The sequence below is a fragment of the Helianthus annuus genome, chromosome 16 (genome assembly GCF_002127325.2).
Source record: "Helianthus annuus cultivar XRQ/B chromosome 16, HanXRQr2.0-SUNRISE, whole genome shotgun sequence".
Classification (NCBI taxonomy): Eukaryota; Viridiplantae; Streptophyta; class Magnoliopsida; order Asterales; family Asteraceae; genus Helianthus; species Helianthus annuus.
Genome location: NC_035448.2, coordinates 153,861,302 through 153,933,390, shown reverse-complemented (window position 1 = coordinate 153,933,390; position 72,089 = coordinate 153,861,302). Strand labels below are relative to the sequence as shown.

The 72,089-nt window shown below is 40.4% G+C and overlaps 4 protein-coding genes across 4 annotated transcripts; 3 read left to right on the top strand and 1 right to left on the bottom strand.

Annotated features, from left to right (window-relative positions):
- The first annotated feature begins 17,649 nt into the window (after nt 1-17,649).
- Nucleotides 17,650-21,004, top strand: LOC110919823. The gene is made up of 2 exons (XM_022164076.1): nt 17,650-17,737; nt 20,661-21,004. Exons 1-2 carry the CDS (start codon nt 17,650-17,652, stop codon nt 21,002-21,004), a joined length of 432 nt encoding a protein of 143 aa, XP_022019768.1.
- An 11,135-nt stretch (nt 21,005-32,139) lies between these two features.
- Nucleotides 32,140-34,369, top strand: LOC110915856 (30S ribosomal protein 2, chloroplastic). The gene is made up of 4 exons (XM_022160598.2): nt 32,140-32,568; nt 33,506-33,607; nt 33,699-33,998; nt 34,103-34,369. The coding sequence occupies exons 1-4, from the start codon at nt 32,236-32,238 to the stop codon at nt 34,139-34,141; spliced, it is 774 nt and encodes a 257-aa protein (XP_022016290.1). The 5' UTR covers nt 32,140-32,235; the 3' UTR covers nt 34,142-34,369.
- A 3,371-nt stretch (nt 34,370-37,740) lies between these two features.
- LOC110917938 (60S ribosomal protein L6) lies at nt 37,741-39,867 on the top strand. Its single transcript, XM_022162369.2, has 5 exons — nt 37,741-37,872; nt 38,319-38,585; nt 38,695-38,801; nt 39,286-39,467; nt 39,550-39,867. The coding sequence occupies exons 2-5, from the start codon at nt 38,329-38,331 to the stop codon at nt 39,703-39,705; spliced, it is 702 nt and encodes a 233-aa protein (XP_022018061.1). The 5' UTR covers nt 37,741-37,872; nt 38,319-38,328; the 3' UTR covers nt 39,706-39,867.
- Nucleotides 39,868-40,000: 133 nt separating this feature from the next.
- On the bottom strand, nt 40,001-42,781 carry LOC110917937 (FT-interacting protein 1). The gene is made up of 2 exons (XM_022162368.2): nt 41,284-42,781; nt 40,001-41,132 (listed from the first exon to the last, which is right to left on the bottom strand). Exons 1-2 carry the CDS (start codon nt 42,626-42,628, stop codon nt 40,141-40,143), a joined length of 2,337 nt encoding a protein of 778 aa, XP_022018060.1. The 5' UTR covers nt 42,629-42,781; the 3' UTR covers nt 40,001-40,140.
- Between the last annotated feature and the right edge of the window lie 29,308 nt (nt 42,782-72,089).

Below are 72,089 nucleotides of genomic sequence, written 5' to 3'. Positions count from 1 at the left end.
GTCATATCAACAGAAGTGAAAACAAATCCGCGGATGCACTATCAAAACTCGCGTCCACCAGCTTCCAACACTTGGCAAAGGAGATACGCTTTGAAATTCTGCAGAATCCCTCAGTACCCCTGCGCCAAGTCAACGTCATCCAGTACGGTACAACATCCTGTATGACACCAATCATTGCATACTTGCAATCAGGTGTGACTCCTGAAAGCAAGTCAGAGGCACACAAGTTGCAATACAAGGCGTGCCATTATCAAATGGGAGACGGTATCCTATACCGTAAGTCATACCTGGGCCCACTCCCACGCTGCGTCGACCCCCAAGATGCCACATACCTCATCAGAGAAATACACGAGGGAATGTGCGGCATACATGTAGGGCCACGCATGGTAGTGGCTAAAATCATGAATGTTGGGTATTACTGGCCCGACATGCACCTGGATGCTGTCAAAGAATTGCGCAAGTGTATTAATTGTCAGCAGCATGCCCACAAGACCTTTCGCCCCAAGAACAACTTGATCCTGGTCACCACCGCATGGCCCTTTCAGAAATGGGCAATTGACGTGGTCGGACCATTCCCAGACGCACCAGGTGCGGTCAAATTTATCATAGTAGCTGTCGATTACTTCATAAAATGGGTAGAGGCAAAACCACTTGCCTCAACCACTGCTATGATAACAAGGAAATTCATTTGGGAACACATCATCTGTCGTTTCGGTCTACCAATGTGCATCGTTACCGATAACGGCACCAACTTCGCTGCTGACGAATTCCAAAAATGGCTAGAAGAACTACATATTGAACACATATTCTCCTCCATGGCACACCCGCAAGGGAATGGCCAAGTTGAGAGTATCAATAAAAGTTTAGTCGAAGGCATTAAAGCAAGGTTGGGAACAGCCAGGCGTGGCTGGGTCGATGAACTCCCAAGCATCTTATGGGCTCACCGAACAAGCCCAAAAACAAGCAACGGGGAAACACCATTCAGCCTGGTCTATGGTTCAGAAGCGGTAATCCTCGCGGAAGTAGGTCTTCCTTCACCTCGAATGTTGGCTATCAACAAAATAGCCAACAATGAAGCACGCAGACTTGACTTGGACCTCCTAGAAGAAAGGCGCGAAAACGCTGCCATCAACGAGGCCAAGTACAAAACCAAGCTTGAAAAATACCACAATTCACGCGTGCGGGTTTGTACATTTAACCCGGGAGACTATGTCCTTCGAGATAACGAAGCGTCTAACGCTGAGCGCCCAGGCAAACTTCCCCCAAGTGGGAAGGACCATACCTCTGTCACACCCCAACCGATGGCGGAATCATCGGGGCATGACACTGAGCGAAACAGATTGTCCAGAAGTTTCCACAACAACTAATAATACAAATTCAGTTTAATATGATACGTCCCATACCGTATCCCGAATATATAACAAGTTATTACAGATAACATCCAAACAACTAATCCTGTTCCGACAACTCAGATTCAAATTAAACATAAATATTGTTCAATACCCCTAAAGACCCAGACTGACAAGATCTACAAACAACTATGCACTGGTAGCTTGTTCTTGACAGACAACTATTTGTTGGGGGCCTCTAGAGACTTATTCTAGCTTCACTTCCCTAGCAAGCAACTACCTTAAACACCTGTCACATACGTTAAAATAAAGTCAATACATAAAATGTAAAGGTGAGCATACAAGTTTGATAATAGCATATAGAGTTCGAATAGTTTACGCGTAACCAGCACGTACACAGAGGGAAATGATGCATGTTAATTATCGACATGGACCTATCAATACCAACGACTGCGGGTTGACTGTCCGAGACAGTTCGCAATACATGATTACCACCGTAATCCATGCAAGTATTTGTCCTTAACAACCCCCGTGTGAACGGGTGCTGAGTCCAAACTATAGTACTACGTTGCTAAGGCAGGTAGACAGCATTCCACGTGTAAACATAACAACAAGCATACATTGAGTCACGTAATACATGCAATCGGTTGGCGTTCAAATAGTTTGAATAGTGTGTTCGATGGTGATTTTGATAAGTAACGTATGTAACACCCAAAAGTGCTAAAGCAAAAAGGGTTCGAGTATACTCACAGTGATTGATTATGGATTGAAGGGAGCGCTGAGAGTAGGGTTAGCCTGAATAGTTCGATAGCACAACAATGAGTAACGCGAAAAGCAACAAGTGTAAATGGACCGAATAGCCTGGTCGATCGAACAGCAGGTTCGATCGAACGGGCTGTTCGTTCGGCTTGAAAGTCCATTTGAATAATCCTGTTCGATCGGCCGGTAGGCTCGATCGGCTGGACCATTCGAGTGGATTGTTTCTTCCTCTGATGTGTTTGCGTATGATGGTTTGAACTTTTGAAGTTTTCGTTGTAGTATTTGAGAACACTGAAGTGTTCTTACCTTTCAGGTCGATCGATCGAACGGTCTGTTCGATCGGCCGGCTTGACCGATCGGTTAGGAACTTCAGAAGTGGTTCTCAGCAGAATGTCACTCGATCGAACAGCCTGTTCGATCGGCTGGCACTCCTTACTTCGAACGAGTTGCAAAATCGATTAAGTGTTGAAGCATAGTATCTCATGATCCGAAGAGTAATGTTTACCAATCGAGTAGCATATTCGATCGAACATCACTTCGTCAATAGCATACTTCATGAAATTTAAAAAATGTGGAACCATGTGCTAGCCGATCGGCTGGCCCGGCCGATCGGCTGGTATGTTCGATCGGCTGGGCTGTTCGTTCGAATAGCCTAGCCGTTCGGCCAGCAAATCTGACCTGGTCGGCCTTTCGTCTAACACTTGGCTGTTTGATTATTTGTCATGATTTTAAGGTATTTTGACAACGAGTTAAACCGTAGAACGTGGGTTCTTACTTGCTCCACCGGTTTGGACAGGAATCACCCAAGTCCGGCCGGTGAACTGTTCGGAACGGTAGTTTGGTGTTTAACCCAAAATCGGTGAACCTCGTAGATAGAATCCGAATCTTGAACCTCTTGACTATTAGAATGATTAGTTAGTTGGTTCGAGCTCCGTTTCTTTCGGTTTTAAGGTTTTGAGTGTAAAAGAGTTGAAAGAAAATTGGAAATCCTTCTTTCAACCCTTTTTACCATGAAAATGTTAAGACTTTTACAAGTCTTAGTTTGTTTATGTGGAAATCGGTCAGATCTAAGCTATTCACGGTTGAATGAGGCCAAAGTATGATGTTCTTCAAGAACACCATGATGACATCACTCAAGAACACTTAGATCTTGATGATTTCACGGTTAGAAATCAAGTTTTGAAAGATAGAAAGGTGTAGAATCATGTAATGATAAAAAACGTACAAGAATTAGAGTGAAAACTTACCGGAGTTGAGAGAAATCTGAGAAAAGGTGAAGAACAAGGCTGGTTCGGTCAGAGCTTTCCAAAAGTGGAAAGAGTGACAATGACATGGCTATTTATAGGCTCCAAAAGAGGAAAGTGTCAACCGATTGGCCAGGATCTCCGATCGAATGGCCTGCTCGATCGGCCAGGAAAGTGCTAGCCGATCGGCTGGCCTGTTCGATCAGGATGCTTCCTGTTCGATCAGCAACCCTTTGCGAATGTTTCGCGACGGTTTTCGATATTTCGATTTCGATGGACGATGATACGAATACGATAGAGTTCCTAGTCAAATTACTTTCAGTCCCAACTACTATATCTAACATACAATCATCTATAAGTCACGTTTCGATGTTGGTTTCGATTGAGTTTGATTACTTTCGAGTTTCGATTGATTCGATTGAATACCACACAGAACATAAAGTAGACATGCACAAGTAACACATAAGGCACACACACACGTAAGTGTTATCACACCAGTTTCGCATAGTTCGAGTCTCGAGTTCGATTGATTGATTTGATTATTGATTGATTAACTTTATCGCATTGCTACTTCCTATTATTCACAGTCGTAAATCTGTCGCATTGATTAAACATTCGATCATTTTATTTACACAACACTTACTCCACATAATATAAAAAGCAAAAAAGAAACGTTAACAGTCAAAGAAGTCAAAGTTGACTTGGACTTTGACTTTGACTTTGACATTCGAAAACACGGGGTGTTACAGCCTCCCCTTGTTTAGGGAATTTCGTCCCGAAATTAGGCTCGAAGCTGCACATCACCATGAGTCATTTTACCAATTTGATGCTTCAGATCTATTTAAACAACTGCGGGTACTTGGCCTTCATGTCGCTTTCGAGTTCCCAAGTGAACTCCGCGCCTCGCTTGCCTTCCCATCGGACTTTCACGATAGGGATGCGTGAGCGCCTGAGTTGCTTGGTTTGGCGATCCATGATTTCGACAGGCTTTTCCACGAAGTGTAAGGTTTTGTTGACCTGAAGATCGTCGAGTGGTACGATTAGATCATGATCAGCAAGGCATTTTCGGAGGTTAGACACATGGAAAGTCAGGTAGACGTTACTGAGTTCGTCCGGTAGTTCGAGTCTGTAGGCGACTTTTCCGATCCTTTCCAGAATCTTAAAAGGTCCAACATATTGAGGCGCTAGTTTCCCTTTCTTGCCGAATCTGACTAAACCCTTCCAAGGGGATACCTTTAGGAGTACGTAGTCGCCAACGTCAAATTCAAGGGGCTTGCGTCTTCTATCGGTGTAACTTTTCTGTCTACTTCGAGCTTTTACCAAGTTGTCTTGAATCTGGTGGATTTTGTCAGTCGTTTCTTGTAGAATCTCGGGACCAGTTAGTTGCGAATGACCGATCTCGTGCCACACAATAGGCGATCCACATCTCCTACCATATAAGGCTTCGAAGGGTGCCATTTGAATGCTGGCATGATAGCTGTTATTGTACGAGAATTCGACTAGTGGCAGGTGTTTGTTCCAACTACCACCAAAATCTATAACACACGCTCGGAGCATGTCTTCAAGAGTACGGATCGTTCTTTCAGTCTGTCCGTCGATTTGTAGATGGAATGCAGTACTCAGATTAAGCGACGTACCAAGAGCCGCCTGAAACGTTTCCCACAATCGAGAAGTAAACCGAGCATCAAGGTCAGAGATGATGTCGCGAAGCGTACCATGATTACAAATAATCTCGTCGGTGTAGATCTGGGCTAGTCGTTCCACCTTATAGTCTTCTCATATTGGCAAAAAGTGGGCTGATTTTGTTAGACGATCAACTATAACCCAAATACTGTCGTGACCTGATGGCGTGGGCGGGAGTTTTGTTATGAAATCCATAGCTATACTCTCCACTTCCATATAGGTATCGGCGGTTGTTCGAGTAAGCCAGAAGGTCTTTGATGTTCAGCCTTGACTCTTGCACAAGTTAAGCAACTTCCAACGTAAAGAGCGATATCACGTTTCATACCCGGCCACCAGTACTTGTAACGAAGATCCTGGTACATTTTATCGGCACCGGGATGAATAGAATATCGGGACTTGTGGGCTTCATTCATGATAATCTTTCGCAAATCGGTCCGCTTAGGGATCCAAATTCGGTCTAGATAGAAGAATATTCCATCAGCTTTGCTTACTAGCTGAGCTCCATCGTGATAGATCCTCTTTCTCTTTAACGTACGCTCGTTAAAGCAAGCATGTTGAGCTTCGCGAATAAGGGCTTCGAGGTTATGCTGGGCTTGAACGTTTCGGATACTGAGCACGTAACTCTTTCTGCTGAGCGCGTCGGCAACAACATTCGCCTTGCCTGGGTGATAGCGAATCTCACAGTCGTAATCGTTGAGGAGTTCTACCCATCGGCGTTGACGCATATTAAGTTCCATTTGATTGAAGATATGTTATAAACTCCTGTGATCAGTGTAGATTGTACACTTAGTGCCATACAGGTAGTGTCGCCAAATCTTTAATGCAAAGACAACCGCGCCTAGCTCGAGGTCATGGGTTGTATAGTTCTTCTCGTGGATCTTGAGCTGTCGAGATGCGTAAGCTATAACCTTGTCTCGCTGCATGAGGACACAACCAAGACCAAGGTTGGAAGCATCACAGTAGACAATCAAATCGTTGCTTCCGCCGGGCAGCGTAAGAATCGGAGCGTTGCACAACATATGCTTGAGGGTTTGAAAGGCAGATTCTTGTGCGGTTCCCCACACAAAAGGCTTGTCTTTATGAGTAAGAGCGGTAAGCGGCATAGCGATTTTGGAGAATCCTTCAATAAATCGTCGATAATAGCCCGCTAGTCCGAGAAAAGAACGAACTTCAGACGGGTTCTTAGGCGTAATCCAACTTTTGACGGCTTCAATCTTCGCGGAATCGACATGTATTCCCTGACTATTCATGATGTGACCCAGAAACTGAACCTCCTCTAACCAGAATTCACACTTGGAGAACTTGGCATAGAGTTGGTTCCCCTGAAGTAACTCAAGAACCAAATGTAGATGTTGCGCGTGTTCGGCTTTCGATTTGGAATGGATCAAGACATCGTCAATGAACACGATGATGAAACGGTCTAAGAAAGGCTTACACACGCGATTCATCAGATCCATAAAGACCGCGGGTGCGTTAGTTAAACCAAAAGGCATAACAACGAATTCGTAGTGGCCATAACGGGTTCGAAAAGCGGTTTTGGGGATGTCTTCCTCTTGAATCCGCAATTGATGATAGCCTGATCGTAGATCGATCTTCGAGAAACACTTGGCACCTTGTAGCTGATCAAATAGGTCGTCGATTCGAAGCAAAGGGTATCGATTCTTGATGGTTAACTTATTCAACTCCCGATAATCGATGCACATCCGGAACGACCTGTCCTTCTTTTTGACGAAAAGGACTGGCGCGCCCCAAGGAGAGGTGCTCTGGCGAATAGAGCCTTTTTCAAGTAATTCCTGGAGTTGGTTTGAGAGTTCCCGCATTTCGGATGAAGCGAGTCGATACGGAGCTTTGGCAACGGGGTTAGCTCCAGGAATGAGGTCAATACGAAAGTCGATATCACGACTTGGCGGTAGTCCGGGGAGATCGTCAGGGAACACCTGAGGAAATTCATGGACCACTGGAACATCTTTGACTTCAACTTTCTTTTTCTTTTCCTTCTCCACTACTACAATGTTGGCCAAGAAGGCTCGGTATTCCTTGCGGAGATACTTGCTGGCTTGAACGCATGACATGAGCTTGAGACCTTTCGACGCTGTTTCACCGTATACACATAGAAGATCACCATTTGCGAGCGAGAATCGAATCATCTTTTTGAAGCACACAACTTCAGCATGCTTTTCGCGAAGAAAGTCCGTGCCTACTATGACGTCGAAACTTCCGAGTTGCATTAGAATAAGGTCGATTGGAAAGATGTGATTGTTGAGCTCGAGAGTACAATCACGAAGAACAGAGTTAACTGCGACAGTTCTTCCTGTAGCGACTTCGACTTCGAATGACGAGGACAGATAAGAGCGCTTACGACTAAGGAGCTTCTCGAATTCAAACGACACAAAGCAGTTATCGGCTCCAGTATCAAACAAACATGATGCATAAATACCATTCACAAGGAACGTACCATTAACCACGTTGTTAACCGCCTGAGCCTGACGGGCATTGATGTTGAAGGTTCGGGCATGGGCTGCTTGTTGCTGCTGCTGAGGCTGCTTTTGTTGCTGCTGGGGTTCTTGCTTAACCACCCTGTTCGGGCATCTGTTTGCAAAGTGGTTAGGGTCACCACATGCAAAGCAGACTCGAGCATTGACTGCAGGTGCTTGGGCTGCTTGTTGGCCTTGAGGGGCGGGGAGTAGAGCTTGGTTGACAGTAGCTTGAACTGGGGCTTGACGGGGACCATAGCGACAGTTCGCAGTGAAATGACCGTAAAGGTTGCAGTGAGCGCAAAAACGACAGGCTAGGCCCACTGGATTATGATACGAACATGTCGGACAGAGTGGGTGAGGGCCTGTGTATGCACGCTTCGCTGGCGGTGCATTGATCACTGGAGCTGAGCGGTGGTGCTGTTGCTGCTAAGCTGGTACAGCTTGTAGAGGAGCAGCAGTTGTCGCGACAGCACAACTCTTGTTGCTGGAGCTGTTGTTGTTGTTGTGCTTCTTCTTTCTTCTTGATGACCTTGAGGGTTGAGCAGGTGAGTCGGTGGGTGCTGTGGTGGCTTGGTGCAGAGACTTGGTATGCTTATCCCAAAAACCAGACCACTCGCTTGTCATTGATCTCAGCGGCGAGTAGGTAAGTCTCTTCGATCGTTGCTGGCTTGGCGGCGTGAACAAAGTCGGCTACACAGTCGGGCAGGGCTCGAATGTACTTCTTGATGGTTTGATCTGGGATCTTGACTTGATCGGGGCAGATGATGCTAAGCTGTTTAAAGCGAGCAGTCAGGGCAGCGTTGTCTCCATCCTTCTGCTTAATGTTCTAAAACTCGTCCTCCAGCTTTTGGCGTTCATGGGGAGGGCAGAATTCGTCCATCATAATGCCTTTCGGCTCTTTCCATGTCAGCTCGTAAGCTGCATCATTTCCGCGTTTGTTTCGCTCGGCCGTCCACCAGTCTAGAGCTCGGGACTGGAAGACGCCGGTTGCGTTTAGGGTACGGAGATTTTCTGGACAGCCACTTTTGCGCAGGGTGACTTCGATGGAATCAAACCATTGAAACATAGCGATGGGGCCATCTTCTCCGGTAAATTCCTTTGGTCCGCCTGCCTTGAACTGTTTGAAGCTGAAAACAGTCTTGGCAGCATCTTTGGGAGCTTCAGTTCTCGACTCCTCAGATGATTTGCTGACGTTTTTGTAAACATTGCTCACAGCTTTTGCTACTTGTTTGGCGATGATAGCAGCAAGATGTCTGTCTCTCTTTTCTTGGCGAGTAAGTGGGGTTCGGTGTCCGGATGACGACATGGTCTGCAACAGACATCGTCGTAGGTCTCAGACACATCAAAATCGAATCTCACCTCACACGTCTACTACTTACTAAAGCTCAGGAACACGTCGAAACACGTATCACATAAACACATAGGCACATAACCACAGATACACGTAAACACAGAGGCACATAAGCAATCAGGACATAGAAACACATAAACACAGAAGCACATAAAGCACATAGGCATTCAATCACCGATGCAGTCAGAATACAGAAACCTATCATTCAAAGCTCGCGTGTCGTTCGGATATAGGGATCGCGTATAGTATATCGAATAGTACCACATAATCGTATAGCTTATCGAGTATAGTGTGGCGTATATCATAGCATAGTATCGTCTAGAATTGCAACAACTGGAGATCGAATTGAGACAAAGTGGCAATGCGAGTCGTGTGTGTTGATCGAAATGACAGCACAATCGAATGATATCCAAGGTATAAACAGATAAAGCACATATAAACACATAAAATCAATGAGTCAAAACACCGAAAATCGGAAATTGGATCGTCTGCGGCTACTAGACATCGACTACCCAAAGCGATTCGACTATTCACATTAGACTTGTCGTCACTTTCCACTTTAAGGGTCGTGTTTCTGCCTCGATTCTCGGGCATTCCACACGCGTCCCATAGGTCATACTGGTGAGTTCAGGTCGTTGGAGTCCGTTGAAGCTTTGGTGAGATAAAAACATGTCCGGAATAAATTGCCGAGGTTAGGGTTTCACCCCTGGCTGAGCAATTTCTTCTTTGTTTTTAGAAAATCTAAGGAGAATTTTCATCAAAATGGGGATTTCACTCCTGATTTGGTATAATTCTCCTCGTATGTTGTTGAAAATATCAGGATAAGCATGAGTAAATGGATAAAATCGTCATTAGTCAGGCAATTTAGCCGAGAGTTTGCGGTTTTCGCACCTATTCCTGACCAAATCTCTTAACTTTTATTGAAAAGTCGAGTGCAGTGATAGCGAAGAATTGCAGAATAAGGCACATAAACTTGGTCTGATGGTTCCTAACTATAGTCTAGGTCTCTAAGACAGCGACCCGGACTAGGTCGTGTCATACCTGATTCCCTAGAGTTATGGCTCTGATACCAATCTGTCACACCCCAAGCGATGGCAGAATCATCGGGGCATGGCACTGAGCGAAACAGATTGTCCAGAAGTTTCCACAACAACTAATAATACAAATTCAGTTTAAAATGATACGTCCCATACCGTATCCCGAATATATAACAAGTTATTACAGATAACATCCAAACAACTAATCCTGTTCCGACAACTCAGATTCAAATTAAACATAAATATTGTTCAATGCCCCTAAAGACCCAGACTGACAAGATATACAGACAACTATGCACTGGTAGCTTGTTCTTGACAGACAACTATTTGTTGGGGGCCTCTAGAGACTTATTCTAGCTTCACTTCCCTAGCAAGCAACTACCTTAAACACCTGTCACATACGTTAAAATAAAGTCAATACATAAAATGTAAAGGTGAGCATACAAGTTTGATAATAGCATATAGAGTTCGAATAGTTTACGCGTAACCAGCACGTACACAGAGGGAAATGATGCATTTTAATTATCGACATGGACCTATCAATACCAACGACTGCGGGTTGACTGTCCGAGACAGTTCGCAATACATGATTACCACCGTAATCCATGCAAGTATTTGTCCTTAACAACCCCCGTGTGAACGGGTGCTAAGTCCAAACTATAGTACTACGTTGCTAAGGCAGGTAGACAGCATTCCACGTGTAAACATAACAACAAGCATACATTGAGTCACGTAATACATGCAATCGGTTAGCATTCAAATAGTTTGAATAGTGTGTTCGATGGTGATTTTGATAAGTAACGTATGTAACACCCAAAAGTGCTAAAGCAAAAAGGGTTCGAGTATACTCACAGTGATTGATTATGGATTGAAGGGAGCGCTGAGAGTAGGGTTAGCCTGAATAGTTCGATAGCACAACAATGAGTAACGCGAAAAGCAACAAGTGTAAATGGATCGAATAGCCTGGTCGATCGGACAGCAGGTTCGATCGAATGGGCTGTTCGTTCGGCTTGAAAGTCCGTTTGAATAATCCTGTTCGATCGGCCGGTAGGCTCGATCGGCTGGACCATTCGAGTGGATTGTTTCTTCCTCTGATGTGTTTGTGTATGATGGTTTGAACTTTTGAAGTTTTCGTTGTAGTATTTGAGAACACTGAAGTGTTCTTACCTTTCAGGTCGATCGATCGAACGGTCTGTTCGATCGGCCGGCTTGACTGATCGGTTAGGAACTTCAGAAGTGGTTCTCAGCAGAATGTCACTCGATCGAACAGCCTGTTCGATCGGCTGGCACTCCTTACTTCGAACGAGTTGCAAAATCGATTAAGTGTTGAAGCATAGTATCTCATGATCCGAAGAGTAATGTTTACCAATCGAGTAGCATATTCGATCGAACATCACTTCGTCAATAGCATACTTCATGAAATTTGAAAAATGTGGAACCATGTGCTAGCCGATCGGCTGGCCCGGCCGATCGGCTGGTATGTTCGATCGGTTGGGCTGTTCGTTCGAACAGCCTAGCCGTTCGGCCAGCAAATCTGACCTGGTCGGCCTTTCGTCTAACACTTGGCTGTTTGATTATTTGTCATGATTTTAAGGTATTTTGACAACGAGTTAAACCGTAGAACATGGGTTCTTACTTGCTCCACCGGTTTGGACAGGAATCACCCAAGTCCGGCCGGTGAACTGTTCGGAACGGTAGCTTGGTGTTTAACCCGAAATCGGTGAACCTCGTAGATAGAATCCGAATCTTGAACCTCTTGACTATTACAATGATTAGTTAGTTTGTTCGAGCTCCGTTTCTTTCGGTTTTAAGGTTTTGAGTGTAAAAGAGTTGAAAGAAAATTGGAAATCCTTCTTTCAACCCTTTTTACCATGATAATGTTAAGACTTTTACAAGTCTTAGTTTGTTTATGTGGAAATCGGTCAGATCTAAGCTATTCACGGTTGAATGAGGCCAAAGTATGATGTTCTTCAAGAACACCATGATGACATCACTCAAGAACACTTAGATCTTGATGATTTCACGGTTAGAAATCAAGTTTTGAAAGATAGAAAGGTGTAGAATCATGTAATGATAAAAAACGTACAAGAATTAGAGTGAAAACTTACCGGAGTTGAGAGAAATCTGAGAAAAGGTGAAGAACAAGGCTGGTTCGGTCAGAGCTTTCCAAAAGTGGAAAGAGTGACAATGACAGGGCTATTTATAGGCTCCAAAAGAGGAAAGTGTCAACCGATCGGCCAGGATCTCCGATCGAATGGCCTGCTCGATCGGCCAGGAAAGTGCTAGCCGATCGGCTGGCCTGTTCGATCAGGATGCTTCCTGTTCGATCAACAACCCTTTACGAATGTTTCGCGACGGTTTTCGATATTTCGATTTCGATGGACGATGATACGAATACGATAGAGTTCCTAGTCAAATTACTTTCAGTCCCAACTACTATATCTAACATACAATCACCTATAAGTCACGTTTCGATGTCGGTTTCAATTGAGTTTGATTGCTTTTCGAGTTTCGATTGATTCGATTGAATACCACACAGAACATAAAGTAGACATGCACAAGTAACACATAAGGCACACACACACGTAAGTATTATCACACCAGTTTCGCATAGTTCGAGTCTCAAGTTCGATTGATTGATTTGATTATTGATTGATTAACTTTATCACATTGCTACTTCATATTATTCACAGTCGTAAATCGGTCACATTAATTAAACATTCGATCATTTTATTTAGACAACACTTACTCCACATAATACAAAAAGCAAAAAGAAACATTAACAGTCAATGAAGTCAAAGTTGACTTTGACTTTGACTTTGACTTTGACATTCGAAAACACGGGGTGTTACAACCTCATCAAAGAGGTCTTGGGCAAAGGCGCGTATAAACTACAAACGTTAGAAGGCGAAACTATCGCACGCACATGGAATGCACAACAGCTTAGACGCTGCTACATGTAAGCCATGTTCTTTACATTTCCATGTAACCTATTGGGCCGCAGGCCATTTGCAAATAAATAAGCGAGCGATTCAATGCAATATTGTTTGTTACTGCTATTACAAATGCGTGTTCCACTTTGCGGTATCCGCAAAAACAGATTGGCAAAATCTTCATTCGCGATACCCACACAAAGTGCTAACCAAACACAAATATTGTAATAGGCCAGCAAAGGCAAAACATTAAGTGTCGATCCGGCCGGATACACACACGGGTTTTTACAAAACTTACAGAATTCCTAAACCCTAACAGGGCAAACGATGGAATTGACTAATACTCATACGACAAAGGTATAGAGTATACTCAACCCCGTTCACAACGGGTAGAGTTCCGCATACACACGTTCAAACATGCAAGAAGTAAAAACACTTGTACAAATTGAGCAACAGTTAAACTTTATATTCAAAAAATTCATGCACCCAAGTAGTGCATAATGGATTTACATAAAGTTCTAACATATACAAAGAGGAAAACAAAAAAGGGGCACGCAGGCCAACCTAGTCCTATTTTGTACCACTGGTACCCGCGCCATCTTGGCCGTCACCAACAGTATTTTCCTCTTCCGCATCGGCATATAGCATCCGCAACCGGTCTACATAGTCCGCTGCATCTAAGCATTCATCAAGCTTCTCAACAAAAGAGAGAGACATGTCATAAAATGATGCAACGGCCGCCTCAATAAGCGCTTCGGTGTCCACATCACGAAACCTGGACCGTTCATTAGTGTAGCCGCCTTTAGACAAAATGTTTATATGGCCGATGCAGCGGTTATAACCAGCTTTAAAACCAGCATCACGGGCACGCTGCTTAATCAAGTCTATACCAGTTACGGTCTCAGGCGCGTCCATGATAGATTTAACAATCTGCACCAAAGGGCAATTACATTATCACATGCTAATTCAAGTAAATGTAAAGGCACCAGATACTTACATGTGCAATACCGTGACACCGCACCCACTCACGGTCGGTCTCAAGCTGGTTAAACGAAGAGGTAAGCCCATCTCTAGCCTCGACAGCCTCGTTAGCCCGCTTTTCAGCTACAGTCACGCGAGCAGTAATCTCCGCAAGCTGGGCCTCGCGAGTCTGCACCTCAGCCTTTCGAAAGCAAGAAACACAGTATGTACAAAATCACTAAACATACTCAGAAAGAAAGGAAAGTTCAACTGAAAAGGCAACTCATACCTTAAGGCTGCCAACAACCTGATTCAAACGGGTGCACTCAGCATTCGCTTCTTTAAGAGCCTTAGAAGCACGGCTCTCCCTCTCCTTGGCCTCTTCAAGAGCCTTTGCAGCACGGGCCCCCGCCTCTTTGGCCCCTTCAAGCGCCTTTGCCAACTGGGCCTCTGCCTCCACGGCCTTAACAGCAATCGCTTCGGCCGCGGCCTTCTCCTTGCCCAAAGCAGCATTCACTGCCTTGGCATTCGTCAACTCCTGACGAATGTGAAACAATGTTTCATTCTGTTTGGCCCAAGATACTTTCCAACTCTTGCGTTCATCAGAAAGTAACTTAGCAAGAGTACGAACTTGTTTAAGCTCAGCAGTCGCAGCCCACTCCTCGTTCTGTTTCTGCTTTTCAAAAGCAGCCCTATCTTTTTCAAGTTGCTCTGCACCCGCACGAGCAACCTTCACCAACTCCTCCGCCTCGGCCCGCAAGCGTGCAGCTTCCTCCTCCCTGCGGCCCAACACCTTGTAATCTTCCAAAATGGCATTCGCCACTATGGAACTTCCCACAAGCATGGTGGAAAGTTGGTTGATGCGCAGTTCACGGGCTGCGGAACGGGCACGATCAGTTTCAAATGGGGTGCCCAGGCCACCCAAAATCTCCTTGCAAGCAGAAGGATCATTCGAAATATCACCCCCTGCATAAACAGTCCAGGGGGGTCGGTGATAGCTCGTACTCCGATCCTGTGTATAGGTGCGGTAATAATACTCCAGTTCAGACTCCCCAGGTTGAATCGGAGGCCCCTCATAACCCGCACCACCAGAAGCAGAACCAGAAACCTTCTCAGTAGCAGGAGACTTCTGCGGCTCAGCAACAGATTTTTGTTTCCCAGCATCAGAAAACCTCAAATCCAAATTATCAGCATCATTTGGAGAGATCAAGTTGTTGGAGTAATCAACGGTATCAAAAATCTGGGCCGCAACCTTCTCCACAGTCTTCTCCGCCTGCACGGTCGGATCAGGCACCACCTTGACAAAAGGTGCCGCAGATTCCTTCGGTACCCCCGCATCCGCAGCCATGGTACGCGGGGGAGACGAAGGAGCGTCAAAGATAGAAAAATCTTTATCTTGCGGTTCTGCAAAACAAAGAAAGCAACAACTATCAGAAAACAAGTGGTACATACAAAACACTTGCAAAGTTATACACTTACCAGCAGTCACCGCAGGCTTCTTTTGCGTCGGCCCAGTAGACCTTTTGGCCTGCAACCTCTGACGTTTCACCTCACCAGCACCAGCAACTTTCTGTTCGGGTTTCCTCTTCTCACCAGCAAGTGTGGAACCCGCAACAGCCCCACCTGCAGTCGCGCCACCACCTGGAACATCCAAACCCTCAAGGGTGTCAGATACTACCACGTAATCGGTATATCTGCGGTTACAAGAACGATAGATACCTGCGGCACCAAAGGAGGGGCGACAGAACCCTCAGTTTTCTCCTTACCGCGACCCCGTGCAGGTTTCTTCACCTGTTTCTTCTCTACATATTTCTTAGGGACAGTATTTTCAAACTTCCCCAGGTCCCCAAGATTACCTGCATTTAAACAATCAAGCAAGCAGATTACAAGGGTGAACTTTAAACAACAAGGGAATCTTAGAAGATACCTTTGCCTTCCGGCATGGGTGCATTCAACATATCACGTGTGGGAACGCGGAAATTGCCAACAATCTCCAAATTAAAACCTTCCCGTTCCGCACACGGAATCAACTCAACTTTGCCCTTGAAATCTGGCTCAAACATCCTCCACAGGCCGACCGCATCCTCTGATAAAACAAATGCAAATTAATAAGAGTATAAAGAAGCAAGGAAAACACACAAGAGTAACAGGCTTACCACCACTCTTTTCTCGCAGAACGGGCCTTGCCTTCCTATCCGGCCTGGTAAGCATCATCCGCAACACCCACAACTCATTGTTGTCCAGTTTCTTAAGTTCAATAGGCCGCAGCCTAGAGAACCAATCTACAGTCTTTGCGGTAGCAACATGAATATCTTCCGGAGTAACACCCACACTCACGCTCCGAAAGGTCATGTTGGCATGCACCGCACAAGCTTTCATGTAGAAAAATCTCCTTTTCCACTTGGTAAGACCCTTCAGAGGGGTCATCAGCTTGAGACTCCCATACCTTTGGTTGAAAGAGAAAAAACTGGTGTTTACCGTTAACTGGTAAAATCGCCGGAAATTCTCAACGGTAACATCCAGGCCAATGGCACGAAAAGTATACTCGAAGTTCCTGATTCGGAACATCCCAAATGGACTCAGTTGGGAAATATGAAGGTGATAGTGTTCTAACACCCTGGCAACAAACACCATCACCGGCAATCTGAGGTTGCCATCATTAAAAAACTCAGCCCACAGGGTGATATATCCCGCCGGAGCATCGGCACCGGTGTCACCCTCTTGTGGGTAGATGGCACCCCACTCCTCCGCCATTTGTATGCTGGTCATCGGGATCTTAAATTGACCCTTTGACCACTTCAATACCGGTAGACCACCACCGGGAGCACCGCCATCATCGTCTTCATCTTCATCAGCCGCCGCCAGCGGCTGTTCAGGGTTTTCACCCTCCACATTGTGTGGATTTGATGGTTCAGCCATAGAGATGGAGAAGAAAAGAAAGTGAGTACAAAAACTCAAACAACCTCACCGGGATTTCTGAAAACCTTATCGGAGAAGACGAAGAAATCTTTTTTCTCTCACCGGAAATTTTGAAATTTTGAACAAAGTGAGGGGAAACCACGAACGGTTTCCCCTTATATACTGATCGCAATTAATGCAACATGGAAACCGAATCATCACGTCCAAAAAGAGCGAATTATGCGGCACCACGTGTCAAGCGACGTTTCCGCTGACGGTTACCACGTGCGCGTGGCCGCACACGCGCCTGACATAGGAGACGTTTACACTCCTGCTACAGTGCATTTATGACCTCGGGCAGTGCAAATGTCCTTTCATTTCAGCACATGCCAGAAAATCTCACCAACTTCCACCAACTCACACGTGCGCTCAGCCACGTATACAACAAAAAGCGACAACATTATCCAAACACAAGTGGCATGCGGTTTCTCTGGTATACCGCACCATAACCCATACCGCATATCGTTTTTTTTACATACCCCTCAAAATAGCCAAAAATTATCTTCCCATGGTTAAGGGGGTATAAACATGTCCGCACATACCCACGAGTACACGTGGAATATGCGGAGATGACACACACGAGCCCATACAGGTGTGTCAGATACTCAGAACCAGCGTTGTTCTTTGGACTGAACCGCATCTCAGGAACAGGTAAACCGCATTGCCTTCATTCTCTTCAAGCTTCAAATCCCTCCTGTCCGGTTCACAACCACAGAGGGTGCGTAAACAGCTTCTTCAACAAAAAGAAGGAGGGGAATGTACGTGCACGCACATCAGCAACCCTGACTCCTGATCCTTCAAGAGCCACATCCGAGCAACACACTCGTTTTAAACGAGTATGGGGTTACAAAACCGCAGACACTCATGAGTCGCTGCGGACACACCCATAGCTCCGCAAATGGTTGCTACGGAAGAGCTACAACTCAGTCATCACACAGATGAACGAAGCTACTTCAAGGAAAGCTCCTCGGCATTGGAGCGTGAAGGTAAGTGGCTAAAGAACAGATGCAAACAAGATTCCCACTCACCTAAAGAGGTCTCATCAAACAATAAGCGGCCGGACAGCGGTAACAAGTCTGCTTATGACTTTGCTGACCTACTTGTAAGACGGATAGTATAAACAATGGTGGGCATGACCATGCCTAGGACCATGTTTATTTGACCATTATCCAGATTCAAATTGTTCGACCAAATATGGCCAACAATGACGGAAGTATCCAACATTATTCAGCCAACCGTGGCCAATAATGCCAAGCAACGAGGTAACCGCAAAGGACGTGCGGTTACTTGAGAGCTAATTGGAAGAACATGAACACCCCACAAAAGGGATCATGATCACATGTCCAATTACTACTGAAGACCACTCTCTTCTTCATTCACCACCTCAAAGGTTGGTTCGAAGTTTGTGCACATCTTCAACCACCATCTCAGAGGTTGGTTCGAAGTTTGTGGACACCTCCAGCAAGATCTCAAAAGGATGGTTCGACACACCAACAGGTGGCACCCAACCCTGACGAGATCAGACGCACGTAGCCCATGCTACCATATCAAAACCCGAGGCTGAGAATTTCGCATCAGACGAAACGTTCTCACCGGTACGGAAGAGGCGTCACATGACCCTTCCGGATCTCCAGCTTGATTTACGAAGAGCAAAGACCATCTACATGGCCTAGAATCTTCTCCAGACTCCAAACTACCTTCTAGACACCATAGTCTAGTACTCCTCCCACATGCAACTTGCGTATGGCAGCAACACTAGATTGGGGGGACTTGAAGGGGTATGGTCCCAGATCTCGCGTCAGCACGACCGCGAGTGACCATTACCCTTATCAAAACCCCCACTAGCTAACAACCTACCTGTGTCCATGCGGGAACGCGCAGAAACAGTGGTTAAATCCAATCTGCCCAATGATGGAGGAGGACTTACCTGGAATATGAGAACGGTATTGTGATAAGGCATGGCACCGCATCTGGTGTATGAAAACGGAAGTATTCACAGCGATGCGGCCTAGCACCACATCCAGTGAACACTTCTATCAATACAAGGGAGCTGGATAACAGCAACAGTCACCACCACGACGATGCGGCTCGGCACCGCAACTCATGTATTTCTTGATCAAAGAGTGAGACACGGGAACATCTACAATTACCGCAAACAGCGACGTGGCCCGCACCGCATCCGGTGCACTCAACAAGTGGGACTGACACCACAGAGCAAATAGCACCAATGGCAGCCGCCTGTCAGGTCTACGTAGGCGACAGACTGACGTGGCTTCACCTCCACAGCCGACATGCCTGACACACCTGCAAAGGTGCAGCATGCCGTCAGTCTATCCATCCACCTCCTCCTTCACTCCTCGGCTATAAATACCAACCCCAAACCAGGTTTGAGGTATCTCTTCACAACTCTCTCACTACTACTACTATCATACTTTGCTTCCCAAGCAGACTACTGATTCTCACGCCGGAGAGTGGTAACAAGGAGCACCCCCCACCCCATCCTCCTTGTTACGAGTCACGGTTTGTTTCCTTGTGCAGGAGCAGGCGACCCAGCCAGCGATCCTCGAGAGGAAGGGATTAACCCTTCTTGACGAGACCAGTGTGTTAACCCAGCCCGGTTAACCATTGTTTCATCACCATGTTACAGGAATTTCGTCCTCGAAATTTAAGCTAAGTCATATGATACGCTATATTCATAGATATGTTAATGACCTTAATGTTATACGTAAATACACGTAGTTTCACAAAAGTTCACAAAACGAATCATTTAAGACACATAGCACATAAAGTCATGTATCACATAAAGTCACGTAATTCACATAGTTTATACCTATATCACATAGTAGGGAATTTCACGTAAATAGTCAATTATTTGTTTGTTCAAGAATACTGTGTCGTGAGTGTATGTGAAATTTTTAAAACACTAGGCTTACCCGAACTTAAACGTAATGTCTGCGTGAATACATAAGTTTAATGGAGCTAATGGGTTTTGTGTTCACCCTGTGAGGGCCGGGTGTTACGAAAACCGTTAAAATGACCAAAACACATGGAGCAAAACGAAAGTTAACTCAAAGTTATATATGTATCATATATAAAAATAATAAATAAAAATATATGGTTTTTATTTGAATTTGAAATTATAGTTTGTATTTGATTTACTTGACTCGAATTGAATCAAATTCGAATTTTTATAATCGAATCAAATTTCGAATTTAAAACGAATTAAACCGTACAATTAAAGGTAGGGGTATTTCAGGAATTTTATATATAAGTACTTAATTGTTTATAATTAATTCATTACGTGAATCCACTGATATCATACACGTAGAAGAGTTATTAGATTTTATCACCCTCAACTATTGTCTATTGGCCGCTGCCAGCCCCAACTATCACTTTGACGCCCGTCACCCCTAACTTAACACTTAGTGTGTTCTGTCACCACGTCGTTAACCGATCCCTAACTTTTGAACTTGTTACTACACTTTTTGAGGTGTCATAGGGATCTTGGGAAGGTTTTAGGGATCTTAGAACACCCCCAAAACTATAATAACAGGATCAAAAGTTAGTGATCTGGTGACAGAACACACTAAGTGTTAAGTTGGGGGTGACGGGAGTCAAAGTGATAGTTGGGGGTGCCAGCGGCCAATGACCAATAGTTAAGGGTGATAAAATCCAATAACCCCACGTAGAAACCTAAAGAACAAGCTCACAGCTTAACGAATCGTGCAAACCAGTCAGCCAAGCTCACAGCTTCAGACATTTTAGGAAAATTAAATTTTATTTAAGCTAAACTGGTTCTGTATCTTCTTCCCCAAAACTATCCCATTACAAACCCTAATCTTATTTCTCCTAAATTAAAAAGAATCACGCAAGATTAATCAAACAGAAGGCTTGCTTGTTCAAATTCAGATTCAACTTTCCGGTGGCATTATGGCGGCAACGGTGCGGTGCGGCGACGTAACTGCCGAGATCGAGGAATGTCACCGGTGAGAAACTCTGACACCGGCGGCGATGAAGAAGAATTGAACGCGTCAACAGAGTCGTGGAGAAACACGATGCGATGGACTCCGGCACGGTGCGGCGGTGGTGGTAGTGGAGGTCACGCGCGACAGTTATCTGGTTTAGCGTTTTGTTTGAGTCCTTTGGTGCGTGCAAGCCCTAACCGACCGGAGGTTGTGTTTTCCGGTGAGATTAGGGTTCCGGTGGTAGCTGGTGATTGGAAGAGAGATGAGGGAGTGTATGTATGTATGTGATGTGTTATATACTGTATGCATATATTATTATTATACATATTATTATGAACTCTTGATGAATAGTGTTCACTCAAGATGTAATTAACAACAAAACAATAGTATTCACTCAAAAGTTACATGGTGAAAAAATTCCATCCAACAATATATTTATTAAATTTAAAAAATATCTTATTTAAAGGAGATAGGTAAAATATATTTACATAAGACTTTCAAATGTCGTTTTATTTGATTTTCACATTGTTAAAATTACTTCTTGAATATAAAAAACAAACAAACAGATTTTGGTATAAGTTTTACTGAAAACATCGTTTTACTTAAGGTATGGTATTTTTAATATTGTAAGCAATATGAGTGTCGATATTGTGTTGAACCAAACCGATTTCGAAAGAACAACATAGGTACCGGAATCGGTGTTATTGGAGCCGATTTTGACCGAACATCAGTATTAGTATTTGTAATATTGGAACTAGTAAGAAATTCTATATATGCCTTTAACCTATTTAATTTTTCTCTTATAACTTGCATCCGTTTTTAACCCATATAGATGAATACGTAGGTGTGTTTACCTTTTCTCCTCAACAATCTGATTGATATTTGTATTCATAGTGGAGTCCTTTTGTTATCGTAGCCATACGAGTGTCGGTATTTGTCACACCCCCAAAATCCCACCTGCGGAGTATCACCGCTTGGAGGCGTGACTGACCAGGATCCAGCCACCAATCATACTGAACAAGCATATAAGCAGTTATAAAAGTTTAACCATTACGATTGGTGTTTCAAAACAAACAAGTTAAGTTGCAAGCGGAAGCATAAGTTTAAAGTTATAACATAAGTTCAAAAGTTCCAAGTTTAACATAGCACGTAGCAATCCGTGTCCCACAACGACCCTCCTCCATGCAAGCTCCAGCTGAGTACCTATGGTCCTGCAAAGCATGTAGTAACGAGTCAACAACTAGTTGAGTGAGTTCACGGTTGGGTGTTCGTTTTAGTTGTTTCGAAAACAGTTTACTTTATCTGGCATCCTGCCGTGGGGGTTACCCCATAGTTTAAAAAAAATGTGACATGTTCATTCCCAGTTACTCCGGCACACCGGCCGTGGGGGCTACCCCATGTTAGTTATCAGGCATTTCGGCCGTGGGGGCTACCCCATGCGTACACTAGACTCGTTACCATATCGACTGCTGACTGTAGTCATGTTTATGTGCCCTGAAAACATCAATGTCTATCATCATTGACGTGCCCCAGATCCATTAGTTCACGCCCGTCCTCTGCGGCACGGTGTGAGGCTTGTCAGACCTAAATAGCGCTATCTAACTAATGACCCGCTCGCCATTGGCCCGGCGATTAGTCGATACAAAAAGGAGGGACTTCGTGATAGAGTTTTAGTCTAGTACGTTTACCCGTCCGTCCGGACGAGGAATCACATTCCTGAACCACTGACGTCCTACCCAAGGAGGACGAGGAATCCACGTTCCTTAACCCCGTTCCCAACCCAGGGAATCCCATGCTTTGTAGAGGGTGTGAACTCACCTTGGTTTGCTCGGCAGTTAATCACAGAAAGATCAATCAAGTCGCAAGTAGTCAATAACGTCCTAACACGGATATCACTTATAATCAGATTCGAACCAAGTAGTGCACGTACAAGTAGCAGTTACGGCATACAGTTTCTATCATGGCAGTTTAACAACAGTGCACAGTATCACATTTGGCCCACAAGTTCTACCTAAGCCCAGTATACGTATTAATCAGTTAACACAGAAGTCCACAAGGCCGGCCCATTAACTAAGGCCCATAAGTGTGGTCTCGAGTCGCAACCGGACTCGCGAGCATGGTCTCGAGTCATGCTGTTTGTGCTGATCTCAGGTGGTTGCGAGTCGCAACCGGTGTCGCAACCATGGTTTCGGCTTGTCATGCTGAGGTCTCGAGTCGCAACGGGACTCGTAACCTGTGGTCTCGGCTTGTCCTGTTATGGTTGCGAGTCGCAACCGCGTGGTCTCGAGTCATCACGCTGTGGTTGCGAGTCGCAACTAGGTGATTGCGAGTCGTAAGCTGTCATTTTCATGTTCACGTGTTGATGCAGATGCATCAGTCCCATTAGTACAATGTAATCAGGCCCAAATCAGGAAACAACCAATAGAATTTCACTAACAAGTTTTCCTAATCAGGCTATTAGTAAAAATGGATCAAAATCACAAGGGTTTTCACATCTTCAACCAATATTCAAATTGTTCTTCAAACATTCAAGCCTATTCATCACATATTCAACCTTTGTTCAAGCAAAATTATGAACTAACATTCACTACCATGCATCCTATCATGACCAACATATTCATTAGCCGATTTGTTTAGTATAAACACCCAAACTTTTCGGATCCAAATCCAAGTACAACCGATATCATCATTCGTTTTTAACATACAATGAACCTATTTTCAACATCAAGCATTTATGCATAGTTCCACACATAACAAGAACATTCATGAACCGATTTCTTTTCAAAACATCATGTATAACTCAACAACTAACATATTGTCATAATCATTAATTCAAGCACAAAACTCAACATGATTCACTAAGCATTTAACAATAATCATTAAGAACACTAACCGGTTAATGGGTTTCGAGGGTGTGTGTAAAGCTTCCAACCGGGTGTGTGTGTGAGCCGATCCAAGTCCAAATCCAAGAATGAGGAGTGTGTTTGTGTTCTAGAGTTTAAGTGGGAGAGAGGATAGAAGAGTGTGTGTGTTGTGATGTTTCAACAAATGGTCAAAATAACTAAGGGTGGTTTATATATACTAGTTCCAAGTGTTGCACCCTTAATGGGTTTCGGCTAAGGGTTTTCGGCCCAATGGCCCAACCTGCCAAAGGTTCTCGGCCCAAGGCCCATTCGGTCACTATTCACTCGAGACCTCATGGTCTCGAGTCGGGTTCTTTGTTCTCGGGTTGGGTTCTCGGTTCACATAAAACACGTACACATATATATATACAAATGCACACATACAAAGCACATAAAAGTTCACGTTATCATTAAGTTTAGTCAACTAATCACATAACATACAAGCAAGCTACATCAAGACACAACGAAAGGTTCTAGATTTCGAGTTGTCACATCATCCCCAAGTTGAAAGAAATTTCGTCCCGAAATTTGATGGCACTCACTGAGGAAGCTAGTCAAGTTGTAAGGTTTTCCCGGTTATCCTGGGGTGTCACATCCACCCCCCGTTGATCTGGAATTTCGTCCCGAAATTCCGTAGCTTCAGCCTCAGTAGCGTTTGTACTGTTCTCAAACAGTTGGGGATACTTTTGTTTCATCCGATCTTCGCGCTCCCAGGTAAACTCTGGGCCGCGACGTGAGTTCCAACGAACTCGAACGAGAGGTATTCTAGTGCTCTTGAGGACCTTAACATCCCGGTCCGTGATTTCGACAGGTTCTTCGACGAATTTCAACTGTTCGTCGATCGTGAGTTCCTTCAGAGGAACTACGTGCGTCTCATCTGACAGACACTTCTTCAGATTTGACACATGGAAAACGTTGTGAACTGCACCGAGTTCTGCTGGTAATTTCAGTCTGTAGGCCACTTTGCCTATTTTCTCGATGATTTCAAAAGGTCCAACGTATCGTGGGTTGAGTTTGCCTCGTTTACCAAAACGAACCACACCCTTCCAGGGTGAAACCTTGAGTAATACCCGCTCCCCAACCTGGAGCTCAAGCGGTTTCCTGCCCTTATCGGCGTATGCCTTCTGACGGTCACGAGCGGCCGCCATGCGTTGTCGTATTTGAGCAATCCGCTCAGTAGTGTCTACCACATGTTCCGGACCAGTGATCTGACTATCTCCCACCTCTGCCCAACAAAGAGGTGACCGGCATTTACGTCCGTACAATGCCTCAAATGGAGCAGCTTTAATGCTGGTGTGGTAGCTGTTATTATACGAGAATTCCACAAGTGGCAGATGTCTTTCCCAGCTGTTGCCAAAGTCGATTACACATGCACGAAGCATGTCTTCTAGGGTTTGAATAGTGCGCTCGGACTGCCCGTCCGTCTGCGGGTGATATGCTGTGCTCATATCTAAACGTGAGCCAAAAGACTTGTGCATTGCCTGCCACAGTTCCGAAGTAAAACGTGCATCTCGATCAGAGATGATAGAAGTGGGCACCCCGTGCCTCGAAACAACTTCCTTGAGGTATATCTCCGCCAGAGTGGAGAATTTATCTGTTTCTTTAATTGCCAAGAAGTGTGCGGATTTTGTGAGTCGATCCACGATCACCCAGATAGTATCGTTTCCGCGCTGTGATCTAGGTAGGCCAGTAACGAAATCCATGGAAATTTGCTCCCATTTCCATTGTGGTATCTCTGGTTGTTGGAGTAGGCCTGAGGGTTTCTGATATTCCGTCTTGACTCGCGCACAAGTCAAACACTTGCTGACGTAAGTTGCTATGTGGGCCTTCATGCTAGGCCACCAATACGTAGTTTTAATATCGTGGTACATCTTGTCCGAACCAGGGTGTACCGAGTAGCGAGATTTGTGCGCTTCATCCATCACAAGTTCTCGTAAGTCGCCATAGAGTGGGACCCAAATGCGTCCTGTTACGTAGTAAGCACCGTCTTCCTTCTGTTCTAAGCGTTGCCTTGACCCGCGTAGGGCTTCGGCTCTAACGTTCTCTGGTTTCAGTGCTTCTATCTGAGCAGCTCGTATATGCGAAGGTAGACTAGAATGTATCGTGAGTTGTAAAGCTCTTACGCGCTTAGGCGTAGTGTCCTTCCGACTCAGGGCGTCTGCCACAACGTTGGCCTTGCCCGGGTGATACCTGATAGAGCACTCGTAGTCATTCAGTAATTCGACCCATCGTCGCTGCCGCATATTCAGTTCCTTCTGCTTGAATATGTGCTCTAGACTCCTGTGGTCGGTGTAGATGGCGCACTTGGTTCCGTACAGGTAATGCCGCCATAACTTAAGTGCGAAAACAACAGCTCCCAGCTCTAAATCATGTGTAGTGTAGTTCTTCTCGTGAACTTTGAGTTGTCGTGAGGCGTAGGCTATGACTTTATCTCGTTGCATCAATACACAACCAAGCCCCTGAATTGATGCGTCACAGTAAACCACAAAATCATCTGTGCCCTCTGGCAGTGAAAGGATAGGTGCACTACAAAGTCTATCCTTTAGATGCTGAAAAGCCAACTCTTGTGCATTTCCCCAATGATAGACGACGCCTTTCTGCGTTAGTAGGGTGAGAGGCTGCGCGATCTTAGAAAAATCCTTAATGAACCTCCTGTAGTAACCTGCCAATCCCAAGAATTGGCGAATCTCCTTTGGTGTGCGAGGCGCAGGCCAGTTCTTAATAGAGTCCACTTTGGATGGATCAACGTGAATCCCATCCTTGTTCACCACATGCCCTAGGAAATGGACCTCTCGAAGCCAGAAGTCGCATTTTGAAAATTTCGCGTAAAGCTGTTCCTTCCGAAGGAGTTCCAAAATAAGTCGTAGATGTTGTTCGTGCTCTTCTTTGCTCTTAGAATAGATCAGGATGTCGTCGATAAAGACTATAACAAACTTGTCCAGGTACGGCTTGCACACTCGATTCATCAAATCCATAAAGACTGCCGGTGCGTTGGTCAGCCCAAATGGCATGACCAAAAACTCATAGTGCCCATATCGAGTCCTAAAGGCCGTCTTAGAGACATCCTCTTCCCGAACTCTCAGCTGGTGATATCCCGATCTCAGATCGATCTTTGAATAGTAGCTCGACCCCTGCAACTGGTCGAACAAGTCGTCAATACGCGGTAGAGGGTAACGGTTCTTCACAGTCACTTTGTTGAGTTCGCGATAATCGATACACATTCTGAAGGTACCATCCTTCTTTTTCACAAATAGTACTGGGGCTCCCCAAGGCGATGAGCTAGGACGAATAAAACCTTTATCCAGGAGTTCTTGTAGTTGCGTGGAGAGTTCTTCCAACTCAGATGGAGCTAAACGATAAGGTGCACGGGCTACAGGCGCAGCTCCAGGAGCTAGTTCAATCTGAAACTCGACTTGGCGATGGGGCGGAAGACCAGGTAATTCCTCAGGGAATACCTCAGGATAGTCGCGTACAACGGGAAAATCTTCTAGCTTCTTCTCCTTTTCTGTGGTATCAGTAACTAGAGCCAAAATCGCAGTGTGGCCCTTTCGTAAGCATTTCTGGGCCTTAAGAAGAGAGATGATGTTCTCAACAGCACTTCTCTTGTCGCCTCGAATCATGAGAGGTTCACTACCAAAACCAGGAATACGAACGATCTTCTCGTTACAAAGAATCTCTGCTCGGTGTTGGGATAACCAATCCATCCCAATGACAACGTCGAAACTACCCAAAACAATAGGAATAAGATCGATAGCGAAGGTCTGGTTGGCGAGAATAAGCTGGCAACCCTTGACTACGTGTGAGGCTTCCAAATTCTTACCATTCGCTAGCTCTACAGTGTGCTTGTCGCTCAGGGGTGTAGGAATACGCTTAAGCATCTTACTAACTTCTAGTGACACATAGCTAGTATCGGCACCCGAATCAAATAAGACTGTAACATAAAAGTCGTCGAGAAGGAACTTACCCGTTACCACGTTGGGATCATTCCTTGCTTCACCTTGACCAATCACGAACACTCGTCCCCTAGCACCGTTGTTGTTGTTCCCATTGTTACCATTCCCCTGATTGTTGTTGTTGTTCTGGTTCAGTTGGGGACAATCCTTCTTGAAGTGGCCTTCAGCTCCACACTGAAAGCATCCTTTGTTGTTACCCTGCTGCTGTCGCTGGTTCTGCTGAGGTTGCTGACGATTCTGATTGGAGGGGTATGCGCTCCTGCAATCCTTTGCAACATGACCAGGCTTGTTGCACCGATGACAGTTGCCCCTGGTGCATGGCCCACTGTGGTGTAGGTTGCAACGATTGCATTTGGGGTGACTCCCCTTGTATCCACCATGACTTTGACCACCAGACGACTGCTGACTGGGGCTCTTATGATCGTCCGTCTTTCTCTGCTGAGACTGAGATTGCACAGAAGTTGAACCCCTGCTTGAAGTTCCATCCCATTTCCGTTTGTCCCCACTAGAAGCACCAGAAGTAGTTGCAGCACCTATACGCTTCGGTAACTTGTTCTGCTCCACCGCCTGATCAGTAAGACGGTGAGCCAACTGTACAACCTGCTGGATAGTAGTCAAGTTTGCTGAAGTCACATGACTTTGGATCTCTGGCACCAGGCCCTTAAGATAGAGTTCAATTCGCTTATATGGAGGATCTACCATAGTAGGACACAACAAGGCAAGCTCATGCGATCTCTTAGTGTATGCTTCAATCTCTGACCCCGACATCTTGAGATTGTAGAACTCATCTTCCAGCTTATGAATGTCGTCACGACTGCAGTATTCCTCCCTGATCATTTCCTTGAAAGTTTCCCATGGGGTGGCGTTGGCAGCAACCAACCCTAACATCTGCACTTGAGCATTCCACCACGTGAGAGCCAAACCCTCGAGAGTACCAGTAGCATACTTCACCCTGCGCGCTTCAGGGCATTCACACATTTCGAACACAGACTCCAGTTTCTCAAACCAGTGTAGGAGACCTACTGCTCCTTCAGTTCCGCTAAAAGTAGTGGGTCGACAGTCCATAAAGGTCTTAAAAGTGCACACCGGTGCCTGAGCATATTGACCTAAGGTAGGTGAAAGAAAGACAGAGTTTAACACAAAGGTTGGTTCACGAGAGTAGGATCCAAATGATCCTAGAACAATTTTCGGACTGCAGGATATACCTCCTGCGTGTGCAGCTGCAAGCGCTGCGGCAACTCGCTCGTTGATCAAAGCCGTCAACTGGGCTTGTGTCATGTTAACGCGTCCAGACATGATTCTTCATAATAAGAGTAATACGTGTGAGAGAGGTTCGTGAAAGTACGATAGTAGGACAGAGTAAGCACGCACGTGTTCAAACAACAGTAGTTATACTAATCAAGCATACCATGAGCAATGTACTATGTAACTAACAAGTAGGCAATATACGCACACCATATTACCTAGAATGTCGAGCCTTGCATGAAGAGCGAAGTGTCGTTGTGGACCGTTGAGCACTAAACCGGTTATAGTCTGGTTTTAACGAAAACGTTTCTCCTTTATTAAAACCAAGTTCACTATAACCAATGGCTCTGATACCAATCTGTCACACCCCCAAAATCCCACCTGCGGAGTATCACCGCTTGGAGGCGTGACTGACCAGGATCCAGCCACCAATCATACTGAACAAGCATATAAGCAGTTATAAAAGTTTAACCATTACGATTGGTGTTTCAAAACAAACAAGTTAAGTTGCAAGCGGAAGCATAAGTTTAAAGTTATAACATAAGTTCAAAAGTTCCAAGTTTAACATAGCACGTAGCAATCCGTGTCCCACAACGACCCTCCTCCATGCAAGCTCCAGCTGAGTACCTATGGTCCTGCAAAGCATGTAGTAACGAGTCAACAACTAGTTGAGTGAGTTCACGGTTGGGTGTTCGTTTTAGTTGTTTCGAAAACAGTTTACTTTATCTGGCATCCTGCCGTGGGGGTTACCCCATAGTTTAAAAAAAAATGTGACATGTTCATTCCCAGTTACTCCGGCACACCGGCCGTGGGGGCTACCCCATGTTAGTTATCAGGCATTTCGGCCGTGGGGGCTACCCCATGCGTACACTAGACTCGTTACCATATCGACTGCTGACTGTAGTCATGTTTATGTGCCCTGAAAACATCAATGTCTATCATCATTGACGTGCCCCATATCCATTAGTTCACGCCCGTCCTCTGCGGCACGGTGTGAGGCTTGTTAGACCTAAATAGCGCTATCTAACTAATGACCCGCTCGCCATTGGCCCGGCGATTAGTCGATACAAAAAGGAGGGACTTCGTGATAGAGTTTTAGTCTAGTACGTTTACCCGTCCGTCCGGACGAGGAATCACATTCCTGAACCACTGACGTCCTACCCAAGGAGGACGAGGAATCCACGTTCCTTAACCCCGTTCCCAACCCAGGGAATCCCATGCTTTGTAGAGGGTGTGAACTCACCTTGGTTTGCTCGGCAGTTAATCACAGAAAGATCAATCAAGTCGCAAGTAGTCAATAACGTCCTAACACGGATATCACTTATAATCAGATTCGAACCAAGTAGTGCACGTACAAGTAGCAGTTACGGCATACAGTTTCTATCATGGCAGTTTAACAACAGTGCACAGTATCACATTTGGCCCACAAGTTCTACCTAAGCCCAGTATACGTATTAATCAGTTAACACAGAAGTCCACAAGGCCGGCCCATTAACTAAGGCCCATAAGTGTGGTCTCGAGTCGCAACCGGACTCGCGAGCATGGTCTCGAGTCATGCTGTTTGTGCTGATCTCAGGTGGTTGCGAGTCGCAACCGGTGTCGCAACCATGGTTTCGGCTTGTCATGCTGAGGTCTCGAGTCGCAACGGGACTCGTAACCTGTGGTCTCGGCTTGTCCTGTTATGGTTGCGAGTCGCAACCGCGTGGTCTCGAGTCATCACGCTGTGGTTGCGAGTCGCAACTAGGTGATTGCGAGTCGTAAGCTGTCGTTTTCATGTTCACGTGTTGATGCAGATGCATCAGTCCCATTAGTACAATGTAATCAGGCCCAAATCAGGAAACAACCAATAGAATTTCACTAACAAGTTTTCCTAATCAGGCTATTAGTAAAAATGGATCAAAATCACAAGGGTTTTCACATCTTCAACCAATATTCAAATTGTTCTTCAAACATTCAAGCCTATTCATCACATATTCAACCTTTGTTCAAGCAAAATTATGAACTAACATTCACTACCATGCATCCTATCATGACCAACATATTCATTAGCCGATTTGTTTAGTATAAACACCCAAACTTTTCGGATCCAAATCCAAGTACAACCGATATCATCATTCGTTTTTAACATACAATGAACCTATTTTCAACATCAAGCATTTATGCATAGTTCCACACATAACAAGAACATTCATGAACCGATTTCTTTTCAAAACATCATGTATAACTCAACAACTAACATATTGTCATAATCATTAATTCAAGCACAAAACTCAACATGATTCACTAAGCATTTAACAATAATCATTAAGAACACTAACCGGTTAATGGGTTTCGAGGGTGTGTGTAAAGCTTCCAACCGGGTGTGTGTGTGAGCTGATCCAAGTCCAAATCCAAGAATGAGGAGTGTGTTTGTGTTCTAGAGTTTAAGTGGGAGAGAGGATAGAAGAGTGTGTGTGTTGTGATGTTTCAACAAATGGTCAAAATAACTAAGGGTGGTTTATATATACTAGTTCCAAGTGTTGCACCCTTAATGGGTTTCGGCTAAGGGTTTTCGGCCCAATGGCCCAACCGGCCAAAGGTTCTCGGCCCAAGGCCCATTCGGTCACTATTCACTCGAGACCTCATGGTCTCGAGTCGGGTTCTTTGTTCTCGGGTTGGGTTCTCGGTTCACATAAAACACGTACACATATATATATACAAATGCACACATACAAAGCACATAAAAGTTCACGTTATCATTAAGTTTAGTCAACTAATCACATAACATACAAGCAAGCTACATCAAGACACAACGAAAGGTTCTAGATTTCGAGTTGTCACAGTATTGTGACGAACTGAACCGATTCCAACCGAACAACATCGGTACCGGTTTCGATATCGTAACTGGAACTGTATTCATTATTATATTTTTTGATCGATGTATAGCATATATGGATATGGTTCTAGAAATCTCATGAATTTATTTTTTTAGTTTTTCATAGTTGCTATAGCGAGTGTCGATACCACAATGACCTGAACTGATACCAGTCAAACTCTGCCGCGTAGCGTAGGAGAATCCCACTAGTTATAAATTAAAATTAAAATATCTCTATAGGTAAATTACCAAAATATCCTTACTTTCATATGGTAAGTTATCAAAATACTCTTCTATTTAACAAACATTTCTAATGGAGTTATTGTCAGGGAGCTAATTGGAAAAAAAGTAATAACTATGTGGAGCAAAATGATTATTTTTAAAGAATTAGAGCAAAAACTGTTGAAATAATCAAAACATATGGAGTAAAACGGAAATTCAAGAAATCTCTCGGTTTATGTTTTTGTGCTATCATTTGCTCAACTGGATAAACCCCTGTTCATTATCTCCTCTCCTCACCATCTTCACACCACCTGCAAAAACCCCTTATTATCCTTCTTCAAAATGGCCACACTTTCATCATCATCCATAATATCACCCACCACTTACCTCCACCACCACTCGTCTTCCAAACCCTTCAAACCCCACCTACCCATTTCTTCAAAACCAAACCCCAATTTCTCTCAATCCTCCTCGCTCAGACTCCAAATTTCACCTATACCCAGACAACCCACACACTTATTTTGTGTTGCAGAAGAAGCTCCGGCGGCGGTGGTGACGGTGGACCCCACGTCGGAAGCTGCTAGAAGACTGTATGTCGGTAACATTCCTCGGACGACAACTAATGATGACCTCCAGAAGGTTTTTGAAGAACATGGTGCTGTTGAGAAAGTTGAGGTAGTTAATAATTTGTGGGTGTTTTTTATTTTGACTTTTGAGGTCAAACGGTATCTTGAATTTGAGGGTTGTTTTTTGTTTGACCTTCAAAAGTCAAAGTTTACTGCATCTTTTATTCATATGTAGGATTAGTAAGTATATCTGGGATTACTTAAAGTTACTTGAATTGAATTATTGGAAACAATGCATCTTTTGGTGTTAAAATCTTGAAGGATGTTTGGAGTTGAGTTTTCAAATTGATTATGTGACTTAAGAATTATAATCAGATGATTATTTGATTGAAGTTAGTGATAGTTAAGTAAATACACATGATCAAGAAAATGACTATTTTGACAAACCTTTTACTACCATTTGACCAACATTTTTAAAGTACAACCATATTTACATGAACGCCGCTACGGGCGGGTTGACGTCTACTCGTATACATGAAAATGTAACACAAGAGACTAATGTAGACTTGTATATCACTAATGGTGTGAGACTAATGTGTACTTATATATTCCTAATGATGTAGGATTGGTAGTAAAGATCTAGAATGACGCATCAACCCTAAACCGAAAAATAGTATGGTTTTGGACTAAAAAGGCGAAAATGGCATGGTCATATTGTATAACCATAAGATTTTGAGACCTAAGCCATAAAAATGTTTTTTTTTTTTTTTTTTGTTTTGAATGTGACAATTTGACCCTCCACCTAATTACATGTTTTTAAATAAGTTGGTCAATGACTCAATATGGCTACTTCTTTAAAAAAACTTCGTTAAATTGGTCATTTTCATAATTTTCCCATGTAAATTACCTATGCTAAAACACGCCTATTCAGTGTCAAGTTTCAAGCTTTTTTTGGTTTGCTCATTGTCAACCTCACAATCAATTCTCACAACAACGTCCTAATCAGTAAAAAAAAGTTAACAGTTTTGTATAACCCGATTTCACAGGTAATGTATGATAAATACTCAGGAAGGAGTCGAAGATTTGGTTTTGTCACGATGAAGACGGTTGATGATGCAAATGCCGCTATTGAGAAGCTGAATGACACGGTGAGTTGCTTCGTTTTCTTCCACTACATGCCAACTTTACATGTTTGCCATCAACTGGGGCATCACACATACGGACTTTTTGTACGAACAGGAAATCGGAGGGCGAAAAATTAAAGTAAATGTTACAGAGAAGCCTCTGACTGGAGTCACTACTTCACTTACTCAATTTGATGAAACTCCGTTTGCTGACACCCCTTACAAACTCTACGTCGGAAATCTTGCAAAAACAGTTACATCAGATTCACTCAAAAGCTTCTTTGCAGAAAAGGGAAATGTTGTTGGTGCTAAAGTGTCGCGAGTTCCTGGGACTTCAAAGTCGAGTGGATTCGGGTTTGTTTCATTCTCGTCAGAAGAGGAGGTAGAAGCTGCCATTTCGTCTTTTAACGATGCTGTAAGTTTGTACATCCTGCATGTTTGTTGTATTCGCGTAGCCATGGTCCATGTTTGAGTGTTTTGAAAATAAATTATAAAATGTCATCATATATGTTCTTGCAGGTGCTTGAAGGCCAAAAGATTCGTGTAAATAAAGCGTAGTGCGTCAGGAAACAACTTTCAGTGGATTTTTTGTATTGTGTTGTGTTAATGTTGTTTTATATCGCGTTACAATGTAAGGAGACGTGAGGTATTATTTGTTTAGGCTTAGCAATGTGATGCGTCCCGTAACTTTTATACCATTTTGTATAACCGGTTATTATAGCATTTTTTAGATCAAGTTACACGAATGGTCTTCGCATTTGATCCTAATTTATTAGATATTACTTATTTCGTCTCAACTGGAACTAGTTTTATACCCCTTCGTGGTCGGCTATTGTCATGCTATGAAATACAAGTGATCCAACCATAAACGTAACATAGGTAAATTAGTTTACAAAGTCAAGCGCAAACGAATTAGAAGAGACGGTTTGAGGTAGTAAACTCATAAGAGGCCTTGATGGTGCACACCACACTTTGTAAAGAAACTTGGCTTGAGTCTCTTCTTCATGAGTTGGTAGCTCCACAATCCAGAAGTCTTAATTTATTTTTTATTTTTTTGGTGTGACAATGGTGAAGAAACTCAATTTAAGCTAATATGGTATTTGATTATATGCCCCCGTGCTCCAAGTTTCATGTTGTTATGAGTACCCAAACTAAGGGAATGATCATATGATGTGTAAATCCAAAAGGTTAAACCACCTATTGGACTTTAGGGGCACCTTAGGTTTGCCATAAATCCGGATTTAAAAGTTGAATACAAGTTTTTTTTAGCATGTTTGGTTCACATAATTTGTTGGAATGTAATCTAAAGTCTATCTTTGATGTGTTTGGTTGATATATGCGTTGGAATTAGAAATAATTCACTCAAATTTTGCATGTAAAAGAATACACCAGAAATTTCAAATTGTGAAGGAATTCAACCAAATGAATTGGAATCTCTGACTACTCACTGTCACCGCATCGGCTACACTACCTGCTACCCCCCCCCCCCCACACACACACACTTGTTGCTGCCACCATTGCCGCTCCTACTTCCACAATCATTACTATGACAAATTTCAATTTTCTTATAATTTTATCACTCAAATGCATTACAACATTTAAATTATTTTGATAGACTCAAACTCTTTTAAATTTCAAATCTTTTGTTGATTCTAATTCTAAACCCAATTCCTTTGATAAATTTCAGTTTTTTCAAACAACTTCACAAACCAAACACGCTTTACTTCTTCATTAGTTTGTGTTCACCTTTAGATAAACATATTTGAATGCTTGATTATTTAATTGTGTAAGAATAAAACAAATATTATTTACCACCACCAACACTTACAATAACCGGACTAAAAAAATTAAACCAACTATTATCACTAATTCTAAGGCAATACGTAGTGGGGCGCCAGAAGGGGCTATAGCGCCTGTATAGCGCCGCGAACACCGCCCCCCCCGGCGCCATGTTCGAATTTTTTTGGCCAGCGCGAAGATCTTAGCGGCGTTATGGAAATTGTTTTGAATTTTTTTGACCGTTTGTAACGGTCAATTTCATTAAAAAAAAAAAAATTCAATTTATTTTTCAACTTTCCTTTAAAATCAATCTCATCTCTTTATTTTTTTACCACACACATTCAAACTCTCATCTCTCCCAAATTTTTTTACAATTCTTCATATTTTATACAATGAATCCATTCAACCGGGGCTTCATTCCTCCGCGATCTAGTGCGGACACAAACCAAAGTGGCAATCCTACTCGTCCCGTGGCACCGGTTCCCACTAGACCCAATCCTTTCGGCTCCGGTTTTCTCGACTACAATCAACAAAGTCCCGGGTTCATGAATCTTTTGAACCAACCGCTATCATGGGACCCTAATCTCTACGGGTGGAACCCAAGTCAAAACATGGATGGGATGGGGTCGTCTCAAGCGTTTGGGTCGGCTCAAGCGTTCGGCTCCCCACTACACGAACCCGATGTTGTTCCGGATACGCAACCGGAGACGCAAAAAGGAAAAGGAAAGGCAAAACGGGCACATAAAAAGAAAGTTGAAACCAACACCCAAACGAAAAAAAATGTGCAAACGTGGGAGCCCGAAGAGGAGTATGCGTTAACCCGCGCTTTCATCGATGTTTCGGAGGACCCGGTCATAGGTATGTTTGGAGGAGAACGAAAAAGTTACGGAGATTATGCGGGATCGACAATGGGCTCACGACTTTGACTTCTACTCCAAACCGCATGACCACTTAACGGGAAAAGCTTTGAAAATGGCGTTGGCTCAAAAGGAGCGGATTGAAAAAAAATATAATCTTTGATTGTGTAATTTTTTTTTATGCTCGTTTAATGTTTTTTTTCTAGTTTCATGTTTTTTTTTTATTTTATTGTACTTTTTTTTATTTAATGAAATGAATTTTATTTTTAAAAAACTTACAAAATGAATTAAAAAATAAAAAATGAAAAAAGAGTAATGATTACACAGGGGCTTTATGACTACGGCCTCAAATTACATAAAGCCCCATAAAGCCCCGGGATGATGTGGCATGCCAAATGGCGCATAACGCCCCTTTGAGGGCTTTATGACTACACATGCCCTAAATAACTGATTTCTCATTTCTCAATAACACAAATGACATAACTAAATAAATCTTTCTATACTAATAAATGAAAATCTTTTTTGGATACGTGTCACTTCCTGGTGCTTTCTCACGTTATTTTCTTAATTCCTAACTTTCCAAAAGTACACAGATAATCCATGTGATTTTGCAGTTTGTAATGCACTTAATCCCTTGTTTTTTTTGAAAAGTACATAGATGGTCCATGTAGTTTGCACTTTTTAACATATTTAGTCCCTAACTTGGACATGCTAAAACATTTATATTTGTTTGATGAAGACTAAGTGTGTTAACAAAATGCAAACTAAAGAGACCATCCATTTAGGCTAGTGGGTATGGTGAGGGTCATCCCCAAGGGATGGGCCGCCACGTAGCACGTCACGTCACCATGAGTGAGGATGGGTTTAAAGGGAATGGACCAAGGGGGTGGAGGATGGGCCCCACACTATTTATAAAAACAATTAAAAAATATAAATTAATTTGATTTTAGAGAGAGAGAGAGGAGAGAGAAAGATGAAAGAGAGAGAGAGAGAAAGAGGCCCGGCGAGTTCGTCGGATGGGTGACGGAGAGGACGGGACGGAGGTCAGGGGGCGGTGTGGGGGTGCGGCGCCGGGGCTCGCCAGGGCTGGACCGGCCCCATAGCTTCCAGTCTTACTTTTAAAAAAGCTAGAGAAGAAATACAAAACTTTGGTACTCAAAATTAGGGGTGAGCAAGTTTAGGTCCGGACCGAAAATAACCGAGAACTGAACCGAAAAATACCCAACCCGACCCGAACCCAAGTACCTAGGTATTTAGATCGGTTCCAATTTTTCATATAAAATAGGGCCGGGTCGGGTCGGTTCTTGGTTCTTTTCAAGGTGAAACCCGACTTGGACCTATGAATCGGAACCGACCCTATGTTTAGGGTAGTGAATCGGTTCTGTATTTTATGCTTGATCGATTCTCGGATCAGGTCGGATAATGGTCGGGTTTTTCCTTTTGCTCACCCCTACTCAAAATAGAGAGAGTATACTAGTACTAGAAGTATACTCAAAATAAATCTATAGGGTTTTTAATAAAAGGATCACACTTTAAACAAGAAGGACTTTATTACAAAATTGCCCTTGATACATTTTACTTCTTATAAACCTGGCTAGGGTTTCCTGCCTGCCTTCTTCAGCCGACTGCTGTTCTTCTCCAGAGACACCACAGGTATCGCCACTTTTCTTCACTTCATCGTTTAATTGCTTAAATTGTTGCTCTATATTATTAGATTTAGACATTTTTGTTACCTATGTATGAATTGTCCCACTCGATTTACAAGGATTTAGGTCAAATTATTTCATTTGAATTAGGGTTTCAAGTGTTGATTTGATGATGCTTCTTGTGTGACTAGGGCTTTTAGCATATTCTACAGTTTTTGAAATCCATTTAGATTAAATAATTTACGTTTTATTGTCTTTTCTATTGTTTCACAACTGAAGTTTTCATTGAAATTGTACTTCAAGAATGATTATGTTAAGTGGTTGAATCCACTAGTTAAATGTTGTTAGCCTTGTGTTTTTTTAACTATAAATTAACGTGATTTTTGATAATGATTTTAGCATTTGGGTTATGTTGTGATTGTGTTTAGCAAATGAAATTGATGTTATTTGCAGGTAAGAATCAATGGCACCACAACAGAGGAAGCCTCATGTCTGCAGGAACCCTGATTTGATCAGAGGTGTGGGCAAGTATTCACGGTCTAAAATGTACCACAAAAGGGGTCTATGGGCCATCAAGGCCAAAAATGGAGGTGCTTTCCCCAAGCACGAGAAGAAGGCTGCTGCTGCTGCTCCGGCTGAGAAGCCACCAAAGTTTTATCCTGCTGACGATGTCAAGAAACCGCTTGTCAACAAACGCAAAGCCCGCCCCACCAAGCTCAGGTGTGTGGTTAGAATGGTCTTAGTACATATGAATGATATGTTTAGTTGTATATGTATATGTTGTATCATGTATGTGTGAGTGATTCTCGTGTTGTATGTGTGTGTTCAGAGCTAGCATTACTCCTGGAACCGTGCTGATTATTTTGGCCGGGAGGTTTAAGGGGAAAAGGGTTGTTTTCTTGAAGCAACTTACATCTGGACTGCTTTTGGTTACTGGTAATGTTTTATATCGAACCGTTGAAATGATTAAGTTGATCACTCTTATAAATCTATCAGTATTTGCATGAAACTGCATTTGTTACTGTCTATGCTAGTGTTCGTTTTTTTATTCGTTTGAATTAAACGTGTCTGTTGAAGATGGCTTACTATCATAATCTTTGTTAATGATGGGTATCAGTATAAATATGATCTTGGCATAACGCTTAGATGTGAAATATATTTTTACCGTCAATGTATACATTATCTGTAAAAGCTTGAGAATATGTAAGTTTTGAAGTTGGGATGTAATATGGTGCTAAACAAACTATTTTCGGTTTGAGGATTGATTGTTTCTTAATTCAATGTTGTAACATGGTTTAAGTTCATTGATCTACTCAAATGATGGTTTTGTCTGTGCTTTCTGCCTTACCGATGTTTTAGAGACGCAATGTTTCTTTTTTCTGTTGTGTTCGTCTTTTAAAATGTATTCTTTGTTTTTTAGGCCCGTTTAAGATCAACGGTGTTCCTTTGAGGAGGGTGAATCAGTCATATGTGATTGCCACATCAACCAAAGTTGACATCTCAGGAGTAAACGTGGAAAAGTTTGACGACAAGTATTTCGGAAAGAAAGTTGAAAAGAAGAAGAAGAAAGGAGAGGGCGAGTTTTTCGAAGCAGAGAAAGAGGTAACACACATCTATCAAGTAAATAATGCGTTACTTATCGATGATTTTCATGCTAATTTTTTTAACTGTTGGTGCTACATAGGAAAAGAATGTGCTCCCACAAGACAAAAAGGATGACCAGAAATCAGTGGATGCAGCATTGATAAAATCTATTGAGGCTGTTCCTGATTTGAAAAGCTATTTGGGTGCGAGATTTTCACTCAAAGCAGGCATGAAACCTCACGAGCTCGTCTTTTAGAACCAACTTTTTAATTATGTTTGTGTCAACTCTAGATTTAGAGGCTGCATTGTGTCGGTTTTTGATGGTGATCAACACTGAAACACTCTTTCTTCTTAATTGTCGATCGCTACTGAATTTTGGAATCTATATATTTGTTGTTAAATTTTCATATTCAGTCTATTGTGTCATGCAACCAGTTTATGTCTTTCTTAGTTGTTCACAGACCGGTTCTTATTTGTTGAACACCCCTTCTAAATTTGTTCCGGTTTTTTATGCACTCTTTTTTGGTTTGCTTGTGGGTCAAGAGTTACTCTGAACCATTGAAAAACATGGATTCATATATTTATTCAAACATTACAAAGAAATAAAAGTTGAAAACATAAGAAAATCAAATTGATGACAACACATAACTGTCAACTGTTTCTTGCTTTTGCTTGATGATTCAAAAGCAAGTTAGAGTAAACTATCTGATTTCGCAGGCAGTCTCCTAAAGAAGTTGCTTGGGACCGAAGGCAACTTGCTTCTGAACCGAGGGTGTCGTAACATATACAACCCGGTAACCAACGCAACCACTCGAAACGGAGTCACATAAAGAACTACAGCCGAGCAAAGGCTAAAAACAACAAACAGACTAGTAGCCCGAGGGTCCCTCCAGCTAAGCAACGAACCTAACCGCTCACCTTGTGTAGCAATATCTCCCACCACGGTCTGGATCCTTCCGGCTATGCTTCGGATCCGGTCATACCTCATCCGGACCGTGTCTGGCGGTCGTGATGTTGGGAAAGTGTCAAACTCTTCGTCGAGCTCATCAGGGTGCACCGCCTCGGCCCATGAGAGTTTTGGGTCCATATGAGGTGGGTGTCGGGCTCGGAACCTGTAGTTCCAGAGCCCGATTAAGAACATGTAGAGGCACATGGTGGGAAGTATGAGCTCGGGATACCATAACAAGATCAAAAACAAGATATGAACAAGAACCGTTGTGATCGGGTTTTTCCATTCTTTAACGTTGTTGAACCACTTGCTGATGGAAAACAAACCCGAAAGCAACGACATGATCCTAAAGAAGTTGGCTTTGCTTCTTCTCATGCTCCACATATGAGAATCGACATCCAACATGTACTCGACGACCTCTTTTCTGAGAGGCGGTTCGGCTCGGCCTAGCCGTGCCGCCACTATGTTCATGGCTTGGTACCTTAACGTGTCGACTTGATTAACCGTTAACGGGTTTAGGTAATGCATCTTGGGCAACAAAGGGTGACCATAGAGGTACACCATGTTGGCTAGTGATAGTGTGGTGAACCGAACCGCAAGTTGGAGCTCACCCATCTTCTTCACCCCGGAAGGATGGAGCACGAGTAGCGGGTATGCGTTTGTGTATATACGATGAGCTTCTAGAGTTGATAACCGGATCCTCACCTTCCCGATTCTTGAATCTCGTTCTAGACCTGGTAGATACAAAACGAGTTTAACAACTTCATATATAAGATTGTCGATTTGAATTATGTTTCATCTCTAGTGAGTAAAACAGATTAAGTTTAACATCTAAAAAGAAAACGGGCTAAACGTGACCACCCATTACGCCACCTACACACGTACCTGGTTTCTCGGCCCCCAAGTGACAATTGTCGAAAACACCAAGAGTGATAACCGTGCACGGATCATACACTTCCCAAGTGTATTGTTCGTTCCATCTCGGACTAAGGGTGTCAAGAATCGTTCGTGTTCGAACCCATTTTTGCCCATACTTCGCCACACAATAAGCATCGGTCGTCCCCCTCCCGTCTTTCATTTTCATAGGAAGCAAACCTTGTGCGCCCAAAATCCCGACTTCAAGAATCCCGCAAGGTCGCTTCCATAGTTGCTTAGCGGTTGGCCTTTGATCGCTTATATACAACGTCGATTCATCTAACACATGGTAACCCCCTTCTAAACAAACCCGAATGTGTACTCTACTCGAAAACTTCATCTCACCAACTCCATGCCTCTCGAGATTGAACCACCGTGAATGAACGGGTCGATGGTCAAGCCGCTTTTCGAACACGGTCATCGGAAGACTCAACACACCCAAAACCTCATCCCTCGAAGGGTGAACCCGGTCCTCAATGGTTAGAACCAAGTGTTCCTCAAACGGCTCGGCCACCACAAACATGAAATCTTCATTCCATAACGGATGCATCGTCCTCGTTGAGCTTATCTTCGTCCGTAGCATTTGGTTCCCGACTTCCACCTTCACCGAAACTTCCGGAGCACGCGTCCGGTCATTCGGGATAACATCCTGAGCTTCTATAACATTCACCCGAAGATACCAAAGCTTCGGCGACACATAAACTTTCGACCGAACATTAAACACACCTTCCCCGTGCGCAAATGATGCATCCGAATGCCACGCCTCGGGGAACGCCTCATCCGCCTGTGTCCCCATCCAAACCGCAAGCATTATCTCCCCATGTCCCCGCCGGTCCTCCACGCGGTACCACTGAGCCGCTAACGGGCTATCCGGTGGGACACGTGTCGGGATCTCATTCAAATCAAAAACCACTCTCCCGATATACTCGTCTCGCCCGAACATCTCTTTATCTTTCACGTAAACTTCCAACGTCGATGACTGAACCCGATCTTTCGAAAAGGCGAACACTTGGTTCCACTCGGGGTTCGTTTTCTTCTCGAAATGGTTCGTTCGACCTCGGTAGTTCCCGAGCCTGATCTCAACATACGGGTCCGCTCCAAGGGGAAGTTCCTTGGCCTTCACGACTCGAACATAAAGATGGTAAGTTTGTTCGACGAGATCATACGTGCTCGTTAATCTCTCGCCTCCAAGGTGCGGGTGTGTGTTCTTTAGCTCGTAGTCATCTCGTCTGAGAGTTGGAACTGAGCCCGGAACAGGAACTGGTCCTGTTCCGGGTTCATGATTCATATGACGGTTTCTTAACCGGATATTCATGTTTGTGTTTGGAAGTGTGTGTGTTGTTAGTACGAGGATTGTGGTGAATGATTGTTCGGTTTAAGAGCATGAACAACGGTCAGTAGCATCGTGATCGATCTTCTCTTTTTTAATTCTTTGCTTGAGTGAGAAGTCACATGGCATGCATATATGATGTACGACGATACTTACTTGCATTCTAAGTAACCTTGAGTTGTGTACAAAGAGATTCTCATCTCATGTATAGGTGGCCAAGAAGCTACAGAAACTTGAGGTAAGATTGAGGAGAATTGAGGCAAGGCATAAACTTTCTACTAAAATATCCTATTTTATATTGGCGAATTGGAAATAAATAATACCACCTAACTCAATTTGGCCGATAATAATTCCAAGTCAGTTATTGGCCGATAATAATCTGAACTAGTCAATTTTGTTTCGTAAATTAGTCCTGCCGTTAAAATAGCTTAACAGAGTTGAGTTTTTTTCCAAATTACAAACTGATGTTTTAGGGCTTTTGATCAGAACGAGAATACGAGTTGATTGATGTAAAACTTACCTCGAAATTGTGCTCGAAATGACTTGATTTTTGTTATTTGTAAGTTTAAACACCCGAATTGAAGCACCATTTTCGTGGATTGGGACAATATTTCGAGTTAAGTTTTACATTATCGACTCGTATCATCGTTCTGATCAAAAGCCCTAAAACACCGGTTTGTAATTCGGAAAAAAAACTTAACTCCGTTAAGCTATTTTAACCGCGGACTATTTTACAAATAAAATTGACCAATTCGGATTATTATTGATAAATAACTGACTTGAGATTATTATCGGCCAAATTGAGTTAGGTGAGATTATTTATTTCCAATTTGCCTTTTATATTTCTATTAACTTAACCAAACTGTGGTGTTAATTAGATAAACAATATATGGTGTAATTATTATCCGAAAATATACGTATGTCATCGTTTGAAATAGAAATATGCTGTCTTCGCCGAAAGTACACGGTGTCTTTGTTCGAAAATATACGGCATCATAATCTAAAAATATACGGTGTCACTTGACTGTGATAGATACAAATATGATTATTTAGTAGCACCCTATTCTTTTAGTGCCACTGCATTTTTTTTCCTTTTCGAACGGCTAGCGCACATTCCCAAAAATCCATTATGTTGTTCATATTGTGAGACTTGAACCCGTATCACTTTAGTGGGGATAAACACCTAGTGTCACTAAACCAAGATAACATTGATCAGTGTCACCTTCAAGTCGTCAACTCATATAGAAATAAAAAATGGGATGAAGTGAAGTATTATGCTTTGCTTCATTGGTAATGTGGTTTTGAGGACATTCCATTCTTTCTTAGACAGGAAATGAACGCATGTACCAAAAGTTTTTGAAAGATTATAGAAGAAGTTGAAAGAAAAGAAAAAGTACCTAAAAAGTGATTATGTCTTCTCATGGTAATACACATATATTAATTTTGTATTAAGAAAAATTAAGTAAAAGAATACTAGATAGTAAAAGAGTTGCAGGATAACGATTACATAACCGTGTTGTGTATTACAATTGAAAGCGATATACACACGTATTTATGTGGTTCTCATAGTTTACTATAAAATACAAACTATTATTAAAATTTAAAACTAATTTTTTTTTTGAAGCTAATGCAAATTCGATTTCATTTTAAAGACGAATATATTATTTATATATAAAATACTGGCCGAGTTACATCAATATCGCAGGTAAGCGAGCAACAAGCTGCGCCGCTACTCCTTTCTGAATAGCAAACCCTAGCCTATTAAAGACAAACCCCTGCCCCCTGTTGATGAGCAACTGCTGTGGATAACCTTTTGGACCCTAGTCAACAAACGGATAGCTTCTGGAGCTAGGGAGCCAAAGGTGTCGAAGGCGAAGGGGACAAATGCATGTAGGTTATCAGCACATGCTTTAGCGTGTTTATCCACCTTTTTAGATTCTGCTTTCCTTATAGCTTGTCCTGCTACAAACCCGCTTTCCCTTAAACCAACTAAGGGGGAGACTCCTGTGAGATCCACACAAACATGTTTCCCTCCTGCCCAGCCAAAGACAAGCAGATCCGCTGGTCTCAATGTAGATCTCCCTTCCATCGGATCTGTAAGGAAATTCACAGGGGCCTCCTTCTTGGCAGAAATCCCGGCTCTCCTCAAGATGTCCCCCAAAACATCTCTCACCCAGTCGTGCCGATATTTAAAACCAGGGAGCTTCTTACAATGAATAGCATGCTCCCCGTATTTATCCATGCAGGCTTTACGGCAAATTGGGCAGGTTTCATCTTCTGAATACATAGGGATCATCAGCCGGTATTTGAATAAGCAACATATTTAAATTAAATTAAATCAAATTAAATTAAATTAAATTAAATTAAATTAAAATACTATAAATAAGCAACATACTTATGTTTATGGTTGTTATACCATTGGCTTTGATAGTTTTTTCAATATAAAAATAGATTTTTCATTTTTAACTCTAAAGTTTCAATCTTTGACAATATAAGTCTAAAATTTCAATCTTTGTTAATTTAACCCCTTTGTTTAATTTGATTTTTCATTTCTAATTCAAAGTTTTCCATCTTTTGCAATTTAACCACTTTAATTTTTTTTACTTTTAACCCAAAACTTTTGATCTTTTTCAATTCAACCCCAAAACTTTTTTACTTTCAACTTTGGTCCCTTATACTATTCATCTTGCACAAGTTTTCCGTTTAACATTTCATTCTAAATTTTCCGAGTTAACACGTTGCAACATGCGTGTGGGGTTCAACGTTCTTTGATCTATTTTCCCCGTTTGACAGCCCCGTCGTAGCACATCTATTTTCCCCCGTTTGATAGGTCTATCACAACGCGCGGGTCAGAGATCGACTTAGATATTTTTTCTATGTTTTACACATAGGCTGGTGGTCATGTAAGAAACATTTGTGTTTCATCTAATATGATATATAATTAACGAATTCATCGCCGCTAGGGCTGTTCATGAGCCGAGCTGAGCTAGGGCAAGCTCGGGCTCGGCTCGATTATAAACCGAGCTGGCTCAGCTCGGCTCGGATTTGGAACCGAGCTGAAAATCTAAGCTCGGGCCCGGCTTGGTTTTAAACCGAGCCGACTCGGCTCGGCTTGGTTTGGCTCGATTTTAAAAATAAAAATTAATACATAGCTCTCAAAATTCAGTATTCTAAAATATTATTCAATACTTCAAAAAAATATATTCAAAACAAGTTCAACCTAATACATTACAAGCCAAAATCACGTTCAACAACGCAAAATAAGTTTTATATTTCAATAATACAATATTTGTTCATTAGCACGGCAATCAACCTTTAAATATGTCATAGATATCAAACTACAAGCCTAAATACATGTAAACAATAATCACTTTTTTGTAATATATTATATGTATATAAAAATAATATATATTATAAGTAAAATAATTCGAGCTAAGTCGAGCCGAGCTATCAAGCGAGCCAAACCGAGCCAATTTGGCTCGTCACGAGCCGAGCCGAGCTAGGCTCACTTTCTAACTGAGCCAAGGCTCGGCTCACTTTCAAACCGAGCCATATCGAGCAAGCTTTTTCTGAGCTAAATCCGAGTGAGCTTCGAGCGAGCTCCGTGCCGCGAGCTTTTTGGACAGCCCTAATCGCCGCATCGCAACGGGTGATAATTCTAATTTTTTTTTTAATAAAGGAACCTTTATGTAAAATCTCTAAATAGCGAGAACTGCATAAACATCGGTACATGTTTTGACATCTATTAGAGGTGGATCCAAGTGTTGGGTATCAGGGGGAACTTTTTTTAGTGCTTTTAGCATCGGATACTAGTGTTATATGTGTAATGTATAAAGAGTGACTCTGATTCACCATATATCCATCACTAACTAAAGACTTAGAAAAGTTAATAAGAAGGTTTCTTTGGGGAGGATCTTGCGAAGGTGCCAAAATGCATTGGGTTGCGTAGCAAAGAGTTGCCTCGCTGGTTTGGGCTGGCGGGCTGGGTCTATGTAGTCTCAGTAATATAAATAAAGCTCTTCTTTCTAAGTGGGGTTAGAGATTTAAGAACGAGAGCAACAGTTTTGGGTTAAAGTGATCAACGCTTTACATCGTCATCGATTGTGTTGGGATTTCCTGCCGATTCAGTCTTCGCTAAACGGGGTCTGGCGTAACATATGTAAGGCATGTTTGAATCAGTTAGGAGATAATCTTTCTATAAAAAGCTTAATGCGTGGTGAGGTGGGTGATGGGCGGGGAATTTTGTTTTGGTTGGATCCGTGGTTGCTGCCGAAACCTTTGAAAGAGGAGCTGCCGAATCTGTTTCGGTTGGAAACGAACAAGAAATGTAAGGTTAAGGATCAGATTGTTAGACTTGTGTCTAATCCGTGCGACAAGTGGGAGTGGAGGACAGAGCGTGACTCAAATGAGGAGCTAGCTGAATGGAGTTTTTTATGTAATTTGCTTCATCCCGTCTCTTTATCTATCTGATCGCAAAGATGGTTGGAAGTGGCTGGGCGTCGGGTCGATAGGCTTCTCAGTTGGTTCGGTCAACAGTTTGTTTGAGTTAAATTTGGATTATAGCTCTCGGTATGTTTGGGATTGGTGTAGATGGTTACCGAAGAAGTGTAACCTTTCGCATGGAGAGCCGAGTTGGATAGGATCCCGACTAGGGAGGCGTTGCAAAGGAGGAACATTTTTATTGAAGACAGTAGTTGTTCTCTATGTAATATGGGGGTTGAGTCGGTGGATCACCTGTTTACTTCGTGTGGGGTTTCGATGGTTATTTGACAGAAAATTCAAGCTTGGTGCAAGACTTCAATTTTTTTTGTTTTCTCGTTCTGGGATGTTTTGGAGGTGCATAATTGGTGTGGCTTGATGGTCAGAGGAAGGAAGTGTTCCACGGTATCGCCATTCTTACCTGTTGGAGTATTTGGAAAGCTAGGAATAATTTGGTTTTTTCGGGGAAGTCCTTTAACATTAATGAAGTTTTTAGTGAAATTAGGTCTTTGGGTTTTGTTTGGTATAAAAATAGATCGAAGAATAGGAGGATCTCTTGGGAGGATTGGTGTAGATTTGTAAATATGTAATTGGGGTTGGCTGCTCGGGTTCGAGTTGGTTCTGTTTTTTAATGAAGTTTTCTTTAAAAAAACATACAAATGGTTATACAGTTACAATATTTTATACCTAAAACTTATGTATCCAGGGGCGGATCTACCTCTTAACAAGGGGTAACCCACGTTGTCCCTTAACGCTCCGACAGTAGTGTAAATTTAGTATGAATTTTGGAAAAGTTTGACATTTTTCCGATTTCGTTACTCCTTTTCTTTGAAACGTTACCTCTATAAAGATTTTTTAGATCCACCACTATGTATGCTTTTATGCATAGAGTGATTCTCCGCTTATAAAACAAAAATATAAGAAAAGGATTAAAACATAGATACAGACAGTCTTCCGTCTAGCTTTGATTAAAAATTTACATTTAAAAAACTTCAAATAAAAAGTTAAAACAAGAGTGTGATTTATACCAATATATTACTCTATACATTTATGTGTATTGAAATACCAAGTCATTTTTGGTCAATTGTTTGTTCTATCATTATATGATTCTATCTCAATTGCAGTATAGTTTTGTGTTCTTATTTTTATGAAGTTCATTTGTTTATCATCAACTCAAACATATTTTAGAGAAACATTTTGAACTTGACTCATGATAAAAAACTTTAACTAAACAGAATATCATATATATTGAATGATATGAACCTAATTTCCTCTTTTCTCTTATTTATTAATTTTGCAGCTCAATGAACTAGATTAAACAAAGACAAGTTATTCATGAACAAGCTATAGATTGGTTCAATAATTTGAAAGGAAATTGAGTTTCCCATGCGTAGATGAAGTGAAGGCTATTTCTTGGATTTATCCGCTGCACGACACACACATCACCCTGTTTTACGATGACTTTAGGATCAATTTCTATGTGGGATTGGAACCCTTTACAATCTAAGTATGCTTCTAGAATGACACAAGGGCTGGTGTTTTCAAGTGTCACGTCCCACTCTCCTTATGCACTTGTTGGCACTTGACGGATGGCGAGGTTGAAATCTTAACCGTAAACATCTATAGGATTACACACAATATATTAATGAACATACATGATCAAAAATAATAATTGAAAACAATGTTAGTCTAATTCTAAGTATACCTATGCACATAAGGAAAATGAAGGCAAGTAAACAAATGTGTTTGATGATGGATTCCATAGGGTTGTTGTGTTGTGTTTGATGCTTAATTGATGATGAAAACAGTTAACAAACTCACCTATTTATATTCACACGTAAATAAATAAATTTCCGGTTTTAGAAATCAAATTTAATAATTTTTTGGTTTCATGTTATAACTTATAAAGAAGAATTAAATGTTTTCAATAATAAACCGCAAATAAATCAATAGTCTGTTATAACTTATAAAGAAGAATTAAAAGTTTTCAATAAAACTAGTGTATTTTGATATCACGCCTTGCGCGGATATTAATTCGAAAAAAAAATCACTTGGGTGAGGCTTTGCACTACGTACAACAAAATAAGCCTACAACAGACACTAATTTCCACTAATTCTGACCCATATGTGCATGCCTCAGGCGCCTTTTAACCAAGATTATCGCATATCAATGTAGAAAAAGGATAAAAAAACTGCTTTAAACAAACTGGAAAGTAAGCTACCCATAGTTCTAACAATTTCCTTACACATACTCCTAGGTGAATTACAAACCAAAGCACAACCAAAAACATGTTTACTTGCTAGCTATGTGCTTTCCCTCTCTTCTAACCTCATAATCACATCAAAAAGAAGCTCCGTAGGGAGATTAGCCCACCTACTGTTTTGTGACCACAAGTAACGTCTGATTATCGTTAAATCATTAATTGAACCCTGTGATTTCTCTCTGCCATGAAGTCCTGCTAGCCTTACGTCGAAAGTATGCCAAACAAACTCCCACAATGACTGCAAAACAATCAAAAGAAGTTTGAGTTTGTAGCTAAAAGATGATCAATAGCAAACATTTATATTACGCTTTCTGACTCAAATCAAAAGTTAAATCAAAAGACTAAAGGAATTCTAAGAATTCCTTCATGCTTAAAATCCCAAATCACATGCCGATCTATGCTTCAAATCACACATTTGTAAGATAGTTGATTGCATATTTGTTGGACCGTGTTCCGACCCTGAAAAGTCAGCCGAGACAGTTCATCTTCACGTATAAAGGCGGAATCAGTATATATGAAGTTACACAGCTTGTCCTTTCAATTCCTATGCTTTTTATTGCTCTCTGAAATGATTTTGACAGAGTTCCGTTCCACAAGCACACACATACGTTACTAGATCCGCTCAAATGAACAGGCTATATATAGCCATGACTGGTTCGCTTATACGACTGACAAATAAGCGGACCTACAACAAAGCACCAAAAGCGAACCTGTTTAATGACCTAAGAGCGGACCTCCTACCTAATGTACATAAAAGCGAACCTATTACATTAAAACATGATTTTGACTATCTAGACCCTCTGTTGACCTATCTTGACCTAAGACTTCATGTAGACGTAGTCAACAGACATCCCATGCATCAAAAGACTCCCCCTTGGATGTTGACGTAGTCTTTATCAGTCTTTAGCTCCTGAGTCTTCGGTCTTGATCTTTTCTCCGACTCTGTCTTCTCTTTGTAAGCATTCTTCACAGGTTTCAAGATTAACACCTGGCTTTAACTTCAGACTTCCCTATAGTTGTTGATCCAGACTCCCCTTTTCGCAGACTCCCCCTCTCAGTATGCTGGGATCTGAGATATCTGGTTCAAGCTTTGACAGATTGCCTCCGTTGGGAATAATGAAGTCTCCAAACCTGTTACTCAACCAATAACATTACGATCTATCTTTTCTAACAATAAACACAAATTCAATCAGTTTTAGAAATCCACTCAAGTCTTCAAGTTCAAATTAATGACCCTGATCACTTGATTAATCTACCAAGTTCAATTTAATGACCCTGGTTGATCTTTTGACGAAACAAACTGATTTAGTAAAAACATTTTCAACTTTTTCTGAAAATAACAAGTATCAAGTTAATGAACTTGTTTTTGACTTTGAAAACAATCAAACTTCCAACAAAGTAAGCTCTCCTCATTCTTCAGCTCAGAATCTCCTGCATCTGCTTCATCTTTCTAGAATCCGACAATCAACTTTCCACTCTGGTTTGTCTAAAATAAAGCAGAAATAAAATCTTTTTGTATTTTTAATGTGATCTAAACTAAGAAATGAAATAACCGAAAAACTTAAATTGCAGAAAGTAAACTATTTACAGATTTATTTTTGGCGAGCGTGTCAGGGAATCATATCAGCTTTTCAGACATATTACAAGTACCGTTAAGCTACATTTCATACTCAGACTTAAACAATTCACCTCGATTGTCGATATACTGATCCATCTTAAATTCTCATACAAACTTCAATCTATTCAGGATACAGTTTAAGTGTCTTAAGAACTTAGTTCAATTCATGTGTCCCACCTCTTGAATATACTCCCGTATCCAGAATCCCAGATATTCAGTCTTACAGGTGAGTATACCACAGATGATATCTGTAAGGGGTTAGATGCGAAACCGTGAGAGCTCAGGTCAGAACTTCCGTTCAGCAGAGAGATGACGGCTCGACTTTTGGTGTGTCCCCTTTAGAGGATCTTTTAATTACAACAGCAGCGACTATCAATTTTATTGTTTCATCAGCTTGCTGACGGCGATGCTATGTTTCAAGCATTTTGCAGAAAGTATTATTCGGGGACTAGGTCAGTACTTCCATACAGCAGAAGTCCCGGAATAATACCCCAGATATCACTGAGTATAAAGACCTAGTATCTCAGAATATGGGACCTTTCAAACGAGATTTCAGGGGTTACCTATATATCTAAGTAGTGTTCCCCACGAATTTCACAAGTTTGAAATTTTAGGTTTATATCCCGAATAAATTTACTAAATGTGTGAAAACCTATCGACACATCGTTAGTGAGATTGTTTAACTCATTTTGTCTTTACAAATCTTTAGCATACTGTAATTGTCTAGCTGATGTACAATCATTTTCCCTATATACACAAGCTCTTTTTCAGATTTTATCATGTTTTTGTATTTTTGCATTTTTTACTGTTTTTGTATTTTCTAAAAATAAACTATGTACAACTACCTATCTCCCCCTAAATACCAAAACACGTAAAAAACCAACAAACCATCGCAGATTGTTTCTCGTCTTCATCCGCAACAGTACTCTCATCAACGCTCACAATTCCATCCGACACTGAAAGCAATTTCATACCATTAAGTTTTAACAAATATTGAAACCGATTTTTATCAAAAGCTTTGGTATGTAAATCAGCTTTTTGTTCGTCAGTGTGGATTTTCGCAATTCGTATCAACTTTTTCTCGAAACAATCGCAAATAAAGTGATTACGAATCTCTATATGTTTAGTTTTAGCGTGATGTACTGGATTTTTAGTAATGTTAATTGCGGCCTCATTATCAACAAACAGAGGTGTGTTAAGAAACTGCAAACCGTAGTCGCGCATCTGTTGCTGTATCCACAGGATTTGAGAGCAGCAACTGCTAGCAGAAACATACTCCGCTTCACATGTAGATAGCGCTACAGACGTTTGTTTCTTACACTTCCAGGTAACCAATCTAGGACCAAAAAACTGGCATCCTGCAGTTGTTGATTTCGCGTTGACTTTGCAGCATTCGAAATCCGAATCGGAATACCCTTCGAGCGTAAAATCGCCTTTTCTAGGATACCACAACCCCAATGTGGGTGTGCCTTTCAAGTAACGAAATATCCTTTTGACAATGATCATGTGCGATGCTCTCGGGTTAGACTGAAATCTTGCTGCGAGGCACGTTGGGTACATGATATCAGGATGTGAAGCAGTCAGATACATCAAAGAACCTATCATGGAACGGTAAAACGTTTCATCAGCCCTGTCTCCGGTGAGATCTGGGTGAATCCCATGATTAGTCGCAAGTGGGGTAGCAGCTGGAGTAGAACTTGACATTCCAAATTTCTCTAGAATATCATGCACGTACTTCGTTTGATGAATGAAAATTCCCTCAGGTAGTTGTTCAACCTGTAAACCCAGAAAGAATTTCATCTCCCCCATTGATGACATTTCAAATTTCTGCTTCATCACCTGTTCGAAATCTTTGCACAATTTCTCATTCGTTGACCCAAAAATTATATCGTCCACATAAATTTGTACTATCAGAAGATGACCATCAACGACTTTAGTGAAGAGAGTGGCATCCACTTTTCCACGAATGAACTGGTTAGCGAGTAGGTGTTGAGACAAAGTCTCGTACCAGGCTCTCGGTGCCTGATGTAGACCATACAACGTTTTGTCCAGCAGATAAACTTTGTTCTTGTGGATTGGGTCAGTAAAGCCCGGCGGCTGACCAACATAAACCTCCTCTTTGACCTTCCCATAAAGAAACGCTGACTTTACATCCAACTGATATACTTTGAAATTCTTCCAAGACGCAAATGCTAGGAAAATTCTGATAGCCTCTAGTCGAGCTTCAGGAGCATAAACTTTAGTAAAATCAATCCCCTCCTGTTGACTAAAGCCCTGAACAACGAGTCGAGCTTTGTTCCTTACAACCACTCCTCTATCGTCCCTCTTACATTTGAAAACCCATTTTGTATTGATTTTCCTTTGACCCTTCGGCAAATCCACTAACTTCCACACTCCCAACTTTTCAAACTGACTTAACTCTTCTTGCATCGCTATGACCCAAGAGTCTTCAGTAAGCGCCTCTTTGTAAGTTTTCGGTTCGACCTGCGAGATAAAACAACTTAATGAAAATTCAGTTTGTAAAGGTGCTACTGTAGAATAAAAACATGTTAAGCCCTGGTCAATTTGACGTCTCGTGCGAACGCCCGATTGCAATTCTCCTATGATCAACTCCTCTGGATGATAAGAAAGAGTTCGCGGCATCACTTCGCTTGGAACATCTACATTTCCCTCCAGATTAGTAACATTCTGCTCTGCATCTTGTTCACCAACTTGGTTTGTTTGACTTGATAACTGGATCTGCTCCCCCTCAAGATCTGAATCACCATGGTCAAATACTGGCATGTTATCAGCTTCTTGATCATCATTCACCTCCGACTGATTACCAGGAGCAACTTCATTATCATGTTCACCAGCATTACTAGGACCTGCTTCATCGTCATTTGAAGTTTCCCGAGGTCTTCCAGAATACTCTGCTGGGAACCTGAGCTGCGACTCATACTCTCGCAAAATATCCAGCTCATCAAAGAAATCTTCATCTTCCTCTGATTCTTCTCTCATGTCAAACGAATCCCAAAGTTTGTCATAATTATATCTCCATGAATCACCAGGATTCTGTGGAGGCATAGTGTAACCTTGACATTCAACATTCGCTGCTTCAATAATCCGCTTTTCACTTGGAACGAAGACACGTCGTGTAGGACTTGAATAGCCAACAAAGATACCCTCAATGCTCTTCGGACCAAACTTTCCATTAGGCTCTATCACCATACAGGGTGACCCGAACGCTCTAGATACTTCAAATTCGGCTTGCGGTTATTGATCAGCTCAAAACACGTCTTGTTGAACTTCTTGACAGTAAGAACCCTGTTGAGAGTATAGCATGCAGCAGAAACAGCTTCAGCCCAGAAATTAATTGGTAACTTAGAGTCTGCAAGCATCGTTCTGGCTGTCTCGATTAGCGTCCAGTTTTTGCGTTCTGCAACTCCATTCTGCTGCGGAGTGTACGGAGCACTAAACTCATGCAGTATACCTCTTTCATCACAAAATTCTTCCATCTTACTGTTTTTAAATTCAGTACCATTATCACTGCGAATTCTACAGATAGGCCTCTGGTACAGATTCTCAATTCTTTTAAACAACGCCATCAGGCTGTCAAACGTTTCGTCTTTTGATTTCAAAAACATAACCCAAGAAAATCTGGAATAATCATCAGTCACGACCAAACAGTAGGAATCTCCTGTTATACTCTTGACATTCACTGGACCAAACAAATCCATGTGAAGTCTTTCCAAAGGTCTTGAAACTGAATTGACTTGCTTTGTAGGGTGTGACTTTTTCTTCTGTTTGCCTTTGACACAACTTATGCACTCCCCTTCCAGATGAAAACCTTTGACATGCACTCCTGTGACCAAATCGTTATGCACCAAGTGATTCATTTTCCTTAGGTGAATATGCCCCATTTTCCGGTGCCACAATCTTGATTCTTTTTCCGTTGCTCTGGACACAAAACAATGAGCCTGACCCGTGGTTGTAGTAGCTACGCTCATGTCCAACACGTACAGATCATTGACCCTTGGTGCCCTCATGATGATCCATTCTTCAGGTACCACAAATCCCGGTTTCAAGATCAAACATTCTTTGTCAGTGAAATGAGTAGTATACATCCTGTCACATATCTGGGAGATACTCAGCAGGTTGTTCTCCAGCTCAGCGATGTAGTTAACTCTCTCAAACGTTAAGATGCCGTTCGATAACGTTCCTTCACCTATGATCTTTCCTCCTTGATTACCCGCAAAACCCACATAACCACCGTTAATGTTCCTCACATCATACAGCAATGCGGTCTTCCCTGTCATATGTCTCGATGCTCCACTATCCATGATCCACCTGGATACAAGTTTTGGAAGATCCTGCACATAACAAATCATCACTTAAACAACTTCAAGAAAGATGTCGATTCATGCTTCGCGAATCAGGAAGCTCCGGCAATTCAAACTGTTTAGTCAAACATTGAGTCCACCCAGGCCTCATCAGCCTTAGGTGCAACCTTGACTCTCGCAATTTGAATTTTGAAATTTTCAGCCTTGAGAGGTGGAAAATTTGCATCATAATCAACCGTGATTGATTCTTCAGCCTTTTTCACCTCAGAAGTTGAAACTTTCTTCTCAACTTTTGATTCAATTTTAGGTTTCCACACCTGTTGAGTTACTGCAACCCTTTTGTAAAATTTATCATTTTGAGTTACCAACTTCTTTACGGGTTCATTTTTCACTTTGATGTTATCAATTTTAACATTCTTCTTTTCAACAACCCTTTTCTCAACAATCATTGGTGCTTTACCCTTCACATCAACCTTCTTTTGTTGAACTTTCACAGCTTCAGTCTTAGGCTTCACAAATGTACACTTTCGTGCAATATGACCAACCTGATCACATCTATAACAAGTACGAGTATCAGCTACTCAACTCGTGCCTTCAGACTGAGCCTGTGAAGCTCTCTTCTCAAAAAATTCTTTGTTAGATTTTGAAAAAATTTCTTTTTCTTCATCAGCAAGTGAACTTGAACTGTTCACAAACTTTTTCTTCTCGACAAACCTCTTGTTTGGAACATTTCTTTTCTGATACGGTTTACCCCCCTAATAACCACCCGACCAGTTGTTTCTGTTGTTATTGTAAAAACGTGGTGGATTAACAGATTTCTTGTTATAAGCCCTATCTTTCTTTCGACTCAGATTATTCACTGCTGACAACTCGACTTCAACCAGTTTGAAAACATTGGTCAATTTGTTCAAGTTTACATTCTCTATCGGAAACTTTGAATCCGAAAACAACTTATCCGAACCCATCATCTTGTACATGACAAGGTATGATTCTTCATTTAAGTTGTTTTTGGACTGTTGTTTCGGAATGTATTTGTCCAGAAAACACCCATCCTCCTCAGAAGTGTCACAATCCGGTTTTAGCACTTTGTCAACCACACTTTTTACCACATCATTCTGGACACTATCGTCATTGGAAGACGTGAACATGACATCAATGTTCTCAGGAAGTTGCACTTCACTTCCTTCCTCAAGTTCAACCAACCCAGATTCCTTTTTAGTGTAATTATGCAAAATTGGCGGTGGAACTTTGTGAAACCCTACACCGGTACCGTCAGAAAACACATCTTCGCCAGCTTTGTTTTTCCCTATAGGTTTAGGAACAATGTTCTGCAACACAAAGCTTGCGGAGCTATAACTGTTAAGTTTCAACTGAATTCGCTCATTCTCGATTTCAGCTTCTTGAACTTTAAGTTTCAATTTAGCGATTTCATCCAGTTGTTTATTAATTGATTCTTCTTTTATTCTAACCACAGCTCTCAGATGTTTGTTTTCTTTAAACGTTTTACCATTTCGATCATCACTTTCTTTAACAGTGCTTTTGAGTTTTTCAAAATTTTCAGAAATCTGACGGTTTTCAAGAATTAACTTTTCATTTTCATTTTTAATCTTTTCATGATCAATTTTATCTTTTTCAATTTGACTAGTTAATTCTCTAATCCCTTCAGTTGAAGCTTTCACAGTTTTGTCACGACCAAGTATTTGATCCTCAACACTTCTAACCTTCGCTGTCAGATTTTTAATTTTCTCACTGTTGAGGTACGTGACAGTGCTACAAAAATTGCATTCTTTGGTGCAATTTTTGCAGTCAGCATTTCCATCGATCTTTTTACCTGACACATTTGTTGACGCACTTGGACTGACTTGGCCCTTAGACTCAGTCACAGAATTAGAGTCTACCTCAAGTGCTTTCGCAGCTAGCACTTTGTCAGCCATTTTTCCCAGGTTCTCTTCCGTCAACTCCTGCGTAGTATCGATGATGCCCGTACCAACCTTCTTTGATTTTTTGATTTCTTCTTTTTCTATCTTCTCTTTCTCCTCCTTTTCCTTTCTCTCTTTCTCTTTCTCTTCTTCAATCATTTTCTTGGTTGGCGTTCCCCACCATTTGTGTTGCCAATACTCATCCTCTTCTTCATACTCCTTGATGATGGCCTCTATATCAAGTGTTTTGTCATCAATCGCAATGTTTCCATACGGATCAAGGTAACACTCTCTGTCCGGATCCCATCTTTTCGCTCTTCTTGCTTCCAGAAATATACCAGAAATTCTAATGATTTTGTTTTGGGCAATCATTTTCCTATAGTTATACTTCTGCTCTTTTGTTCGATTGTCTTTCCACAGAATGGGTTCATTCTTTGCCATGAAAGCATAACCGACTGCGTCTTCTTCCGGTAGAACCTCTTTGCTCCAATCATACCCCTCATCATCGTAAATCACTACAAGAGCCCTTGATTTGTCTCTGTTATCTTCAGCCTGCTTTAATCTAGGAGGCTCAGATTTATTCTGATGATATATTGCCTTCTTGTAGTAATCGTCTCTAAACGGATTCTCTGACTCATCAGCGTACACGTTTCTGCATTCACGCTTGAAGTGACCCTTCTGCTTACACTTAAAGCACGTCACCTTGGATTTGTCGAACCCCAACTTTGTAGACGGACCACTGATCGTCTTTCTCCCGGTAATTTCCATGAAACGCTGAGCACGTCGAACAGAACTCGCCATCGCCCAACGAATGTCGATCAGCTCCATTTCTTCGGGATCTATCTGATCGTAATCTTCTTTCGTTAGATTTGTATTCCCAATCTTACCAGCCACCAGCCCTTCATAAGATTCTAACACAGATGCCAAGAAAACCATCTGTTGTTTAGCCGACTCCTCATCAAAATTCTGAGCATTCTTCAAATCTATCGCGATGTTGCATGAAAACTTTGCATCAGAACGATTTGCAGAAGATGAAGATCCACTGTGATAACCACTGTGACTTCCGCTGCTTGGACTGCTTTGACTTTCTTTGCTTGCTAAAGATACATTCTCAGCTGAAAATGCAGTCTTTGGAGAAGTTGCTTTTGGCATCATGCTTTTTGGATAATAAAGATCCAAATTCTGCTGATAAGATGAGTGATTGACTTTGTATGTTTTCTTCAGTTCCAGCTCGTGACTTTCAAGTCTCTCAATCACCAAATCTGGAGTCAAATCTTTAGGAGCAATAGTGTTCTTCAACATAAGCGCATAATATCTCCAATCAACCTCATCTGGTAATGAATCGAACAGTTTGTCAACTAGTTCTTCATCAGAAAACTTGATTTCATGTCTTGCTAACTCCAGCTTCAGATGACCGAACTTTTCTATCATTTTACAAACCGATTCATTCTTTAGACATCCAAAAAGATCAAATTCTTTTCTAAGAAGCTTTCGTTTGTTTTTCACTATTTCCGAACTTCCTAAACATTTCTTTTCAAGCTTATTTCACAAATCTTTCGCATTTGAATAGTGTATTAAAGAAATAATATCCTCCCGAACTGATTGGAACAACAAGGCTACACACTTCTGTTCGGCTACAAAAGATTCAATTTCTTCAGCTGATGATAAAGTTTCTCCACTTTTGTCTCCAAGTATATACCCATTTTCAGGCTTTTCCAACTTGCAAACGCAAATGCCATCAACCAATCTTCAAATTTTCTTGACCAACGGTTGTACTCCTCGATTGCCATAAGCTTCGGAGGTTTGTTGAATGTTCCGAATGCACTCTCGGACTCCCAAGCTTCTTTCTTTTTCTCTTTCGGTGGATCCTCGTTCGTATTGCTCGACGACGTACCATTGTTTCCTGAACTTCCCGTGAATGCGTACATGTCGCTGAACGGATTCATGAAAATATCATCCATTTTGACTGTACCTGCAAAATCAACCGACACTTAGAAAATTTTTTCGAAATTTTTGAACAACAGGACACAAAAGCGGATCTATCTGTGAATGACAGATAAGCGGATCTATGTGGTTCAGATAAGCGAACCAGATAAGCGACTCAAGTATTGTCTGTACGAGCGAACCTAACAAGTCCAAATAAGCGGACCGAACCGGATGAGCGAATCTAGCACTTGGACAAATAAGTGGACCAGACAAGTACGTTCGAGCGGACCTGTATGTATCCGTTCGAGCGAATCTATCAGTGAAACTGTCTGAATGAGCGAGCCAAACCGGTTATTTCGAGCGAACCTCTTGTGAATTACGAGCGAATCTAATTCAAATTCTTGTCCGAAAAAGCGAGCCTAGGTTTTTACCCAATTTTAACCATTTTTAATCCGAGTTTTAACCTAAAACTTTCTAGGGTTTGTTATTAGTATGTTTTACACGTTATACTCAATTTTCAGACAATTTCAACCGTAGGAACCACTGTAAATCGAAAAAGTATGAGAGAAAGTGAGTAGAAAAGAGAGATTTCTGCAGATTCAAGCTGTAGTAGTATGAACTCCTCGTCCTGAGCTCTGATACCACTTGTTGGACCGTGTTCCGACCCTGAAAAGTCAGCCGAGACAGTTCATCTTCACGTATAAAGGCGGAATCAGTATATACGAAGTTACACAGCTTGTCCTTTCAATTCCTATGCTTTTTATTGCTTTCTGAAATGATTTTGACAGAGTTCCGTTCCACAAGCACACACATACGTTACTAGATCCGCTCAAATGAACAGGCTATATATAGCCATAACTGGTTCGCTTATACGGCTGACAAATAAGCGGACCTACAACAAAGCACCAAAAGCGAACCTGTTTAATGACCTAAGAGCGGACCTCCTACCTAATGTACATAAAAGCGAACCTATTACATTAAAACATGATTTTGACTATCTAGACCCTCTGTTGACCTATCTTGACCTAAGACTTCATGTAGACGTAGTCAACAGACATCCCATGCATCAACAATATTAATAGAAAACAAAACCTACAATCAATTTTTTTAGTTATTTTAAGATGTAATCTAATTGCATTTAGTCTACTTCATTGGCATCCTTCTGAGCTCTGTAGAGCCACTTGTAGTTAATCATTACGATCAACTTGTTCCAAACTTCGACATGATAAAATGCATAAAAGTCATGATGATATATAGTCTACTTCATTGGCTATTAATATTTCGATTCGTAATCACCTCACCTCACTTGAATATATTTATTTTGGGCAGAGCTGTAATTACCTCTCTTGATGTGGTTTTGTATAAGACGCTGCATAGCACGATGGCTTTGTCTGATGGTCATGGTCGAGGAACTGATAAAAACACATTTGAAATATCAATTAATTACATAACTAACAGATTAACATTGATTTTTTGATCAAAAAGCCTTTATATCTTGTAAAAAAAAACCTTTATTGTAGTTCTAAAGTACAAAAAACTGAGAACATAAACTTAAAAATTAGACCCATTACATAGATAAGTCACAGATTCTGAAAAGTACAAACTTCAATTAAACAACCCATTTGACAAGGGGTAACACACGTTGTCCCTTGACGCTCCGACGGTAGTGTAAATGTTGTATGAATTTTGGAAAAGTTTGACATTTTTCCGATCTCGTTACTCCTTTTCTTTGAAACGTTACCTCTATAAAGATTTTTTAGATCCACCACTATATATGCTTTTATGCATAGAGTGATTCTCCGCTTATAAAACAAAAATATAAGAAAAGGATTAAAACATAGATACGGACGGTTTTCCGTCTAGCTTTGATTAAAAATTTACATTTAAAGAAGGGATCTTGTTACGTTTGAGAAAGGGTCATTAAAATTAATAAAACTACAAATAAAAAGTTAAAACAAGAGTGTGATTTATACCAATTTATTACTCTATACATTAATGTGTATTGAAATACCAAGTCATTTTTGGTCAATTGTTTGTTCTATCATTATATGATTCTATCTCAATTGCAGTATAGTTCCGTGTTCTTATTTTTATGAAGTTCATTTGTTTATCATCAACTCAAACATATTTTAGACAAACATTTTGTACTTGACTCATGATAAAAAACTTTAACTAAACAGAATATCATATATTGAACGATATGAACCTAATTTCCTCGTTTCTCTTATTTATTAATTTTGCAGCTCAATGAACTGAATTAAACAAAGACAAGTTTCATGAACAAGCTATTGATTGGTTCAATAATTTGAAAGGAAATTGAGTTTCCCATGCGTAGATGAAGTGAAGGAAATTTCTTGGATTTATCCGCTGCACGACACACACATCACCCTGTTTTACGATGACTTTAGGATCAATTTCTATGTGGGATTGGAACCCTTTACAATCTAAATATGCTTCTAGAATGACACAAGGGCTGGTGTTTTCAAGTGTCACGTCCCACTCTCCTAATGCACTTGTTGGCACTTGACGGATGGCGAGGTTGAAATCTTAACCGTAAACATCTATAGGATTACACACAATATATTAATGAACATACATGATCAAAAATAATAATTGAAAACAATGTTAGTCTAGTTCTAAGTATACCTATGCACATAAGGGAAATGAAGGCAAGTAAACAAATGTGTTTGATGATGGATTCCATAGGGTTGTTGTGTTGTGTTTGATGCTTAATTGATGATGAAAACAGTTAACAAACTCACCTATTTATATTCACACGTAAATAAATAAATTTTCGGTTTTAGAAATCAAATTTAATAATTTTTTTGTTTCATGTTATAACTTATAAAGAAGAATTAAATGTTTTCAATAATAAACCGCAAATAAATCAATAGTCTGTTATAACTTATAAAGAAGAACTAAAAGTTTTCAATAAAAATAGTGTTTTTTGATATCGCGCGTTGCGCGGATATTAATTCGAAAAAAAAATCACTTGGGTGAGGCTTTGCACTATGTACAACAAAATAAGCCTACAACAGACACTAATTTCCACTAATTTTGACCCATATGTGCATGCCTCAGGCGCCTTTTAACCAAGATTATCGCATATCAATGTAGAAAAAGGATAAAAAAACTGCTTTAAACAAACTGGAAAGTAAGCTACCCATAGTTCTAACAGTTTCCTTACACATACTCCTAGGTGAATTACAAACCAAAGCACAACCTAAAACATGTTTACTTGCTAGCTATGTGCTTTCCCTCTCTTCTAACCTCTTAATCACATCAAAAAGAAGCTCCGTAGGGAGATTAGCCCACCTACTGTTTTGTGACCACAAGTAACGTTTGATTATCATTAAATCATTAATTGAACCCTGTGATTTCTCTCTGCCATGAAGTCCTGCTAGCCTTACGTCGAAAGTATGCCAAACAAACTCCCACAATGACTGCAAAACAATCAAAGGAAGTTTGAGTTTGTAGCTAAAATATGATCAATAGCAAACATTTATATTACGCTTTCTGACTCAAATCAAAAGTTAAATCAAAAGACTAAAGGAATTCTAAGAATTCCTTCATGCTTCAAATCCCAAATCACATTCCGATCTATGCTTCAAATCACACATTTGTAAGATAGTTGATTGCATATTAATAGAAAACAAAACCTACAATCAATTTTGTTAGTTATTTTAAGATGTAATCTAATTGCATTTAGTCTACTTCATTGGCATCCTTCTGAGCTCTGTAGAGCCACTTGTAGTTAATCATTACGATCAACTTGTTCCAAACTTCGACATGATAAAATGCATAAAAGTCATGATGATATATAGTCTACTTCATTGGCTATTAATATTTCGATTCGTAATCACCTCACCTCACTTGAATATATTTATTTTGGGCAGAGCTGTAATTACCTCTCTTGATGTGGTTTTGGATAAGACGCTGCATAGCACGATGGCTTTGTCTGATGGTCATGGTCGAGGAACTGATAAAAACACATTTGAAATATTAATTAATTACATAACTAACAGATTAACTTTGATTTTTTGATCAAAAAGCCTTTATATTTTGCAAAAAAAAAAAAAAAAAAAAAACCTTTATTGTTGTTCTAAAGTACAAAAAACTGAGAACATAAATTTAAAAATTAGACCCATTACATAGATAAGTCACAGATTCTGAAAAGTACAAACTTCAATTAAACAACCCATTTGACAAGGGGTAATACATGTTGTCCCTTGACGCTCCGACGGTAGTGTAAATGTTGTATGAATTTTGGAAAAGTTTGACATTTTTCCGATTTCGTTACTCCTTTTCTTTGAAACGTTACCTCTATAAAGATTTTTTAGATCCACCACTATGTATGCTTTTATGCATAGAGTGATTCTCCGCTTATAAAACAAAAATATAAGAAAAGGATTAAAACATAGATACGGACGGTCTTCCGTCTAGCTTTGATTAAAAATTTACATTTAAAGAAGGGATCTTGTTACGTTTGAGAAAGGGTCATTAAAATTAATAAAACTTCAAATAAAAAGTTAAAACAAGAGTGTGATTTATACCAATTTATTACTCTATACATTTATGTGTATTGAAATACCAAGTCATTTTTGGTCAATTGTTTGTTCTATCATTATATGATTCTATCTCAATTGCAGTATAGTTCTGTGTTCTTATTTTTATGAAGTTCATTTGTTTATCATCAACTCAAACATATTTTAGACAAACATTTTGTACTTAACTCATGATAAAAAACTTTAACTAAACAGAATATCATATATTGAACGATATGAACCTAATTTCCTCGTTTCTCTTATTTATTAATTTTGCAGCTCAATGAACTGGATTAAACAAAGACAAGTTTCATGAACAAGCTATAGATTGGTTCAATAATTTGAAAGGAAATTGAGTGTCCCATGCGTAGATGAAGTGAAGGCTATTTCTTGGATTTATCCGCTGCACGACGCACACATCACCCTGTTTTACGATGACTTTAGGATCAATTTCTATGTGGGATTGGAACCCTTTACAATCTAAGTATGCTTCTAGAATGACACAAGGGCTGGTGTTTTCAAGTGTCACGTCCCACTCTCCTGATGCACTTGTTGGCACTTGACGGATGGCGAGGTTGAAATCTTGACCGTAAACATCTATAGGATTGCACACAATATATTAATGAACATACATGATCAAAAATAAGAATTGAAAACAATGTTAGTCTAATTCTAAGTATACCAATGCACATAAGGGAAATGAAGGCAAGTAAACAAATGTGCTTGATGATGGATTCCATAGGGTTGTTGTGTTGTGTTTGATGCTTAATTGATGATGAAAACAGTTAACAAACTCACCTATTTATATTCACACGTAAATAAATAAATTTTCGGTTTTAGAAATCAAATTTAATAATTTTTTGGTTTCATGTTATAACTTATAAAGAAGAATTAAATGTTTTCTATAATAAACCGCAAATAAATCAATAGTCTGTTATAACTTATAAAGAAGAATTAAAAGTTTTCAATAAAACTAGTGTTTTTTGATATCGCGCGTTGCGCGGATATTAATTCGAAAAAAAATCACTTGGGTGAGGCTTTGCACTACGTACAACAAAATAAGCCTACAACAGACACTAATTTCCACTAATTTTGACCCATATGTGCATGCCTCAGGCGCCTTTTAACCAAGATAATCGCATATCAATGTAGAAAAAGGATAAAAAAAACTGCTTTAAACAAACTGGAAAGTAAGCTACCCATAGTTCTAACAATTTCCTTACACATACTCCTAGGTGAATTACAAACCAAAGCACAACCAAAAACATGTTTACTTGCTAGCTATGTGCTTTCCCTCTCTTCTAACCTCTTAATCACATCAAAAAGAAGCTCCGTAGGGAGATTATCCCACCTACTGTTTTGTGACCACAAATAACGTCAGATTATCGTTAAATCATTAATTGAACCCTGTGATTTCTCTCTGCCATGAAGTCCTGCTAGCCTTACGTCGAAAGTATGCCAAACAAACTCCCACAATGACTGCAAAACAATCAAAGGAAGTTTGAGTTTGTAGCTAAAAGATGATCAATAGAAAACATTTATATTACGCTTTCTGACTCAAATCAAAAGTTAAATCAAAAGACTAAAGGAATTCTAAGAATTCCTTCATGCTTCAAATCCCAAATCACATGCCGATCTATACTTCAAATCACAAATTTGTAAGATAGTTGATTGCATATTAATAGAAAACAAAACCTACAATCAATTTTGTTAGTTATTTTAAGATGTAATCTAATTGCATTTAGTCTACTTCATTGGCATCCTTCTCAGCTCTGTAGAGCCACTTGTAGTTAATCATTACGATCAACTTGTTCCAAACTTCGACATGATAAAATGCATAAAAGTCATGATGATATATAGTCTACTTCATTGGCTATTAATATTTCGATTCGTAATCACCTCACCTCACTTGAATATATTTATTTTGGGCAGAGCGGTAATTACCTCTCTTGATGTGGTTTTGGATAAGACGCTGCATAGCACGATGGCTTTGTCTGATGGTCATGGTCGAGGAACCGATAAAAACACATTTGAAATATCAATTAATTACATAACCAACAGATTAACTTTGATTTTTTGATAAAAAAGCCTTTATATCTTGCAAAAAAAAAAAAAAAAAACCTTTATTGGAGTTCTAAAGTACAAAAAACTCAGAACATAAACTTAAAAATTAGACCCATTACATAGATAAGTCACAGATTCTGAAAAGTATAAACTTCAATTAAACAACCCATTTGACAAGGGGTAACACACGTTGTCCCTTGACGCTCCGACGGTAGTGTAAATGTTGTATGAATTTTGGAAAAGTTTGACATTTTTCCGATTTCGTTACTCCTTTTCTTTGAAACGTTACCTCTATAAAGATTTTTTAGATCCACCACTATGTATGCTTTTATGCATAGAGTGATTCTCCGCTTATAAAACAAAAATATAAGAAAAGGAGTAAAACATAGATACGGACGGTCTTCCGTCTAACTTTGATTAAAAATTTACATTTAAAGAAGGGATCTTGTTAAGTTTGAGAAAGGGTCATTAAAATTAATAAAACTTCAAATAAAAAGTTAAAACAAGAGTGTGATTTATACCAATTTATTACTCTATACATTTATGTGTATTGAAATACCAAGTCATTTTTGGTCAATTGTTTGTTCTATCATTATATGATTCTATCTCAATTGCAGTATAGTTCTGTGTTCTTATTTTTATGAAGTTCATTTGTTTATCATCAACTCAAACATATTTTAGACAAACATTTTGAACTTGACTCATGATAAAAAAACTTTAACTAAACAGAATATCATATATTGAACGATATGAACCTAATTTCCTCGTTTCTCTTATTTATTAATTTTGTAGCTCAATGAACTGGATTAAACAAAGACAAGTTTCATGAACAAGCTATAGATTGGTTCAATAATTTGAAAGGAAATTGAGTGTCCCATGCGTAGATGAAGTGAAGGCTATTTCTTGGATTTATCCGCTGCACGACGCACACATCACCCTGTTTTACGATGACTTTAGGATCAATTTCTATGTGGGATTGGAACCCTTTACAATCTAAGTATGCTTCTAGAATGACACAAGGGCTGGTGTTTTCAAGTGTCACGTCCCACTCTCCTGATGCACTTGTTGGCACTTGACGGATGGCGAGGTTGAAATCTTGACCGTAAACATCTATAGGATTGCACACAATATATTAATGAACATACATGATCAAAAATAAGAATTGCAAACAATGTTAGTCTAATTCTAAGTATACCTATGCACATAAGGGAAATGAAGGCAAGTAAACAAATGTGTTTGATGATGGATTCCATAGGGTTGTTGTGTTGTGTTTGATGCTTAATTGATGATGAAAACAGTTAACAAACTCACCTATTTATATTCACACGTAAATAAATAAATTTTCGGTTTTAGAAATCAAATTTAATAATTTTTTGGTTTCAAGTTATAACTTATAAAGAAGAATTAAATGTTTTCAATAATAAACCGCAAATAAATCAATAGTCTGTTATAACTTATAAAGAAGAATTAAAAGTTTTCAATAAAACTAGTGTTTTTTGATATGGCGTTTTGCGCGGATATTAATTCGAAAAAAAAATCACTTGGGTGAGGCTTTCCACTACAAAAAAAAACCTACAATAGACACTAATTTCCACTAATTTTGACCCATATGTGCATGCCTCAGGCGCCTTTTAACCAAGATTATCGCATATCAATGTAGAAAAAGGATAAAAAAAAACTGCTTTAAACAAACTGGAAAGTAAGCTACCCATAGTTCTAACAATTTCCTTACACATACTCCTAGGTGAATTACAAACCAAAGCACAACCAAAAACATGTTTACTTGCTAGCTATGTGCTTTCCCTCTCTTCTAACCTCTTAATCACATAAAAAAGAAGCTCCGTAGGGAGATTAGCCCACCTACTGTTTTGTGACCACAAGTAACGTCTGATTATCGTTAAATCATTAATTGAACCCTGTGATTTCTCTCTGCCTTGAAGTCCTGCTAGCCTTACGTCGAAAGTATGCCAAACAAACTCCCACAATGACTGCAAAACAATCAAAGGAAGTTTGAGTTTGTAGCAAAAAGATGATCAATAGCAAACATTTATATTACGCTTTCTAACTCAAATCAAAAGTTAACTCAAAAGACTAAAGGAATTCTAAGAATTCCTTCTTGCTTCAAATCCCAAATCACATGCCGATCTATGCTTCAAATCACAAATTTGTAAGATAGTTGATTGCATATTAATAGAAAACAAAACCTACAATCAATTTTGTTAGTTATTTTAAGATGTAATCTAATTGCATTTAGTCTACTTCATTGGCATCCATCTGAGCTCTGTAGAGCCACTTGTAGTTAATCATTACGATCAACTTGTTCCAAACTTCGACATGATAAAATGCATAAAAGTCATGATGATATATAGTCTACTTCATTGGCTATTAATATTTCGATTCGTAATCACCTCACCTCACTTGAATATATTTATTTTCGGCAGATCTGTAATTACCTCTCTTGATGTGGTTTTGGATAAGACGCTGCATAGCACGATGGCTTTGCTTGATGGTCATGGTCGAGGAACTGATAAAAACACATATGAAATATCAATTAATTACCTAACCAATAGATTAACTTTGATTTTTTGATAAAAAAGCCTTTATATCTTGCAAAAAAAAAAAAAAAAAAAAACCTTTATTGTAGTTCTAAAGTACAAAAAACTCAGAACATAAACTTAAAAATTAGCCCCATTACATAGATAAGTCACAGATTCTGAAAAGTACAAACTTCAATTAAACAACCCATTTGACAAGGGGTAACACACGTTGTCCCTTGACGTTCCGACGGTAGTGTAAATGTTGTATGAATTTTGGAAAAGTTTGACATTTTTCCGATTTCGTTACTCCTTTTCTTTGAAACGTTACCTCTATAAAGATTTTTTAGATCCACCACTATGTATGCTTTTATGTATAGAGTGATTCTCCGCTTATAAAACAAAAATATAAGAAAAGGAGTAAAACATAGATACGGACGGTCTTCCGTCTAACTTTGATTAAAAATTTACATTTAAAGAAGGGATCTTGTTAATTTTTGGTCAATTGTTTGTTCTATCATTATATGATTCTATCTCAATTGCAGTATAGTTCTGTGTTCTTATTTTTATGAAGTTCATTTGTTTATCATCAACTCAAACATATTTTAGACAAACATTTTGTACTTGACTCATGATAAAAAAACTTTAACTAAACAGAATATCATATATTGAACCATATGAACCTAATTTCCTCGTTTCTCTTATTTATTATTTTGCAGCTCAATGAACTGGATTAAACAAAGTCAAGTTTCAAGAACAAGCTATAGATTGGTTCAATAATTTGAAAGGAAATTGAGTTTCCCATGCGTAGATGAAGTGAAGGCTATTTCTTGGATTTATCCGCTGCACGACGCACACATCACCCTGTTTTACGATGACTTTAGGATCAATTTCTATGTGGGATTGGAACCCTTTACAATCTAAGTATGCTTCTAGAATGACACAAGGGCTGGTGTTTTCAAGTGTCACGTCCCACTCTCCTGATGCACTTGTTGGCACTTGACGGATGGCGAGGTTGAAATCTTGACCGTAAACATCTATAGGATTGCACACAATATATTAATGAACATACATGATCAAAAATAAGAATTGAAAACAATGTTAGTCTAATTCTAAGTATACCTATGCACATAAGGGAAATGAAGGCAAGTAAACAAATGTGTTTGATGATGGATTCCATAGGGTTGTTGTGTTGTGTTTGATGCTTAATTGATGATGAAAAAGTTAACAAACTCACCTATTTATATTCACACGTAAATAAATAAATTTTCGGTTTTAGAAATCAAATTTAATAATTTTTTGGTTTCAAGTTATAACTTATAAAGAAGAATTAAATGTTTTCAATAATAAACCGCAAATAAATCAATAATCTGTTATAACTTATAAAGAAGAATTAAAAGTTTTCAATAAAACTAGTGTTTTTTGATATCGCGCGTTGCGCGGATATTAATTCAAAAAAAAAATCACTTGGGTGAGGCTTTCCACTACGTACAACAAAATAAGCCTACAACAGACACTAATTTCCACTAATTTTGACCCATATGTGCATGCCTCAGGCGCCTTTTAACCAAGATTATCGCATATCAATGTAGAAAAAGGATAAAAAAAATTGCTTTAAACAAACTGGAAAGTAAGCTACCCATAGTTCTAACAATTTCCTTACACATACTCCTAGGTGATTTACAAACCAAAGCACAACCAAAAACATGTTTACTTGCTAGCTATGTGCTTTCCCTCTCTTCTAACCTCTTAATCACATCAAAAAAAAGCTCCGTAGGGAGATTAGCCCACCTACTGTTTTGTGACCACAAGTAACGTCTGATTATCGTTAAATCATTAATTGAACCCTGTGATTTCTCTCTGCCATGAAATCCTGCTAGCCTTACGTCGAAAGTATGCCAAACAAACTCCCACAATGACTGCAAAACAATCAAAGGAAGTTTGAGTTTGTAGCTAAAAGATGATAAATAGCAAACATTTATATTAAGCTTTCTGACTCAAATCAAAAGTTAAATCAAAAGACTAAAGGAATTCTAAGAATTCCTTCTTGCTTCAAATCCCAAATCACATGCCGATCTATGCTTCAAATCACAAATTTGTAAGATAGTTGATTGCATATTAATAGAAAACAAAACCTACAATCAATTTTGTTAGTTATTTTAAGATGTAATCTAATTGCATTTAGTCTACTTCATTGGCATCCTTCTGAGCTCTGTAGAGCCACTTGTAGTTAATCATTACGATCAACTTGTTCCAAACTTCCACATGATAAAATGCATAAAAGTCATGATGATATATAGTCTACTTCATTGGCTATTAATATTTCGATTCGTAATCACCTCACCTCACTTGAATATATTTATTTTGGGCAGAGCTGTAATTACCTCTCTTGATGTGGTTTTGGATAAGACGCTGCATAGCACGATGGCTTTGTCTGATGGTCATGGTCGAGGAACTGATAAAAACACATTTGAAATATCACTTAATTACATAACCAACAGATTAACTTTGATTTTTTTGATAAAAAAGCCTTTATATCTTGCAAAAAAAAAAAAAAAAAAAAAAGAACCTTTATTGTAGTTCTAAAGTACAAAAAACTCAGAACATAAACTTTAAATTAGACCCATTACATAGATAAGTCACAGATTCTGAAAAGTACAAACTTCAATTAAACAACCCATTTGACAAGGGGTAACACACGTTGTCCCTTGACGCTCCGACGGTAGTGTAAATGTTGTATGAATTTTGGAAAAGTTGACATTTTTCCGATTTCGTTACTCCTTTTCTTTGAAACGTTACCTCTATAAAGATTTTTTAGATCCACCACTATGTATGCTTTTATGCATAGAGTGATTCTCCGCTTATAAAACAAAAATATAAGAAAAGGATTAAAACATAGATACGGACGGTCTTCCGTCGAGCTTTAATTAAAAATTTACATTTAAAGAAGAGATCTTGTTAAGTTTGAGAAAGGGTCATTAAAATTAATAAAACTTCAAGTAAAAAGTTAAAACAAGAGTGTGATTTATACCAATTTATTACTCAATACATTTATGTGTATTGAAATACCAAGTCATTTTTGGTCAATTGTTTGTTCTATCATTATATGATTCTATCTCAATTGCAGTATAGTTCTATTTTCTTATTTTTATGAAGTTCATTTGTTTATCATCAACTCAAACATATTTTAGACAAACATTTTGTATTTGACTCATGATAAAAAAACTTTAACTAAACAGAATATCATATATTGAACGATATGAACCTAATTTCCTCGTTTCTCTTATTTATTAATTTTGCAGCTCAATGAACTGGATTAAACAAAGACAAGTTTCAAGAACAAGCTATAGATTGGTTCAATAATTTGAAAGGAAATTGAGTTTCCCTTGCGTAGATGAAGTGAATGCTATTTCTTGGATTTATCCGCTGCACGACGCACACATCACCCTGTTTTACGATGACTTTAGGATCAATTTCTATGTGGGATTGGAACCCTTTACAATCTAAGTATGCTTCTATAATGACACAAGGGCTGGTGTTTTCAAGTGTCACGTCCCACTCTCCTGATGCACTTGTTGGCACTTGACGGATGGCGAGGTTGAAATCTTGACCGTAAACATCTATAGGATTGCACACAATATATTAATGAACATACATGATCAAAAATAAGAATTGAAATCAATGTTAGTCTAATTCTAAGTATACCTATGCACATAAGGGAAATGAAGGCAAGTAAACAAATGTGTTCGATGATGGATTCCATAGGGTTGTTGTGT

What these genes read in the sequence shown, in the direction of transcription:
- LOC110919823 (XM_022164076.1), top strand. Translation starts at nt 17,650, where the DNA reads ATGGTTGCTACGGAAGAGCTACAACTCAGTCATCACACAGATGAACGA. An exon ending in CTCGGCATTGGAGCGTGAAG is followed by an intron (nt 17,738 to 20,660) that starts GTAAGTGGCTAA and finishes GTTCAAATTCAG; the next exon opens with ATTCAACTTTCCGGTGGCAT.
- LOC110915856 (XM_022160598.2), top strand. Translation starts at nt 32,236, where the DNA reads ATGGCCACACTTTCATCATCATCCATAATATCACCCACCACTTACCTC. An exon ending in GTGCTGTTGAGAAAGTTGAG is followed by an intron (nt 32,569 to 33,505) that starts GTAGTTAATAAT and finishes CCGATTTCACAG; the next exon opens with GTAATGTATGATAAATACTC. An exon ending in TTGAGAAGCTGAATGACACG is followed by an intron (nt 33,608 to 33,698) that starts GTGAGTTGCTTC and finishes TTGTACGAACAG; the next exon opens with GAAATCGGAGGGCGAAAAAT.
- LOC110917938 (XM_022162369.2), top strand. Translation starts at nt 38,329, where the DNA reads ATGGCACCACAACAGAGGAAGCCTCATGTCTGCAGGAACCCTGATTTG. An exon ending in TGGACTGCTTTTGGTTACTG is followed by an intron (nt 38,802 to 39,285) that starts GTAATGTTTTAT and finishes TTTGTTTTTTAG; the next exon opens with GCCCGTTTAAGATCAACGGT. An exon ending in TTTTCGAAGCAGAGAAAGAG is followed by an intron (nt 39,468 to 39,549) that starts GTAACACACATC and finishes GGTGCTACATAG; the next exon opens with GAAAAGAATGTGCTCCCACA.
- LOC110917937 (XM_022162368.2), bottom strand. Translation starts at nt 42,628, where the DNA reads ATGAATATCCGGTTAAGAAACCGTCATATGAATCATGAACCCGGAACA. An exon ending in CTTGGGGGCCGAGAAACCAG is followed by an intron (nt 41,133 to 41,283) that starts GTACGTGTGTAG and finishes TGTATCTACCAG; the next exon opens with GTCTAGAACGAGATTCAAGA.